The 72,089-nt window shown below is 45.1% G+C and overlaps 3 protein-coding genes across 3 annotated transcripts; 2 read left to right on the top strand and 1 right to left on the bottom strand.

Annotated features, from left to right (window-relative positions):
• Nucleotides 1-28,927: 28,927 nt before the first annotated feature.
• On the bottom strand, nt 28,928-29,788 carry LOC120849119. Its single transcript, XM_040221254.1, has one exon. The coding sequence runs from the start codon at nt 29,786-29,788 to the stop codon at nt 28,928-28,930; it is 861 nt and encodes a 286-aa protein (XP_040077188.1).
• A 12,256-nt stretch (nt 29,789-42,044) lies between these two features.
• LOC120849117 (long-chain-fatty-acid--CoA ligase-like) lies at nt 42,045-49,514 on the top strand (the record flags this gene model as incomplete). The annotated part of the gene is made up of 4 exons (XM_040221253.1): nt 42,045-42,173; nt 43,558-43,759; nt 48,637-48,740; nt 49,398-49,514. Coding segments are annotated over exons 1-4 (552 nt in total), but the record flags the coding sequence as incomplete, so codon positions are not given.
• A 6,554-nt stretch (nt 49,515-56,068) lies between these two features.
• Nucleotides 56,069-64,771, top strand: LOC121836577 (4-coumarate--CoA ligase-like 6). Its single transcript, XM_042291511.1, has 4 exons — nt 56,069-56,230; nt 62,721-62,996; nt 63,486-63,630; nt 64,494-64,771. The coding sequence occupies exons 1-4, from the start codon at nt 56,069-56,071 to the stop codon at nt 64,769-64,771; spliced, it is 861 nt and encodes a 286-aa protein (XP_042147445.1).
• Nucleotides 64,772-72,089: the final 7,318 nt, after the last annotated feature.

Genomic DNA, 72,089 nt, shown 5'->3' with positions numbered 1-72,089 from the left:
CGAAACGTAAGTTTCTTTACCTGCAGGGGTAAAGAAACTTCGGAAATAAATACAGTTCGCGGAAAGCTCGTGTTACGTTTTTATTTCCTGCTCCTCTCGCTTCGTGCAATAGACTTAGTGTTCTCGTTAAGCCTTACCGAGCTCGATTTGCTCGATTCGTGGCCGCCACAATGAGATGCAGTCGACGGAGGAACTTTTGCTCCCCTGCTTGAGGGACGAAAGTTTCTCCCTTTCTGAAGGAACATATGTGTCAAGAGCGTTCCTCCCTTTAGGGAGGACTATACTGACCCTTTTTTCTAAGAGTGTACTCGCAGCAAGCCTGGCAGTCGGTATCAGCGTCCAACCGCATGTAGTGCCTACGCACCGGGATCATGGCACTGTGGGTCCTGAGACGGCGGAAGACGGCGCTGTCCCGCCTTGTTCCCTGCGCCTCTTCGTCCGACCGGCCTCAGAAGAATCCAACGAGCGAAAAATACGCCGATGACGCCTCCCCGACGACATCGTGGGCGAAACCGTGACTGTGCTCAGAATTTCTCAACGGTGACGGGATCTGCTTGCGAGTTCGTGGTTTTCGCTAAACGTGCTTACTGAGACTGTGTATGTGTACGTGAAGTGCACCTGCTCCGTTTTATTAGCTGAACTACCGTACATCAGGAATTTACCCAACGGCATTGTGAGTACTTTGAAATATATTTTTTGTTGTGATAAAGAAGTTAGTATTTCCTATTTGATATGATCTCTTTCGTCGACAGCTGCTTGCGCCAGGTTTGAACAAGCGTTGGTCTTTATCGTCATTTTGAGTTTTAATACGCATGTAAAACTCAATGTCCACAATACATTTTCAATAACGTTTTGAACTGAATTTTTGTCTATGGTTCACACTCATTTGGGCGTCTAAAGAGTTGATGGGCTAAGGGGTTTGGGTTGAAGGGCTGTGGGGCTGGAGGGTTTTTTCTGAGGGGTATATCTGAAGGGTATTTTTGAAGGGTTTTGAAGGCCTGTGCGGTCCCATAATCCTTCAAGGCTGATGGGCCCTTTAGAATTATTTTCAATAGGGTGGAGGCCATGTGAAGATGATGCAAGTGTTCTTTAAAGGTACAAAACCGCTTTAGTTTCCCCTTAAGCAGGCACGTGCGAATAACGAATTTTATGTTTCAAGCGAATAAGAAGCTAATAGTGACTTGGGTCGAATAATTTCGAATCGCATATAGACCTTTTCATTTCAGTAGTTGCCTGAGCGGCGGGTAGAGGGCGCTGGCGCACTCGGCGCCATTAGGTTGCTTCAATTTGGTCGGTTTCGGTTTCAACGTACACGCGATTGTGATGCTGTTTCATGCCACTTTCGATTAATTTTGCGATATGAATTTCTTTCTTGTAGCACACATCGAATGAAACAATAGTATTGAGCCACTTGGCAAACCGCGAAGTGGTTTCGAGCCGAAATTGCGACCTTTTTTTACTAACACTATATGCGTCTGATTCCGTCCATCATCAATTTCGGCCAGGTTCAGCGGTGAAACAACTGCGCTGATGCACAGGGAAAAGTACCATTGTCCACGGCCGTACCTGCGGACACTAATTTCAAGAAGGAAAAAAGAAATAAAGATCAGGACAAGCTCCTCCTGCAGCGTGCGCTCGTTGCCTGCCACCGTGCTTTGGCTGTGCGTGCACCGAGCGGTACGGAAGTAGATAGCTCGCGCTCAAGTCAGATATTGAACTGATCATCTTATATTGCAACAGACTATATTGCATGAGTGCTTAGTGAAAAATCAGGTCGACAACATGATTAACAATCTGCTGAATCACCAAGAACAGATGAACTGACGAGTTTACTGTTCGATGTTTGGTTTCCGTACACCAAACTTTTCTAACTTCGAGACTGGAAACGTCTTTTATAATGACTAGAAAAGTTTAATATAATCACGTAGATAATATAAAAAAGTGTTATTGTCTCGGCCTGTTTTATTTAAAGAAATTAACGCTCGAGAAATATTTTGATAGACCAGCCTAGGCTGATTACAAAATTTCTTTAACTAAAGTACTCATTTACAGCATTTCAAAATATTGGCCTTATGAAATAAACTTTTTGTTATATGGACATTTGCTTACGACGTTCTCAAGGTATGAGAATGGCAAGATAAGTGAATTCCAGGCTTCAAATAAAGTCTGATAGTCATCTTTCGTAAAATTTGCCGAATAAAATTGAAGATCGCAAAAGAAATTATCTCCGATAAGTTTGGCTGAAGTCGAACGCCAGGCGCCACCCAATGGACCTTTGTAGAAAGCTGTTCACTGATTTGAAACGATGCGCTTTGCACATTTTGACGTCGCCATCTACTGAAAGTAACTCCCTATTCGAAGCCGACAACCGGCTACACTCGGGTGATTTTCGTGCAGAAGAATTCTTTTCGGCGTCACATTTTATGAATCATAGGCACTATCAAGTTGTCTGTGGCAGTTTCTTGAGCGGGGAGTTCAAATATTTGTGTTGAAATAAATTAATTGAAACTGCATGGTTATATCAAAAAATGACTTAAGCAACTGAAAGACTATGAACATGGGACCAAGCAATATATACAATTCCGTAGAATTCATAAGTAAACCGATAAAGCGAATGCTTATATCACACACGCGATTAAGAACGTAAAACAGACATAGGTGTGATATTGCGAACAAACAAGTTGCCCAATGTTAAGGTACCATTATTTCTAGCATTAAAAATAATTCAAACTAAATGTTTGTTCCCGCGCCTTGTCCACTAGTTCCTTGGTGTAAGCAAAAGAAACTGTTTTCGATCTGTTGGAACTACAAAACACCATGTTTTCAGGGAAAACACGTGGCTAATTACGCTGAGTGTTTTTGTTTTCTTCCTTGACACCAATGCGCACTCATATATATATAATAACATTGGGCTTCCTATTGCAAATGGTCCGCCCTTATTAGTAGCCAAACCTCAGTTCTCATAAGTTATTGGTATTTGAACCCTCGAGGCTCTCTTCAAGTCATATATGTATTCAATGTGCGCAAGTGCTAACGCTGATTCCTGTTCCTATAAAACCTTTTCACACGTATCTCGCACGCCGACGGTAAAAAATATTCAAAACGTGTTACAAAATCAACTACAGAAGTTGTGCGCATAATGATGTAATGCAATTGCATGGTAAGTATAAGTATCGGACGACACTTTACGGAGCAAAGCAAGAGACGCTGTGAAACGCGACGAAAAACACGAATTCAACGCATCCGCCAAGGTGCGGACGGGAGAGCGGAGCAACAAGTTGAAGCAACCTAATGGCGGCCGCATCACGTGATTCCAAGATGGCAGCGCCCATGCGGCGGAGGGTGAAAAGGTCTATTGAATTCTTGCTGTGCCTTTCTGATACTCCCACTGCGCCCAGCTTCCGGCATCTTGACAGTGTTGATGTCAAGATGGCGGAAGGTAGCTTAGCTTAATTAAAGCTAAGCTAAGCTAGCTTCCGGTCGTGTGTAACTAGCTTAGCTAGCTACAAACAAGCTAAGCTACATGCTAACTTAGCTTAGCACTCTTACCTTAGTACACATTTTTCAAAAAATTATAGTATTTGAGTGATGGATGAGTGTGAACGTGTATGAATAAATAGTCATTTAAGATATGATATAAAGACTATCATACCTAAAACACCTAATATCAAGGGGCACCCAGTAATCCACTGAAATGAGGTTAGACGAGAGTACTTTTGAGTATGTTTTGTTCACGTTCCCAAGGATGTGCGTAAATTCTGCAGTTGTTAATCGAAGCAACAAATAAAGCTTGTCATTTAGTTCTCCTTGTCAACAGCATTTTTCTTGCAGAGATAGCTTTTTAGTGCACAAACTCAGCATGTGAGCAATGATTATACTTTTTAAAGGAAAATCTATTAATTTCATTTAGGTTATTCTCAAGTATCTGCCTACCCACTGCCAAGGCTCAGTTAATTCTGATCTAAGTTACTGAATAACTCTTGCTTCAAATAAATCAAGGCCTACATGGAGATTGTAAGTAGATGAGAGATTTGTCAGTCCTCTTGCTATACCCAAATATTTGTTTTAAATCTTAGACTAAAGAATGATGAGCAATGATGCACACAGCTTGACGGGACCTCAATTGCAGAGTAACACATATTCATGGTAAAAGCCTTTTTTTTTTGGGCCTTGAGGTAAGCACTCATAGTGACCAGGAAGATGACCAATCATCACGCTACATTACAACGCTTTCCTGAATTCGTCGCACACGCGAGTGACCTCTTCTTCTCTGGAGGTGTGCCTTCCACTCAACGCACAATCGCAGTGCCTGCGAAATATGCACAATCACGGTGTTTTCTCTGTGTCGCTTCTCCACAGCGCACCGGTGCTCGTTAAGAAGCGCACTCAACCGCGCTAACTCGCTGCAATCGCGACTTTGCTAGCACTTAGAAACTGTGCACATCACCGAACGAACGGCACGCGGCCAACTCATAGCCCCAAGGGCAACTGATAAGAGCGCTAGAGCGATCTCGACATCACAGGACACACACGATTGGTAGGTGAGGTGATGACGTTTTATTCTAGTAGGGCCGCGCCAATTACGGGGTGCAGATTAGACCTACCTTCCACTACATTAATGGGACGCTTAGTACCTGGGCATTGTGACTAGAATGACGTCACGTGAGAACTGTGTATAGCCATAGGCTGGGGATGGCAACATGTGCAACATGTGCTGAGCTGTAAACAATGTTTAATTTTGGCCATTCGTGTGCAGAGATTAGTCATGAGCTGCCCAAATGTTTGCCGAGGCACTTATTGTCACGAGCCCAAGTCAAGTGTTCATGCAGTGCTCGTATGGAATCCATAAGCCTCATTCGACTATCATCACCACAGGGTGCTCTCCTAGACACCGTCAGCATAATTACCTCCATGGTCGCATCAGCAAGGTTACAAAAATTGGAAGTGAAGGAAACACTCCCCCTCTAAACTTGAATTCACATCTCGACGCGTGCAAGATACTGAGGTCAAACTAGTGCTAGTGTGCCTGCGATGAGAGAATCATTCCAACACAATATCAATAATCTACGCCTTCATACCACACTGCAACTAAGTGAAAAAGGAAGCATGACACCAACTCATCATTTAAAAATAAATTCTGTAAAATACAAAAACACTACACTTACTAACAAGGATATTATATCTGCAAATAATCAACAGGGAGCTTTGAAGCACTTGAGTAGCCTGACAACAAACTTGCCTTCAAGCCTCCGCCCCAGAGTTCTAGACGACGGCAATGGGAAGCTCCCCTCCAGTAGCAAGTCGTAGCCCGTGCTGCCACATACAAATCGCATCTGCAGCGACTTCTTCACCGTCTCATTAGACCACTTGGACACCCTGTTGCTGGATCTCGATAGTGCTGCCAGTTGGTCCACAGTGAAGATCTTGTGCAAGTGAGACCGGAATGTCGCTTCCCTTGTCTTTTGTAAGGCAGCCTGCCTCACCAAGCGACAATTCTTGTTCTCCAGCTGATTGATCCTCCGACTCATCTCAAGAAAGACATCTTCAGTGAGCCTAGGTGAAACGGGTGATGGAGAAACAAACTGGAGGGTTCGCTCAGAGGTCTTGGCCGCTGGTTGCCTCAAACACGGTACGAGAATTGGGTGTTGCTGTTGAGGGAATCGTTGCTTCTTGGCGTTCCGAGATATCGATCAGTCTCAACAAACCCCAACACTTTTATTTTAAACTACACACACTACACACACGTTCCAAACAGACGAGCCACTTTCTCGTTCTCCGATCGGTAGCGTTCCAGCTTTCGTTCTGTCCGTCTCCACTTTCCCAGCTGTTGATCTTCGCGGCTGCATCAGGCCGCTGCGGGTACGAAGTTTACATCTCGACCCCCGCGCGCGATCGTAAATCGTCTCCGCCGAGACAAGCCGTGGTGTGAGGTTCAGCTCGCTCCTCGCGTGCATCCTCCTCGCAGAGGGAATCCGATGCCGTCCTCGCGAAAGTTCCAACAGTTGCCCACCTCACGAGATCACTCCAAGCAGTGCAAGAACCATGACACATACCCAGCGGTGGAGGCCGCCGACACCAAGGTGCCGCGGGCAGCTACGCTGGCCTGGCCGCGCTGGTTGTCACTGGTCACCTGCGGCAAAGAGTGCGGTGGTATTGCTACACGGGGGTATGCAGGACCCTGGAAGATGCTTACGAAGCACGCCCCGCTGGTGGTGGGGAGCGGCTGCGTGAGCAGGCCGCCTTGCAAGGCTGCTCCAGGGATCCTGGCCGCTGGTTGCTGCAAACACGGTACGAGAATCCTCGTTTTGCAGAAATATGGGTTCGAGAATAAATGGACTTGTCGCCCTTTCTCTGTTTGTGCTGGCCGAGCGGAGGGACGAAGGCTTCTTTGTATTTACCAAGGGGTGAAAGATAATCCTCAAGGGGGACAAAAGTGGTTTTGGGGGAGCTCTATCTAGGTCACTGCGACACAATAAGCCAACAGGACGCAGTGGACGTGCCTACGGCCAGGGAACTCTCGTCTTCTAGCCATGTACTCTCGAACCACTAATTCTGCAAATGGTCCATTGGTGTTGCCCACCTCACGAGATCACTCCAAGCCATGCAAGAACCATGACAGATACCTAGCTGGTGAGGCTGTCATTGCATTACAAGGCAGCTGAGAGTGACGAATGCCTCACGCATTAACTTAACAGAAGTAACAGAATATGAGTTATTGGACTTTGACTTACATTTCCATGACGCGGTGTTTTGTGCTGTGTCAGGCTGCAACACTGACTGAGGGTGTCTCATGCACTCTTGCACAAGGACCACTCCGATTTAAAAAAAAAGAAAGGTCTCTGGCATGGAACAGGGATGTCAACAGCATACCAAGTCCACATTATTATAGGTAACCTGTGCCTCTTTCAAATCATATCAGTAAAAACATCTTAACACAAGATAAATTATTGCTTTTAGTTCACTCTCATAATCAAGGTAAATACCAAAAGAACAAAAATCTCACTTATCCTCGTTACACGCACTCACTTGACTTTCAGGTCTGAAAACAAGCTTGGAACAGCTGTGGCTTTCAGTCTCCTCCAGCCGTCAGAGCACCTCATCTGGAACTGGGAGGGCTCGAAGTGGTCCTGCAGCGAATAACGTTTTGGTAGACGTCAAAACTGTATATTCAGCCGCTCAAGTCACAGTGCAGTTATTCCTTTGACGAGAGGCTCACGCTTTCAAAATACGCGATCTTACAAATCCATCATCGCACGACGCCACAGGCCTGAACCACTCGTCTTTCTGCGGTGAAGCGAAAGCGCACAGGACGCTTCCACGGCAATAGAGAATAGATCACAAAATGCACGGTTTTGTCACAGTGCACTCGCGTCCTCCGTGCTCGCGTCACAATATTAACAATGAACAATACCTCACCTCGCAAAGGTATTTACGTTCTGTCGGGAGGTTTCCACCCCGCGCCACGCTTGATTTCTGAAAGCCACAGTTTCCGTCTCCTCGGGGATTTCGGCAGCTTGAACAAGCGAATTCCCCTGGAAGCTCTCTTCCGGCACTTCAAAGCACAACAACCACCCATTTTTCAAACAAGACCGGAACGGCGGAACTCCCGCGGCTACACAAACTTTTTTTAACGTTATTTAACGCGCGTGTCCGCGTGCTCATTCGTTTATTCCAACATTAAAGAAGGCTATGACGAAAAGCTCACATGCACCAAGTTTTCAGTCACCAAGCGTTAACTCTTTTAACTCTAGCGACGCTAAAATGAAATTACCGAACCCTGCTTTACATGTGAGGCTCACGACCACCGCTAGGGGAGGTTTTGCGGCTTGTGATTGGTCACGAGCGGCCTGTCAATCAACTTTTCGGCCAATAGATTTTTGCCCCATCGATACCAATGAATGGCCAAACTCTCCCAATATACGGCTCTACGTGATGATGATGATGATGATGATGATGCGGCTTTTCCCTTTATACCGGGCGAGCTCGAAAAGTCTTCGTGCCCTAGCCAAAAAAAAACTATAAGCTATCTGTTCTAAATTTTCTTCCACCAGTGTTCCAGACGCGCTTTCGTCCTTCGCACGCACTGCATGGTAGAAATCTCATGCCTGTCTTGTGGAGGGTCGTCTGCTTCGCCCGTGTAGGGTTTGTTTGAGTCAGCCGTCGTTTTAAAGCCCAGTGCATATGCTAGCATCGCCTCTGAGTGTAGCCGGCGATCTACCAGTGGGGTTGGCAGCAGGCACTCACAGTAGAGCACTATGTGTTCAACTGTCTCAGGTTCTTCTCTGCACGCGCGGCACATCGTGGAAACCACCTTGGGGTCAAACCGCGCCCGGTATACCAGAGTTCGTAGAGCGCCCGCTCGCGCCTCGAACAGAAGGCGGCTGCCCAAGCTGTTGTCATAGAGCAGGGTTTCAGCCGCGATCAGTTGCTTGTTTTTACTGTACACCAGCAGCGTTGGCTTCGCTTGAGCGGCTTCAAACCACTGGAAGACTTCCCTCTCACGTACTCTGCTTCTCACTTTCGACTCCAACCTCTCGCCCGTCACTACCTCTAAGGGTTCTGCAAAGAAGCCATACTTTTTTTGGAGTTGATAAAGGCGCTTCTGCCACCTTGTTCTTGTCCCAGTCATGTGAGTGTATACAAAAAGTTTTTTGGCCCATCGGTTTCGATCCATGTGGCGGAGTCGTGTATCATAACTTATCTTGCTGGTGGCTTCCCTGGCTTCGAAGCTAGACCATCCTAGGTCTCCCTGGACGGCTTCGTTAGCCACATTTCCGTGGCAGGCCAGAGCCTGTTGGCGGCGTTCGTTGCGCCATCTCTCGTGTCCCGTGCGAAACGGTGCCGTGTTTTTTGAAGACCGGTGGCTTCGCTGCGTTTCTATTGGAGCTAAGCCTTTTTCTTGCTTTACTTTTTCCTCAGGCAAGTTCGCTCTTTGCAAATTTTACAACAAAAAAAAAAAAGCACCATCTGTGGGCAATGCTGCACAAAGTCGTAGCGCGATAGGTTAAGAAACCGAATTTTCCGGTCGATTTAAAGAGCCTGGCGTCTCCTTGTATCAATCACCCTGTACATCGCAGAGTTGAGGAGCAACCCGGGATCCAATGCATACTCACAACTCATTTCCTTTCTACAGGAAAATGGAAAAGATGTTGCCTCTGACTTTTCTATTGATGTAAAAGACGTACTATTCAATTCCACACGCGAGCATCATTGCAATTCTACGGGACAGCATTGAGAAGCAAAAAGTGTCACCTTTTCAAAATGGGGCCGAAGTGAACGTTGATTCCTTTTTGGATCTGTTAGGGTGTTACCTGACCGCTAGAGTGGTTTCACATGAAGGCCAGACATATGTACAAAGAAATGGAGTATACATTGGATTCCGGGTGGTGGCCGTTTCTGGTGGCCGTTTCTGAAACCATTTGCCAAAAATTGAAACGCCAGCATGCAGGGGATAAGGCTTCATCGACACCTACAAATCGAAGAAACGTTGCAGTTATACCCTACCAGTGTTGCGGAGTTGCCACTCCGGAGTTGAGACGACTCCGGAATCATTCCGCATTTTCGCGACCCCAGAATGGAATGAGAGTGGAATGCGGCAACGTTGAGGGGAATGGAATGGGAATAGAATTATATGCCTTTTGCCCGGAATGGAATGGGAATGGAACGGGCCCGCTTGTTTATATATTTTTTATTCATTTAATTTTTTTTAACGTTTAGCTATATTGAGCCAGTCAGCGAGTCAGTTGTTCAGAAATCAAATGAGCGGGAAACTGCAATCCCGCGTGGACCCTAACAGGCTTGCACGCAAAAGAAAATGCAATACAAAAGACAAGCGTCAAACCAAAGAAAAATGGGGGGAAGGAGGGGAGGGGGAGGCGGTGGCGCCTTTCACCAGTAAAGTTCAACACATATCCGAATGCGTCTGCGCCTGTAATATTGCACGGCTCAAAGGTACGTCATCAGCCGACGTGAACGTGATCCCCTGCTCTGGTGATCCGACACCCAGGAAGGAGGCCAGACGTAGCCCCGCTGTGCGGACCCAGACTTCGTACACCTGCGACTCGTTTCGAGCGCGCTGTTTCTCGGAGAGCTCGCACCTGTGTCGGCCATCTTAGGTCGCAATCCACGAGGTCTCTGTTTGTATGATGGCAGGCGAAACTTGAGGACTGCCGTTCATGCGTTGGAGGCGGAGGGTCGGCGGGTAGGACCGCCACAGCAGGGATGCCACCGTATCGATTTTCAACCGGAAGACATGAGCTCCAGGATGCTTCAGGTGGTCCACTATTCTCGAAAATTACAAATGCAACTGCCTGCATGGTCTTCAACGAGGTCACCTGCAAGCTGCAACGAAAGTATGTATTGCCTCTCATACAGCAGCGTGGGTAAAGTTTCATGTTCAAAGCACCACCTACAGATACAAGAATACTAGTTCATCCCACTGTGACGTCATGTGATCAGTGTTGACAGGGGCGCTCTTATTGGACAGGGAAGTGGTGATGTTTTGATGGAATTTATTTAGAGGTCGAAGTCTTTTCGCATCACTTGTCAGGCAGACAGGATGCCAAGGAAGGGACCGCGGTCATTCTTTGATGGAACGTTTTTTGAACCCATCAAAGACTCCTCTTCGTCCGGAACCACTACCTTCAAGGCGAAGTGCTAAGCATGCGGAAAGGCAATTTCGGTACAAAAACAAAACAAAACAAAACAAAAAAACTTCCACTTCAAACTTAAAGCCGCATCTCAGTTGGCGTCTCAAAGAAATTTGTAATATGTATTGCATTATCAGAATTTATATTTGTACCCTCCCTAAAAAGTTCCTCTATTTGTATTTCTAAAGACTTTCGGCCTCTTTTTAAAATGTATTTCCGATACGTATCGCGATACATTTTTACAGATATATTTGAGACTTTAGTATCAGTATTTTAGCTACTCTTTTCATCTATCCCAGTATTTGTATTTCCAAATGCATTTTTGAGTATTTCTGCCTAACCCCACAACGCGATGCAGCTGTGAAGTGCCACTTTTTACATTTATGAATTAGAGGAATGGAATGGGAACGATTCAGCCATTCCAGGAGTGGGAATGGGCCTAGTGTCCCCATTCCTAATAGTTGAAAGGAATTAAATTATCAAAAACTCTAATTCCCCGGAATGGAATTGGAATGGAATGGGGGTGCCCATTCCGCAAAACAAGATGTTCGGGTTGTGTGCTCGGCACCGAACAAGGCGTGCTCCATGTGCCGCAGAACTAATCAAAGATTAAAGCAAGAAAACACACAATGCACAATTGCTCCCAGGACGCAGTATAGACAATTGCAAGCATGGCGCTACAACTGGTGCCCCATGCTTGCAAGCGCGTGCAACGCGCGGGTGACCGTAGCTTTGGCAAGCTCGTAATCGCACGGGCCTGCCTGCTCGAGCAGAGACATGGCGGCGGCCAGTCGCCCAGCTTGCAATCGTCTATACCCCGTGCCAAATGGGCGTTGTGTACCACACACGACTTTCCTGTGGCAAGTGCTACATAGGGCAAACTGGGCGGTATGTGAACGATCGAGCTAGAGAGCACGCGGCTTCTGTTAAAGGAACATCGGCCGGACATCTCTCTGCCACACCGCCGGTCCTGCAAGTGCATTCCTGATATTAGAGAGTTTTAGTAGATCGTTTTCAAAGGCCCGCTACCGCTACAGGCGCGCGCTTCGGAGCATGCATCGAAGGGGTAGCGCGAGCCCCGGCTACAGATAGCGTGGCCCGAAAACACGATCTACTAAAACTCTTCATTAACAAGATCACCATTATAGGGCGACACCGAAACGCACATGCACGTGATGTAATTGGAGCCCTGGCCATTGAAGAAATTGGTAAAATGTGCGTGAGCCCCCCGTCTACCCACGCGAAAGAAAGAGAATACTTGGGGTGTGGCAAGAGCCGCTTAACATCCTAATGGGTGCAGCGCGCGGACGTGGGGGATGGTTTTTTATCACTAGCTGTAGTACGAAAAAGTGGGGAAAAAAAAGAAAAGAAGAAAAAAAAAGGAACACGAAGTATTAAAGAGAGCAAGTTGACATTTAGAGGCAGACTTGTACATAATCCGTTACAAGTAACAAAATTACTTTTAATCCCTTACATTTATGAGTAATTTAGCAACGGAATAATTACATATTTTCTAAAGTAATTTTACAGTAATTCTGTTACACTTTTTACGTAACGGATTTCTTGTAATACCTTACATTTTTATACAGGACCAGCCATCCCACCCCCCCTTCTAAAGAAAGTTTTTTTTATTTAGTTTGGTAAAGTCGAGGCGCAGTGACACTGTCACGCGAATGGACCTGCGCAAAGGGAGGCTTGGCACTCTTCAGTTCCGTAAAGCCTTTTTTTTTGCAACATCAAGTTTTTGAATCCATTTTTTAGACCCTAAAAACAATGTAAAAAAATCCAAGTAAGCATTTCTACAAAAAAAAAAGGGGGGGGGGGAAGTTATATCGGCTTTTTTTAGTCCCTTTGTTTTTGCTTTGCGATCGAAGACGGGGAGAGGAGAACACCAAGTGATTGTGTGCCTCTTTGAGAAGCTCGAGGAGGTAAGTGCACAGACAATAACTAACATTGTCCTACTACGACCATTTTCATAATGACACAACACCAGACAACGCTCCGTCCACCCTAAAATCCGCTAAAAGAGATGTCATAATATGTGAAGGTGTTATTCTCACAAGCATCCTTGATCGTTGCTGCACTCTTATCATCTTCTCTTAGGTTTTTTGTAGTCCAACTTCTAGGGTTGGCCCACTTTATTTGTGAATTCCAGCCAGGTTATCTGCTTCTGAGTCACCCTTTTCGTGAGTCAGCGTTCTTCTTACTGTGTTTACCCCAGCAGGACGCATCTTATCTCGAGCAGATATTTTCACAAATTAAACATTTTGGTGTCTAACGTAGACTTGATATTCTGGGCTTGAGGAGAGAGGGAAACTCGTAAGCGCGGGTTACTATTAGTACTCTGCTTTTCGCGGACGTCTATCTAGAGAACACCGGAGTAAACTGCAGTCTGTTCGTGCTCCGTGCGTTTTTGAACGGTATCAAAAAAGGTACGCACGGCAAACGTACGTTTATATTTCCTTGTTTTAATCGAAGTTCTAATTATTTGTTGTTATGAGTGTACTTTTTGTTCCATTACTTATGTTTATATACTGGAAACTTTTTTTTATTCACCAACGTCTCAGCCGAGGCTCGACATGTTCAGAACCAAAGGAAGAAGAATATCGAGCCAAACCTTATTTCTTATTCAATTATCACCTTACTGTTACAACCATGTTTTGCTATTGTCTGCTAATATATGCCGGTATAGTAAGATGCACATAAATCAACTCTTATTCTAGTTTTGGCTAGATTTATGATGACTTTTACAGCTTCGCGATTTCGGCAATGGAGAATTTTAGTAGATCGGTCCGATGACTCCGATAACGATACCTGATACTCCGCCGCCGCTTTTTCGCATTCATCATACTGTTAACGGTGGTATCGGAGGTATCAGATAGATCTAATTAAACTCTCAAATATCAGGCGCTGGCTACAACGACGAAGCTTTGCTTTATCTTAGAGGTAAATAGTACTTCCATTGCTTCGCTGCACAAGCCCAATGCAGAGCATAAAACATTCGTCAGGAACAGTAGGGCACTCCCATACAGTGCATCAGTTCAAATGGTGTTCAGCGTAGCAGTCGACATACTGAGTAAGAAATAACGCAAAATATCTGACGAGACTTTCGAGAGTCAGCTGTTGCTCAAAATACTCAGGGTCATTAAATGGAACAGGTTGCAACAATAAGAACTTGAATAACCGGCTCCCCTTTGTTTCTTAACTGAATATAATATTGTTAAAAGTAACGCCACGAAGGTAACGGATTACTTTTTGGGGTAACGGTAAGTTACTTTCATGGGAGGGTAATTGTATTTGTAATAAATTACAATATAACCTTGAGTAATTGTAAATGTAATTCCTTACTATTTTTCAGTAACGTGTACAAGTCTGGTCAGAGGTGTGTATGTCTTTTCCTCTCTCGGTTCTTCTCTATTTCATAACTGTTCAACTGACCCTATTGAGAAAAAAAAGTATGTATTATAACTTTATGATTAGGTGCATTAAACACGATACCATAGATGCCATAGGCTGATTGCAGCGTGAGGAAAGTAAAGAAAGAAGTCTGAACTTCCGTCCTGTTGCCAGTCACAAGAACTGCTTAGGTAATTGCATGGTGCAAAATGTGTGTTATTACACAGAAATAGGTATTTGATTAAAATGAATAACTCTGAAAACCTTGATAGATTTTCTGTTTACCTAGAATTATTTATTTATTAATATCTGAGACAGTGGACCCTGAAAAGTATCACGATGCTTTACTGATTCCTCATCCTCTTGGCCTATGCAGTAGTGGGCTGGTAAATTGAACAACATGCAAATGAGAACGATTATTCTCCAACAAGAAGCTAAGCAGCAAATATAGGCGAACCTTTAGATACGTCTTCCCTGAGCACTAGTAGTTCGGTCGCAGTTTGACCAGGCGATTCAAGGATGAACATATTATTCGGCGGACAAACCGAATATTAAGGAAGCTAGGCAGCAAATACGCACAAACCTTTAGATAAGTCGTTTCTAGCACTAGGAGTTCAGTCGATGTCTGAACAATTATTTGATGAATATATATTTGTCGATTAAGCTGAATAATATTAAAGAGGCTAAGCAGGAGATACAGCGTATAGGAAAGCTTTAAAAATCGTCTTCCTTGAGCACTAGTAGTTCAATCGAAGTTTGAAAAATCAATCACGTTTACTTGCACGACGTTTGATCTGATGTTAGATGAAACATAATTTGTGTTCTAAATAGATTTTCATCCTCAAACATTTTCCTGACACACTTCAGTGATTATTCTTAGAATGTTATCAATTCTATGGCTGGTTCTTTGGTTAAAAAATCTAATGAAGCATTAAATAAACTCTTCATTTACACACACAAAACATCTGGTTTATACGTACGCTCTGAACAAACATTCGTTGGTGACAGCTTCTACAAAAACGAGTTAGACAGGACGCACTGCTCTACCGAGACTAGTGCCTGACACATGCCATCCAGTTTGTGTAGTTCAGCAACCCCCAGTTGCTGCAGCTGTTAAAGCATTAGGCGTAATGGCACGAGTGTCATTCCTGGGCGAATGACATCGGGTTATGAAGCTTTTAGGGGTGGCATGAATATGCTTGGAAAACGTTATGTGTGGGAAATCTGCCCACAAGGGGACAAACACGTGCTTCCTTTCGTTTAAAGTGGATTACAAAAAACAACCGCATCTCCACGTGGAGAATGATGTTGATGGGGGCGAAGCTCTGGTGGTGCTTGTCTGCGTAGACGCGGAGCCGCAGCATGCCGAGCCTTTCGTTCGTTTTCATCCATGTCACGCTGCGGTCAAATGCTCAAATGCGTATATAACCACGTTCCACACCACACATTCTCTTTCTGACATGGATGAAAATGAACGAAAGGCTCGGCATGCTGCGGCTCACCGTCTACGCAGGCAAGCACCGACAGAGCTTCGCCCCAATCAACATCATGCACCACGTTTAGATGCGATCGTTTTTTGTTCTTCTTTTTGCCCTACACGAGCGCAAGAGCACGTGCTCACGTGCTCGTGAGCACGTGAGCGCGTGAGCTCACGAGCAGGAGCACGTGGGACAGACATACGGACGTGGCTAGCCCTTAAAGGAGCTGTGCAACGATATTCAATTGGAAAGTTTTTCTCTCTACACGAGCTTACTAGCACACCTGGGACTCAAGGATACTCACACGCAACGCCATTGGCCAAGAAACTCCTTTGTTGCGGTGTAATTTCAAGGACAAAAGCGATCATTTTCATTCAATCTCTCCTTTGCAAAATTTGATGACGTAACTCGGGGATCGCAGTACACCCAAGTGACGATAATTGAATGCTGTTCATAGATTGAATCCGAGCATTGCGTGGGCACTCGACTTGGGCTCGTGACAATTGCTAGCTCGAGAAGCATTCGGGTTGTGACCCGTGTCCAATCGCTGCAACGACGACAACAGCCGAGCCATAACAATGTCTGGAACTCAGCGCGTGTCCTGCGCTTTGCCAACCCCAGCGCGTGGCTATGATCAACACTGGCGGCATATAATCGGCTCCAGATCACGTGGCCGCTTGTTCTGGCTGCGAGTTGAGGGGGTGAACGCTGCTCGTTTTTCTTAAATTTTTTCTGGGACTTCTATTGCGTGGGGTGAAAAACGAACGCGTGTTTCATAGGTCATTAACGTTAGGGATCCGTTTTAAGCGGTATTTGTGCACAGTACAAATATTGTTGCACAGCTCCTTTAAGGTGCAACCCCACCCTTGGTTAGTGTGATTCTGAACCAATAGATGGCGGTGGGATCGCCTTCCAGGCCTGTACATCAATAAGAGAAATCGTGCGTGGTGGCGCTTCGATACAGTGGGGTATATTTCTATGTCCTGAATTTGACATCCCTGGTCCCAGGCTTGTTCTTCTCTGCACGAGCTTTCTTTGGAACGCGCACGGCTGCGCCAGTTCTCGTGCAAGGGGGCCAATTACCTACGCTCCGAGCTCACATCTCCAGCAAATGTGGGCAGAACAAAACGCGAAAATCGTAATGAGCCAAATGGCGAGACACATGCATAACACAACCACCGACGCGTTGAAAAATATAAAATTGCCCGTGCGCAGCTATTGGCTTAGAATGAAATATGTGTAATTGGCAGAGGCCAATTAGACATATTTCAATGTGATCATATTTATATTGTCACGAATGAAGGTGACAAGAGGACGAACAGTGAACTGAAAAATAAAGGTTTTATCGGCGAACTTGTGCCAAACAAAAAAAGTAAAGAAAGAGCGTCGAGGCCGGCACCAGAAACCAGGCGGCGATTCGGCAGCGTAACAGAGAGCGAGAGCGAGACTGACTCGACCATGTCACGGGCAGCTGCTTATCTACAACGCGTCACTATCTCGAAAGTTCGGCAAAGAAAGTTCGAGCATCAAGTGCTCGGGCGAGGATGAACTGGCACTTTCAAGAACAAGAAATCAGGGCGAAAGTTAAGTCTGGTGCAAGAATAAACGCGAATCTTCTAGAAGTCCGTGACCGAGCGTTGCTTTCTCGGCTCTGCGGGCGGCAACAAGACGGGCCGGCCCTTTTGTCGTCCATGTATTTGGCTCTTCGTGGATTTCCAGGAAAACGTGATGACGTGATAGACATGGGTTCCCAAAATTCTAGCTTGAGAAATTAACTACCTAAAATATCAAAACAAATTAACTATTTTTTGGGCGGTCAGGTGTCTCATTTAGGTAGCTGGGTGTTTAGTTTGACCAAAACCACGAGGCTGGAAAACACAAAAAATGACACTCAGGTTTAGATGTTGAGTTTGGTAAACCCAAAGCAGGACTGGTGCGGGAGTCATAATAAAAAAAATGCCGAGGTTAATAATTCACTCACAGCAATAAACTATAATAATTAATTTAATACGAATCCAGTGATCAATGCATGACTGACCAGGAAAAGATTCTGGGTCTGTGGATAGCTTTTGCACATAGTTTAAGCAATGTAAAGTCTGTCAGAAAACAAATTACAGGATTTGTTTTGTTTTTTTACCGCAAGATTAAACTAGGCATCGCCAAACGCTCATTCTCCGCCCAAAGGTAGCGCTAGAGGTCACAACCAGATATCAATGTTTTAGCCCGATCCGATACCTTATTCAAAAGTTATGTGATTTTCTGAAAAGTTCAATGGGAAAATAACGGCCGACGTAGTTTTCGAATACATGGGGCTCTATGGCACCAGTAACCTAAAACGGGCAAAAACGGGCTCCATTTTCCCATTGAAATTTTCAGAAAATCACTTTAAACTTTTGAATAAGGTGTCCGTTCGGGATGTGATGACACTTTTGAATCTGTTTGTGACCTGGTGCTACCCTGGGGCGGAGAATGAGCGTTAGCCGATGCGTAGTTTATTTTTGCTGTAAAAAAAACAAAAAAACAAAGCTCTGTAAATTTTTTTTGGTGCCATCCTGTACCAGTCTTAATTTGGTGATTTATGCGTGCAAGTAGTGGTGTGCATAAATAAAAAAAAGATGCAAACGGGTAGAGTATGACATTGCATAAAATGCAGTGTAAGCACGCACATGGTACGCTGATTAAGACTAAACAGCGCTACATTTTACGCTAGCGTTGAGCGTATCGAAAGTTAAGCGTGCATCAGAAGCTAAAGTTTGCACGCATACACTGCTCTAGCAGTAATGTTTGAATGTTCATAGTACTTTATTACCGTAAGATTTGGTGTAAGTTGTCCCCTGTTTGCTTACAACAGAAAAAGGAAACATTCTAACTCTGTGTTGATAGAAAAACTCCACCCGCTGACAGCTACCAATCATCTCGGCGCCGATTATGAGTATTCACTGCATGCTAACGGTCGTGTGCTTAGAACGAGTTTTTCCCACGTGATTTTATACAATCGCAATTGTTTTTGACAAACAACGTTTACTCGAGCCAGCGGTCACATGTGAAGCTTATAAAATATTTTTGTATTGATTGTGGCACCCGTGTCAAGTTTTTTTTTTACAATCCGCGAAATAGAATGCTCCTGGGTTACCTTGGTATCTAATGCATGTAGCACACAAAAAGCACGAAATGAATCGCAGTGGGAAACGAAAACAATAATGATAAACAGGCGCCCGTGTAATCACGCGAAAACTGAGGGCCTTGCACATATGCAGAAGGTAGCTTTGTTTCACTAAATACATTACCAGTAGAGTATTTGATTTTATTGTGTGAGCGAAGCGGAACATAAAAGTGCGAGCACACTGCCCTGAACTACACTTCCAGTGAACAAGCGCACCATCCAATGCATCGAGCTTGCTTTTATAGCCTTTTTGGTGCGCTGAAACCTTTGAAAACACAATTATAATCAATTATATTATCTCAATTATTTTTATTTAGTGCGCCTATGTGTATATTTTTGTTGTGGTTGTCGTTGTTATTTTTTTTTGTCTCTTGCGTTCACGTGCCATTTTCTTAGTCATATAATATTTTCCAGTAGTCCGACAATTATAGTGTGTTTCATAAGAGCCGCATAATCAAAGATGTAGAAAAAAAAAAAAAAAGAACGCGAACACGCGAACACACATTAAAGTGCAATGTAACGGGGCATTCAGAATTAGTCGTTAGTTTCTTAGAGAGCAGGAGTTTCGTAGGGCGACATTGTTACCCGTTGAAGATTATAAAAAGCGCAGTACAACTGTTGGCTCGGGGTCTTTAACGTGCATTACGAAGTATATGTGGCACACGATCGCACGACGGTAGGATGCAGATGGGCGAGAGAACCCAGGGTCCCGGCTAAAGGCACTTAAGGCCCGTTCACACGATGCATTTTTCTCGCGCATCTAGTGTCGCGAAACGTAGTTTCGCGAAATGGTTGCGCCATCTGAACGAGTTCGAAAAGGACGCGCGCATCTAAAAAAAGTTGCGCGCACACCTCGCTTTTGGAGCGAGCTTTTGCTGAAACTTTGCCGAGTCCTGTCAATCATTCTGAGGGCGCCACCAATGGCCGCTCAGAAACGCTCTCACGTGGCCTTTGAGAAGGGAGCGAGCTGTTTGAGAAGACCACTTCACTGCCGGTGTTGTAGCCGAGCCAAATCCGAAAAAAACCGAAATCACGAACGATGGATACTGCCGGCGCTTCAGCAAGCACGTCAAGCACCACTGAAGAAAAAGTGAGTAGCATATCGGAAAAAAATCCAGCGATGGACGAAGACGTAATTGGTTATGATGATAATTCGCGTCTATTTTTAGCCATAATTAAGAAATAAAACCTTGAGACAAGGAAACAAAAAGGGACGTACACAGTACCGTCTCAAAACCAGCACAGCGTACAGCTCTCATTTACTTCCACAACAGTCTTCTTCTTTGTCAACCTCCCTCCAAATTATACATATTCAACAGTAAATAAAGTAAATGGCAGTAAATGACCATTCAACAACTAATAAATGACAATTTAAGAGTAAATTAAGTAAATGGAAGTAAATGACAGCTGTGTGCTGTGCTGGTTTTAAGAGGTGGTGTGTATGTCCCTTTTTGTCTCCTTGTCTTAAGGTTTTATTTCTTAATTATGATTGTTCACCAGCTCGGCTGCGATTTGACTCTTAGAATGTGGCGAGAGATGGAGAACACGACGCTGAATGGCTAATGGTGATGATGATGATGCTGGCTTTCAACTGAAGCGCCACTTTATGGTCAACACCCAAACTATTTTCGCGAGTCTAAACGTCATCGTTGTTGCACGTGAAGCGGTACGTGTGAACGAGCACATTTCGCGAAACTTGAGTGTCGCGAAACTGTTGCGCGCCTAAAAGATGCATCGTGTGAACAGACCTTTAGTAAAAGCGTTTTTTACAAGTACCGCCAACCATTGTTGTGGAAACGCGCAAGACACGTGCCACCGAGTGGGTGCTCCACCGCCATTCTCTTTCAAGGGCCAGTCATTTTAGTGCTGCGCCGCCATTTGCCTCCAAGGGCCACTCGAGAGACGGGCCTCGTGCACTGGCACGTTCGAGGTTACATGAAAAACCTGCGCAAACGGCATCGAGGGGATTTAAGGCCCGTTCACACGATGCATTTTTTTTTCGCATCTAGTGTCGCGAAACTTAGTTTCGCGAAATGGTTGCGCCGTCTGAACGATTCCGAAAAGGACGCGCGCATCTAAAAAAAGTTGCGCGCACACCTCGCTTTTGGAGCGAGCTTTTGCTGAAACCTTGCCGAGTCCTGTCAATCACTCTGAGGGCGCCGCCAATGGCCGCTCAGAAATGCTCTTACGTGGCCTTTAAGGGGGGAGCGAGCTGTTTGAGAAGACCACTTCACTGCCGGTGTTGTAGCCGAGCCAAATCCGAAAAAAACCGAAACCCCGAACGATGGATACTGCCGGCGCTTCCGCAAGCACGTCAAGCACCACTGAAGGAAACGTGAGTAGCATATCGGAAAAAAATCCAGCGATGGACGAAGGCGTAATTGGTGATGATGATAATTCGGGTTTATATTTAGTCATAATTAAGAAATAAAACCTTGAAACAAGGAAACAAAAAGGGACGTAGACAGTACCGTCTCAAAACCAGCACAGCGTACAGCTCTCATTTACTTCCACAACAGTCTTCTTCTTTGTCAACCTCCATCCAAATTATACATATTCAACAGTAAATAAAGTGAATGGCAGTAAATGACAATTCAACCACAAGTAAATGACAATTTTAAAGTAAATTAAGTAAATGGAAGTAAATGACATGACGCTGAATGGCTAATGGTGATGATGATGATGTTGGCTTTTAACTGAAGCGCCACTTTATGGTCAACACCCAAACTATTTTCGCGAGTCTAAACGTCATCGTTGTTTCACATGAAGCGGTACGTGTGAACGAGCACATTTCGCGAAACTTGAGTGTCGCGAAACTGTTGCGCGCCTAAAAGATGCATCGTGTGAACAGACCATTAGTCCCTACAGGTTTTGCAGCGTGAGCTCCGTGCCCTGAAATGAGCTCGCGCTCGAGCATTTCTCCACGTGCTCTGGTCTGCGGTGCCACAACACACTCGGTCAACGATCCCCCACCACACTTGGTTTAGCTGATTTAGCCTGAGAGGTAAACCAAATGAGCTACGCTTAGAGTATCGGCACTTGTCCTCCCGATATTGTTGTGGGCGCCGCCATCTTGTTGTTAGTAAGAAATCAAACGCAACGGCTGATCGCCATGATTCAAAAGTGCGACTTCCTCGGCATTCGGTGTCAGGTAGCTCACGTAATATTGCTTTCCTTTTTCTCGAGCTGTTTAAACATTTGTGGAGGACAGAAAAGCGTTTCCTGTGATTTCAGATAAATTTTCACATAACTGACGACCATCATTTTAAGCACCAAGATGTGTATGAAGCGTAGCTTATTTAGTGGCTCTAGTTTAGCCCGACCGTATAGGCACAGAAAGAGAAGGAACAGCTTAACTTCGCGCTCTTAGCGATGCTTCAGTGGCTTCATCAGCCCGTAGCGTTTGCTGCGCTCTGAACTAAGTATCTCACAAGCCAAACCAACAAAAATTACTTAACACGCCCTAATAAACTAAAAAAAAATGCGGGTTTATTATGACTAATTGGAGATCTTTTAACGCGTCAACCGAAATCTCAGATTGGCCTCCGTCGGATTGTGGGCACCTCGGCCGATATTTAAATCCGACAAATATAGATTCATGGGCCAGCGCGTTAGCTCAGAGACACCGAGACGATTTAATGTTTTGTGTTTTGTTTTAATATCATTGCTACTTAAGAGCCACCGAGGTGGTTTTTGAAACAAAATATAGTCGAACCATTCCGACAAGCATAGTTTGATTGCGAAAATGATTTTTGCAAGTGATAAAAACATTAAAATGTTTTCGCATACGTGGCGGAATCTGAAATGGCAGAATGCATTTTATGGCGCCCATTTCATTTGGATCGCAACCGGCATGTGAACCGACGCACAGTAGAACGCGCGAAAAGGAGCTGTGGTACACCCGCAGTCTCGCGCTTGCTGTTCTGACATCTCTGGCTCGCTCACTGCGAGCTTCCAGGCATCTGACACCCTGACATCTGGTGCTTTTTCTGCCTTTCCCGTGGCGTTCCAAGCCGCACACGATGGAAAATGCACATCAAGCTCTTCTTGAACACGTGTCGCCATCTGTGTTTTATAATAAGAAACTACAATTTGCCGTAAATGAATGGGAAACGTTTCGGGTCTTATAACATTATTAACGTGTAATATATCAATATGAAAGTTCTGGAAATTGTAATATCGAAGGATACTTCATAGTTTAATGTCTCGTTATTTCGATTAGTTGACGTGATTCCGTTTTTACAGCACCATAATAAAGTACAATTTTAAACTTTATTTTTTATTTTAAAATATACATCATCTGTACAGTTTGTTGCTTACTTTTTTACTTTATTACATCCAACCGAACGCTCACGTAAAATATCGTGGACAAAGGGACGTTATAACTCGAGAAATAAATTTTTCAATATTAGAGACTGTGGTCTATTAAAAGCTAAATAATTAACTAACCACTAAAAGTAATCGTAATATCGAGACATTAAAGTATCGTTGAAAAACAGCTCTTTAGTTTGACATTAACTTTAAAAATGTAAGATACATAGAAAGAAAGTCATAAGCCGTCAAAAGAGCATGAAAACGTCATACCAGGTGGAATTGCACGTTAAGGAGCTTCGCCCCTAAAACACCTGAGCGGTGTATATTGCAGCTTAAACCAAATATCCCCCAAAACGATGGCATACCATGAATAAAAACACGCAATACTTCACAAAGTCTCAAAATATTTTAAAATACAGGAAAATGTGAGAACCGTACAACTTAGTTTCACCCGCCTCAGAAAGTATATCTCGGTTCCCAAATCGGAAATGTCGATTCGACGGTGCGTGGTAACACAGAAGCTTTCTCTAGAACTTTGACTTCTCTCCTACTGGTTGGAGCTAAGCTAGTTGGATTCCATTTTTTGACTAGTTGAGCTAGTCAAAAGCTTCGCACAACTTGATGACTGCAGGACTTTTTAAGGGCAGATGTAAGTGCTGTGATGGCTGCACCTCGTTTCACAATTATTTATGAATGTCCAGAGTCAAAAGGAAGGAATCCTTTTAACTAGTTTTTGACTTTGAACATTCAAAAAATGTGAAACGAGATGTAGCCACTACAGCACTTACATTTGACCTTAAAAGGCCTGCAGCCACCAAGCTGGGCGAATCTTCCAAACACAAATGTCAAGGATACAGGCTGCTGGTTATCCGAATGCAGTATTGAGAGCGACGCGTGGACAGATCTGCAACAACATCAAGCGGAACCCTGGAGAAAATGGTCAAAGAAAAATACACGGAAGCCTATAGCGATTGCGCCTGATATCCACGGTGTCACTTACAGACTGAAGCAGATTGCTGGACGGCAAGGCGTCCACGTGGTTTGGTCTGCGCCGAATAAAGCATATTCTATATGTCACATGGTACACCAGGAGGGAGCATTCAAAGGTGAATTTTGTGACATTGTTTACAGGACAAAGTATGCATCGTGTGAAAAAGGAGTCATATACAATATCCCATTATCATGCGGTCGATAGTACATAGGCCAAACCGGTCGTTGATGCAACAAGGGAACATGCTGCGTCGTTAAGGAACATATCAGCAGGGTGACATCTACCAGTCCGTTGTCGAGAATGCCGGTGCACTGCAAGTTTGAAACACATCAAGGCTTTAGGAAACAAAAAAACGAAAAACTTGCGCGTGAAATCTTCGAGGCATTGGCCATCGATGAAAAAGACGAAAAATGTGTCAGTGCACCTTCCCTGACGCTGCACAAGCGAGAAAAACTATTTCTGCGGGGTCCTGAAAGACACGAAGCTGCTCTACGTTTGTAAATAGGTATAGAAAAAGATGAAGACGGCTTTAATCCAGTTTCTAAGTAAGGGAGAAGAGGCCCCAGCGAAAACGCCATTTGTACGATAAATGTCTTGTGTCCAGCAAACACATATGAATCATACAAGATATATAAGAAAATATAAGAACCACATAAAAAAGCTTAAAAGAAACTTCTCACAAGTTTAATATATGGTTTTTATATGCTCTTATTTATCTTGTATAGTTATTAAATTGTTCTTGTATGGTTCGTATGTGTTCTCATGTGTCTTGTATGATTCATATGTGTTTATTGGACACAGAAATTTCTCATACAAATGAGATATTTCAATAGGGGGTTCCAATCCAGGTTGTAAATATTGAGAGTAATGAAGGAAGAAGAAGGTTTTAATAGTTGATAGTCCAGCGGTTGTACATTTCCTGTGTTTATTAGTGTTCAACTGGCACCACCCAAGAATCTGACTACCCGCGTTTTATAATGGCGTAAATTTTCCACGGCAAAAACGCTGAAAGGAATCGGAAAGACAAAAAACAAGTTAAGTTACGAAGGATATTACAATGATATTGTAGTGAGTGCGCAGGCGAGCTGGTGGAAATTAACCATTCTGATGTTAGCCTGAGACTGAGGCAGGAAAAGAGGAAGTTTCAAAGTAGAACTTTGAAACTTCCTCTTTTCCTGCCTCAGTCTCAGGCTAACATCAGAAAGGATATTACGGAGTTCCACTGCAGCTGTAAATCTTGCCTCAGGCGTTTTGCGTATACAAAAGGAGCCTACGTGCTCAGCGCGAAAGCGTGTCAATCTTCTTAATGCTTCACTTCGGCGAAATATTTATAGACAGTGATTCACCCCAAGATTCGTCTAACAAACTGATAGATGTACGGAAGCTAGTAAAACAAATTAACTCATAATATTTTGTTTTTCCTGAGCTAAGTGAATTTCCACATTTTCTGTTAGAGGCTCACTAGCGACAGTGAAAACTAGACGTTAAAAGTTGTAACAGCTTGTTTCCAACAAGTTTCAAGAAGTGCGATGGTGCGAAATGTATGCTGGGGAAGCTCACACAGTCGCACCAGTTAAACAACAAAAAAACGCAAAAAAAAAAGTTTTTTTTTTTTTTTTTTTCAGAAAGCCTTCTTAACTTTTAGGTCGTACAACACGTGACATGGCCCATTGGAGGTGAAGGTAAAAATACGCAGGCGCGCTGGTCAATTCACTCCATCATGAAAATTCCAATAATAAAAAAGAAACGAAAAACGGAAAAACACTCACACTGTTTTAGGCGGTGTGTGCGCTTACCAGTTTTTTTATTTATCATTATTATTAACAGTTTCGAGCTGTTGATCAGATTTGGGGAGCGCAGCAAACTTTGAACGTTGCTTTTCGCATAACATCTATTAGCCGTTTTCTCAATAGACTGTTTTGAATTTCGAAATACTCAATATCATACTGAAAAGAATAAAAACTATGTATACCGAAAAATTGTTGGTTCACTTATTTATTTATTTACGTACCCTCATTGCCATTGGCATTATAGAGGGGAGTGGGAAACACAAAAATAACAGCAAAAACACGACAGTAATTTTATACTTACTTCATGAGGGCCCAAGCCAGTGAACAACTGATAATATCCAAGGGATACAATAGAAGCCAGAAGGTGGTTCCATTTCACAGAAGTTTCAGGAACGAATGAATGGCCAAATGCGATAGTTTTACAATCTGGGAAACCCACTTTGAGCAGATGGTCAATTTGTGGTGAAATAAAAAAAGTGTAGTGAGAAGTCGTTTGTTAAAGGACGGGTTACCATGATATAGGAAAGAGAGGTTAGGCAGGGATACATTGGCTTTCGCTAACGTTACGCTTACATGGCGAAGATAATTACCGAGAATAAAACGAGCTGATCGGTTTTTGTGCCGTCTCAAGAGTAGAAATTAAATAAGATTAACTGAAGTCCCAGATAGATAAAGCATATTCTAGTTGAGAGCAAACGCGAATTTTATACAGTATTGATTTTAAGACTTACATTGAAAGAAAACAATTTCTTTTTAAGTAATTCAGCGTGCGATTAGCGTTATTGACATATTCAACGTACGTTTGCCAGGTCATGTTACAAGTAATCTGGGCGCCAGAATATCTGCATATGAAGGTTGTTAGGATGGCAGGATGGTACAGAAGTATACTTATCTGACAATCATAATTGTATGTGTGTGTGTGTGCGTGCCAAGTTCTATATTTCTTAATTTCATACTTGTGCCTATCCTAAATACTCTACCCAAGATAGTGTATCCACCTTTTGCCAAATAAGTGAGACCACCTATAGTCGGTTACAGGTTAAGAAGGTAGCTGCAAATGCCCCTCAAAAGGTATCATATATCCCTCCGCCACCTCCGCATCCAATAGCGTCCCATCGTTTCCGTGACGTCGCGGCCAACGCGCGAGGAGGGTCTTGCCTTCCAGTACACATTTGCTTTATCTTTCGACTTTGACTTAGCATTGTGGAAGCCACGAGAGGGAGATTGAAGTTTTCCCCTTCCGATCGAAACAAATACGACTTTCGGGGATTAGCTTCCCCCCCGATGGATACAAAGGCTGCTCTCTGGGGCTCGGTTCCCCCTCGAATGAATACAAAGGTCGCTTTCTTAAAAAGTGGGATCGGAGACAAGTTGGAATTCATTGAAGCGGAACAAGGAGCGTTTCCAGTGAAATCTTCTTTCGACTGCGGAGAGATTTGAAACGGGCGCATCACGCTTGTGGGAGGAGCTTCTCCTACCTTCTTGACTTGTAACCGACTATAGACACGTTACTGGGTTCGAGACTATACTCGTTTTCACCTTAAGAACCGAAGTAAAACAAGTCCGGCTGGTGGCGGACTGTTCTGGGTTTCCACCAATGAAATGCCGCGATATCGCGTAGACTTAACCATTCTCCGTCGGGAAGTGGTGGGATCCACAATTAGAGACCGAAACCAAAACGAATTTAGCACTGCAGCATCCTCTAGTGGCAAAAAGCTAGAACGTACCTCGTTAAATAGTGTTTGTTTTTGATAAACATGTTTATGCTCTGCAAATTTTGCATCGCTTCTTTAAACTGTCTTCAATAAACATATCTTTGTATATCTAACATTGTTTATACCGTCAGATTTCTAAAAACACTATGAGAAAAAAAAATCAGTACGTGCCAGTTTTAGCGTATTTACAGTTTTTAACGGCAACCATGGAGCGCTAAAGCAAAAAGATCAGCTGACATCATCGACATCGCCGCAAACTTGATGAACTGGGATTGATCAGACCTGCTACCAGCCACGAACCTATGTTTGCATAGTTTATTCTGTCCTAATATACCTTTGTTTACGTTATTGCGTTGACGTTCATGTGTATGTATTGAGTGGGCAATCGGTTTCCTTGTGTGTCGCGGTGAATTTCAATTTTTATTTAATTCCGTTTTCTTAAGTTCCGTGGTGTGGGGATGGTGGTACAAATCCCGATTATAAGCAGAAACAGCGTGGTTGATGTGAGTTACGTTCTTCCAGGATCCCATCAAAGCTTCTGCTTGTTGCCAGAGTGGCCCTGTGTGAGGATGGCGATAAGAATCCCGATTATAATCTGAAGCAGCATGGTGGATGAGAGATACGTTTATTGCCAGAGCGACCCCAAGGCATGTGGATGGCATTTTGTGAGTTTACTTTCCCACAAACTGCCTGGGGAACTGATCACTGCAATAAACGAGCTATCTCAATGAAAGACTGGGCTGAACATGATGTTTAGACTTCAAAATGAGGTGTAAGCGACACTGAATATGCATGAGGTGAGCAAGTGAAATGTTAAGCTCAGGGTCACATTCCAGAACAATGGTCGACTTTCGGCATGCCGCCAACACTACGTCTTCGTTCTTGAATGAAAACGACCTTTAAAGTGTAATTGTACGCATATATGTTTAGAATGCATCAGGGCAAAATGGCGCCTGACACCTCTGCTGTATGGGCAAATTAGCGAGTGCAGTACAACTGCGATTTTTTTTGTTTTTGTAGTGTGAATCTTTGTACACAGTGGGATACATACAGCTGATTTCAAAGACCTCGAGAAGCCATGAACAAGGCTATTACGTAATGAAAGGTAGAATCACGACAACAACATGACACTGGAGGTTAGGCGTGTATGAAGTCGGGAATCCGATTTTGCAGTATGTGAATGGTCTTTAAAAGGGCCGCTCTGTGTTCTGGGGTATGACAAACAGACTCAAAAGTTCTAGCCACTTTCAGAAGAAAACATGTCCTAAGGGGACATTAGTTCACGGTCAATTCCATTTAAAAGGCTGAACACCGACACCGGAGATTTCTTCATTCTGATCCTCGTCGTCAGTTTCGTCGTCGTCTCCACTCTCCTCCGTGTCGCTTGCATCGAGGGGTATGATGACTGGCTCGAGGTTCGACTCTGAAACATCACATTCTCGAAACCTCGCCTCCATTTTTTTTCACATGTTCTGCCATGTGAAAAATGTCATGCCAATGGACAGCTGTTACGTTGTCCACTGCTTCCCTCAAGAGCCGCTCGACGTCAATGGGCTTGAATGTGATGTTCTTGAAGGCGACCTCCTGCTTGACTCGTGCCCATATCAACCCTATGGGGTTTAGTTCCCAATGGTACGGTGGGAGCCTCAACACTGTGTGCCCGGCGTCCGTAGCCATGACGTCAACTTTGTACTTTGTGTAGCGATCCTTCACCGTTGCCACAATGCTCAGAAGGTCTTTTTTCTTCATTGTGGCAGTCCAGTCTAGGCTCTTTGAAGAGAGCCACTGCTGGATCTCGCCCTTTTTTGTTGCAGTTGTGGGAACAGCTTCAGCCTTTCTGCTGTGGTATGGCGCGTTGTCTATAACAATTACGCTGTTAGGCTCGATGTGGTCCAGCAGATGAAGAAACCATGCTTCAAACCTGTTCGAGTCCATTTCATCGTGGTAGTCCCCCTTTTTCTTCTCACAGAACACGTCCAGGCAGCCGGACACGAAGCCAGTGTCACTACCTGCGTGGGTGACAATCACTCTTTCACCTTTTCCAGAAGGAACCTTTAGCCCGGTCGTCAGTCCAGACATGAAGGCTTGCCTTGCTGACTTTATGGTGCTATCAGTCCACACCTTGACAAATGTGAGGCCGGCGTTCACCCAAGTCTCGTCCTGGAAGTAGATCTTGCGGTTCTGGGCTCTGTGCTTTCTGATTGCCCTCAAATACCGCCGCCTCCACTCGACGATGTCCTCTCTCTCAATCAGGAGGGTGTTGCGATTCCGTTTCTGTTTCTCGAAACCCATGTCCTTCAGCAGGCGATACAGGGCAGACCCGGAACAGGACGGCAGCACTTCGTCTTGTTGGAGACGACCGGCGATTTTCTTCAACGTTGGGATCTCCCCCCGACGGAAGAAATTGTGCAGGCAGCTTCTCACGGCCGTCAAAGTGCAAGCGCAAACTTTTATTGGAACTACTTCGCAGAACGGAATAATATGTGCGACGGCATGCGACCAATAAGTATGCGACGAGAGGGACACACCCACTTTTTTCTTAAGGTGAAAACGGGTATAAATGGATAGAAAACAACGCGCGCGCGAGGTATATCTCCCACCCGTTCGACACTCCAAACGTCAGCTACATCTTGTTTGTCCATTGAGCCGCTGCGGTCTAGGCACGGCTCCCCTAAACTTCGCCTTTGTCCCCATCGTGGGTTACCTCCTGCCCCGAAGTGAATACAAAGAAACCATCACCCTTCTGCTCGGCCAGAGGGAAGAGAGGGAGGGCACCAGATCTACAGGGTGGTTCAAGGAGACGCCCGGCTCTTTAAATCGACCGGAAAATTCGGTTTCTCAACCTATCGTGCTACGACTTTGTACAGCGTTGCCCACAGTAGGTGATTTTTTTTTTGTCAAATTTGCAAAGAGCGACTTTACCTGAGGAAAAAGTAAAGAAAGAAAAAGGCTTAGCTCCTATGGAAACGCAGCGACGCCACCGGTCTGCAAACAACACGGCGCCGTTTCGCAAGGGAGACAAGAGATGGCGCAACGAACGCCGCCAACGAACGAGCATACGGGCGCCGAGAGCCGGCCTCATTAGCAGACGATCTTTTCGACTCAAAAGCCGCGTGCGTTCCGCAGGCGGTGACAGTCGCAGAAACAAAAACAGGCGCGGTAACAACAAGACACTGCAGTTCCTTGTCTGCCAAAGACGCCGGCTCTCGGCGTCGTATGCTCGTTCGTTGGCGGCAGTTGGCGTTGCGACCGCTTGCGCCATCTTTTGTCTTCCGTGCGAAACGCCGAAACTTTCATACGAATCAAAAGAGTTTTAGATTGTCAGGAACGTGGGTAAAAAGTATCTTATACCTAAGTTTGTCGTCAGGAACATGAAACAAAACCTTACCAAGTAAGACTGGCGAGTCAATCGTTTGCAGCTAAAGGACAAACGTAAACGGTCAGCAAAGGCGATTTTAACACTGCTGAAAATGTATTAGACATACCCACCACTTCATTATAAGGGTAGTCAGCCCACCGTGCTATACCTCGTCATCATGAAAGTTTTCTTATCTTCCACTATTTGGAGACAAAATAATTTAATGTAGTATCACCACCACAGAGGGCCGCATAAAAATACTTTTCTTTTCAGATTGGCTGCTGCCTTCCAAGGCGCTCCCACATTCCAGAGCCCATTTGATCGAAGCACTAACCGCGGCTAAAGTTAGCCGCAGTACCTAGGAGGGGGATTTTGAGATCACGTGACTGGCTCGGTAGGTATGCGGGGACACATGGCGGTGCCCCAGTGAGTGAGCGCCGGTCGCTTTGGAACTAATATGTCGTAGTGGTTGCAATATCGGGCGCGTTAGTCAGCAACGAATGGTGCAGGAGGCTTTCGCTTTGCCTTACCTCACTTAAGCCGCAAAGCATGGGCAATTGCATCGCTGCATTTTTTAGATAGTGTTTCGATTCTGGGCACCCCTAAGTCTAAATGAACGCGATAATTGTGGGCATAGCAACATCTTTGGAACGCGGATTGTTGATAGCACACAAAAGCAGACGGCGTCCCAACAGACCTTTTCTCTAAATTATCCAAGCACCGAGGTCCATGCTACGACTGTAGTTGCACGCGTCGCACGTGCTGGCGTCTGCAGTAGTAACCGCTCTAAAGCAAAAAGTATAAAACAAATTTTGCCTTGCACGCGCGTTCGTTAAAGCCTTATTATGATTTTTACTTAAAATCTTTTATAAGAGGAAGGCCAGCGCGCGTGAACCGTAGAATTACACTTTCAGCGTTCTCCTCGCGGTGCTTGGATAATTTAGAAAAAAAAGTGTCGGGACGCTGTCTGCTTTTGTGTGCTATCAACAATCCGCTTTCCAAAGACGTTGCCATGCCGACAATTATCGCGTTCATTTAGGCTTAGGAATGCCTAGAATCGAAACACTATCTAAAAAATGCGGCGATGTGATTGCCGATGCTTTGAGGTTTAAGTTAGGTAAGGCAAAGCGAAAGCCTCCTGCAATATTCGTTACTGACTAACGCGCCCGATATTGCAGCTACGACGACATATTAGTTCCAAAGCGACCGGCTCTCACTCACTGGGGCACCGCCATGTTTCCCCGCATCCCTACCGAGCCAGTCACGTGATCTAAAAATCCCTCTCCATGTACTGCGGCTAATTTTAGCCGCGGTTAGCGCTTCGAGCAAACGGGCCCAGAGGAATATAGTCGTTTCTCGAGACCACACCAATTTTAAGAATTCGTGCTTTAGCGTGCGACTATTCGCTATTGCTGCTAAAATGTTCTCTGCCCAAATGTGGTTGTTGTGTGAACCAGGGGCCGCACCAAAAGAGTTGGGACTGGATGCCAAGATTCCCTCTCATGAATTTCCTAACTGCCAACAGTACAAAAATGAGGATATATGCCGCCAAAATTGGTAAACAGTGCCTTTGGACAACAATCACTTGTTCGTAAAGCCCACTGCTATAAGCCAATTCACTAAAAAGTGTAAAGCATGTTTGTAATATTATTCCATGAACACAAGAGTACCGTAAACTTACCACCCAAACTACGTTCCAAATGTGTTTGTGTTCAAATGGTAAAGACTCGTAGACCATGTTGACATCTGACTTTCATAGATCACTGTACCTTCTCAACATTCTTGGGAATTTCTGGGGTGTAATATGAGCCTTACCTAATTCACTGAAGCCACTAAAGTAAGTAAACTTAGTAAGGTACCGTACACGTAACATCAACAGAGCCAACGCAATAAAGAGCTCAGAAACTTTTACTGACACTGGCAAACAATCAATTTCAATGTTTTGTTCATGTGGGACGGTGCTTTTCTTGCCCACGTCGAAACATGAATGCGAGGAGCTGGTGGGGCTGTCGAGCACCTTATCTGCAAGTTGATGTATGACTATAGGTGCTTTCGAAAGCTGAAATGATGAATACACTCGGCCAACGGAACCGAGCATCACGCGACCTAAAGCAGCTTCTGTCAGATAGCGCTACTTCCTTTGCATTTCCGGGATCAATAAGAAATTGTTCGTTGCAGAAAAAAAAAGATGAATTGTGATTGAACGAGACACTTGATCGCTGCGACTTAGGATCATTTAATAGATGAGGGTGTTCAACAGGAAGATTTGGGGGGAGGGGGGGGGGGGCAGGGGTAAGTAACCTATCAGAGATGTAATATATGGTAGGGATCATAACTATAGACATGGTAAGGCCTACTTATGGTTTGATGTGGTGTTTTTGTAGTCCGTCATTTCATTAGGAAGAGTTTGCATTCACACAAATATTTAAATATACAAAAAAAAAAAAACTTAGACGCAAATTACGCGATCTAAGCCATTAGCATCGTAAGTAAGGGTTAGATTGAGAAAGGGAGAGGGACAGCAAGGACGAGAAAGGAAAAATGTTCGCGTCTTATCCTCGACTGCCCACACCCCCATGTGGATACCAGCAGTTTTTGAAATGATGTCCCGACGCCACTGCGATCGGTGAAATATATTTGTATTCAATCCTTGGACGTTTCGCCCATACCGTGCTGCCTTGTAGTGCCGCATATTCAGATAGAAGAGTCGCAGCACCCCAGTGTTCAGGCACAGCGCCTCGAAATCACCGTTGTTTGTTATGCAGCCTTGCGCCTTCCGTGCTGCGGCTTGGTATTCTTGACAGCAAACAAACTCGAGGAAGATCACCATCGGTGCACAACAATCGCATTGGCACCTTTGCAGAAGATTGACATCAAATATGCATGCTAGCATTTCAATAAAACGCGCATCCCATACCAGTCCCTGTTGCCGAGCCGCTGGTCACCGTCGTCGAGTGCATCCTCAGCCTCGCGCACCTCTACCTCTTCGTCGAGCGGCCTCGGCGGGCCGTCGATGTTCGGTTCGACCGCGCTCCAAACACAGGCGTCCCGAGTCGGCATCGCGTCATACGAAAATGACCATAATACCGCTGGGAATTTTCCCTGAGAACGAGTGTGTCAGCGGTCTCTGAGCATTTTCTTGTCAACAGAAAAATACATTACACACAATTGTAACGTTTTATATTTTGGGATGCTTTGAGCACGTAGATCACCTTACCACCATAAAATCCTGCGACCCGATAAGGGCGTCGGAGCAGGGCACCTGACAACACGCCATGGTCGATACCACGGAGGCCTCGTTACCGCTACAGTAACAACGCCGTCTGTGACAAAAAGTTTTTTTTTTTTTGTTTTTTTTTTTTTTGTAACGGCAACTGAACTAGCGGGATTTCTATCCCATCGGCACTACGCTACACGATACAGAAGGGCGAAGACATATATTACTTCTCAACGATAATTAACTCAGATAAACTCTTTTTTAGAACGTGGGTTTTCAACGATGTTTGGACGGCCGCAGCCCTGTAATTGACCACTTCTGCTCAAAACGTCGCCATTGTATTAATATCCCCCCGCCTCTCTCAGAATCGGTGGTAAATTGAGCGTATGGTTGTCTCATAAAATGTTGCCGAACAGTTGGCTACTCTAGCGGACGGCAATGCAGCGGCGGTATACCTTAATCCGAAGTTGGTTCGTCTTGCAGCAGGCGACTTTTGGTGAGCAGACGGCAGCCAGCTCCTTCGTGCCTCGAATTTAATGCAGTGACACAAACGCTCCCGTGACGTGGTGTCACATGCCTCGCTCCGACACTCTTATTGGGTCGCGGTGGCCGTAGCCTCCACAGTACGCTAAGATTGGTACGGCTGCTGCCGCCCAAGTGGACGGGATATTGTCGTTGTTCCTAGAATTCGTGGGTAGATCGGCCGTCACAAAGAAGTGTAGTCTCGAGTGCGTATTTATATTCTTTTGCTGCTTAAAGCCGGGAAGCATGCGAAGGGTACATAGAAGCATGCTCGTTGATCTCAACGGCGTAGTATCCGAGCGGTGTTGGAGGCCATGAAACTATTGTAGGATTCCATCGTCACCTACAGACAACTTCCAATGGTGTGGCTTGGCGTATTCGAATTTAATTTTAGGTTTCGTCGTGTGCACCGTTTTGCGTCATAGCAAAAACAAGATATACGTAGCAAACACTTCCTGCTGCTACGCGTTAAATCTTACAACGAAAGCAAAGCAATGCGGAAAAAAAAAACACCTGGTCCCGTCCCGTAGCACTGCTCTCTATGGCACCATCCAGCGATCGCAGCGCTCCAATCGGTCTCGCTCGGGGCTAATAGACGCTGCTTCCACGAGCAGTGCCCCCCCCCCCCCCCCCCCCCTCCCCTGAACCCCCACGGCCAGCTTCCCCTCGTTCAACGCGCCACCCTTTCGTGGACGGCCGCTACGGTCACTGCAGTGTATTCTAAGCGCAGCGTCTGGATGGCGTTTCACTGCACTTTATTGAACACGCAGTTCTGAAACAAAATCTAGATGGCGATTCAAACGATGGCGAGAAGCAGGCAAAAAAGCCGCAAAAAAGAAAACTGCGGCTCAGTGTCATTAAAACGGGTAAGTCGAGCTCCCTTCATTTTATGATACGTCCAGTGTCCTAAAATGCGGTCGATATCAGAATTGGTAACTACAGCGGACCTTATCGTATCGGTCAGCTAGGGTAGGCGTTACACATTCTTAAACCTCTTCTCATATATATTGTCGTCTCCACTGGATTCGACAAAACTAACAACCTCTCCTGCCCCAACATCAGTCTGCCAGTATTTGCTCGTGGGACTCCTTGTCTTAGAGAAAAAAAACAAGAAGATCGGTGAGCATCTGTCCGGGTGAGTAAATAAATATGCAACTTCTTTCTCAGGAAAGCCTAAGCTAGAGAGCTTATGTTAGGAGAGATTTTATACGAAAAGTTTGAGTCCAGTAACAGAAGTTGCCGACGTTTATAAAGAAGTCGCCTACAGGTCTTCTTTCTTTAGCCCCGTTCGGCGAGGAGGGCCGGGAGTTCTACACAAAGAGTTAAAAACTCTGAATTCAATTGAACTCTTCTTCGAAATTAAAAACAGCGCGAAAAGACGAGGATAGACAGAAAAGTAACACGGACCATGAATAGGGGATATATTGGTAGTTGCCATTGTTCGATTAAATCTTGTGTTTGGGTGAGTTGGTTCATAGTGATTTAAATGGTTTAAAAGCAAACACAGAACAAGGACAATAAAGACACAAAGACGACAGGACGGGCGCCCTCCCTTTCGTTTTTGTTTCTTTATTGTCCTTGTTTTATTTGCGCTTTTTAACCTTTTAAATGCCAATGTTCGTGACGTCGCGTCACGCGACATATGGTCACGAATGACAATGAATGAGGCGGTAATAACTGAAGAAACAAAACGTTTAATGAGACGAACTTGCACCCAAAAATAATTATAAAAAAAGATAACAACAGAGCGTCACGGGCGTCGAAGTCGGCGTAAGAGCAGAGTCGAACGCTGGGGCGAGACTGACTGCAGATCGCCACGCGGAGCCCCTTATGTACGCGCGTTGGCTTCTAGAACAATCGGCCTAGAACGTTCGACGACTATAACATTCGGAACTCGATCAGACGAGAATGATCTCGAACCCACGAGAACGCAATGTTGAAAGGATAAATAAAATAACATTCCACTGACTGGGATCGAACCTAAACTTTCTGCGCGACAGTCAAGCGCTATAATCAATGGGCCACGCACGCGGTCGCTCACCGACGAGCGTGGCAATATTGGCACGTGACAACTGCGAAAGTTAATTCCTCCGAAAAAGGCTTTTAGCCCTTATCCTTCGTCCAGCGACCTCTCGTTCAGCAGCCCGACGCGGTACCTCTCGGCCAAAAGGCAGGCAGCGTTTTCGCGCTCTTCTTTTTTTTTTTTTTTTAATTTTGAAGTATATACCAATTCGCCCAAGGCTCAACTTTAGCATGAACTCTACTTTTTACGGGCACAACCCAACTGAAATTAACCTGGGGTTTTCATCTCTTATAAATATGGCCGAATAAAAAGTGTGACTCCCTCGCATGAAGAATATGATGCAAGCAAGCTGTAAAGAAGAACATACATGCGTACCTTGTGTCGTTTAAAACGCAACAAGTTGTGTTTTTTTTTTTTTTTTGCTGCTGCCGTTTTTTTTTACAGACTTAAAACATTTTATATTTTTGCTTTATGGGTTACATGGTTCCGTTGAACGTTCTGCTGTAATTTTTCCAGTGAGAATGTATTGCCTGCTACCACTTTCAGTGTCGTTTCTATGTAGATTTAAAGAAAGGTTGTTATGTTGTTTTGTCACTTCAATGGCGACTGTCTGCTTTACTTTCCTTGGCATCGTCCTTGCCGTGCAGAATTTGGTTTTTTGTTGATGTTCATTCTTACTGTTCGGTTTGTCCCCATCACTAGAGCCCAGCGTGGATGACACTCTGATCATCCGCACCCGATCCAGATCCTCAGACTTCATACCCGCACCCGAACCGCATCCGCAAAATTCGGAACGCATCCGACTCTGAACCCCGCATTAATTTTACATTATAAAATCAAGCTTGACTAAAGTTTAAAAAAAAGATAAGACGTTTACAAATCTCTGTAACGCGAAATTAGAGCGCAGGTCTTCAGGAGGAAGAGGGGAGGCTACGGAGGGGAGGGTATGCACCTTCTTCTCCTCTCCTCCTCCTCCTGCCCCTCTCCCTTCTTCCTTCTTCTTTCTACCCTCAACTAGGGTCAGTGGGGACACAAAGAGTGAACCCTGAGGATGAGAGGAAGCCCTCTCGTCGGATCGGAGCTCATTTCGTCCACGGGCTCTTCAGGCAATGCCGTTAGCTGACCCTTGGGGGCCGACTGCCTCGACGGCTCAAAGGGCTTCCTAAGGGCAGATGTACGGGGTGGCTCTCCCTTCCCCGAGGGGAAAAGAGGCAGGGGGAGCCAACCTGTGTTCTGGGGTGGATGCTTACCCGCCAGCTACCTTCAGGTTGGGACGAGGTACCACCGGCGTTGGTACCGACCCGCAGATTACCCGGAGAATTTCGGGATCCCGTCGATGCCATCACTGGCGATACAGGTCCCCTCCGCTGGACCTCAGCCAGTGTTGTAAGGAACGGCGTACCAAGGAACGGCGTTCCAGGAACGCGTTCCTTTTAGGAGGGAGGAAGGAACGTTGCCGTTCCATTTTGCATAGCTGGAACTGGAACGGGAAACTCGTTCCATTTTTACGGGAACAAAAACAGGAACGGCGTTCTTTTTTTTTTTTTCGCTTTTCGGGTTAGCTTTATTTTATTTCTAAGAGGGAAATTCCGAAAAGTATAAAAACAATATCCTTATGAAGAGAAGGATCTCGTTAACTTTGTTGTTATTTATCTTGGGGTTTATTTTGTGGGACCTTCGCTTGATAACCGTCGGGTGCAGGAGAGCTAATGGACATTGATTCTTTTTTCAGTGTCTGAGACTGTGGTACAAATAGCAAACTTTTTAGTCGAAGGAAAAGACACAGAAAAAGGGACGTTCAAACTCAGCTACTTTCTTTGCTTCCACGAATCCTCATATACCCGGAAATTTAAGGCCGACTACAGATATCACTGAACTTCCACAAAAAAAAAACAAAAAAACCTACAGTTACAACAAAAGAACACGTCACCAGACATCGAATGCACCATTATATCCCGAACACTGGTCACCTAAGAATTAAACAAAAATTAACTTTTATTTCACCTTCTCTTCTTCTTCTCCTCCTTCTCCCTCCCTCCAACCTGAACAACAAATCCGACATTTTACTAAGGGATGGTAGTTATCAAGACTGACATTTCAAAAGCCGTGCCCTCTTCTGCACTTGCTCGTCTTGGGGAGAGCAACGTCGAGAAGCAAGTGTTGGGAAATACGAACAAGGAACTTTGTTAGATTGAAACGTGGGAGGTTGTTGTACAATTTGGCTCGTCTGAATTCCCATCACAAACCTGAGTATGGTTAAACGCTGATTTTTTTAAAGCTGAATACAACAACCAATGAAAGCTTTCTTCCGTTTGTTTCCTTCTCCTCTCCTTTTATTACGACATTGAAATTCGTATGTTGCCATTTGATAGAATAGATAGATAAAAAAATGAAAGCCGTTTACAAATCCCTGTAATGCCGAATTGGAACGCAGCCCTTGAGGAGGAGTAGGGAAGGGTACTGAGGGGGGTCACGTCACCTGCGAGTAGTCACGCGACCCCGGGGGGGTCCCGTGATCTCGGGGGAGGGGGGGTCACGTGACCCGGGGGGGTCACGTGACCTCGGGGGATCACGTGACCTCGGGGGGGTCACGTGACCCCCCCCCCCCCCGGTTACGCCGACGCCGACGCCGCTCAGGCTGGAAACGGGCCCCTAGGAGCTGCGCTCTAAAATGCCTTCGTTTAATCTAACTAAATATAGTAATTAGCTCAATAGAAAAGTAACGTATATGTAACGATACGTTCCTTTTTTAAACTGTAACGGGAACGAGTTTCTTTTTCACAAATGGAACTTGTAGCGGGAACGCGTTCTAAAAATCAGAAGTAATTGGGAATGAGCTTTCGTTCCTCTTTTTGAGGAACGTGTACAACACTGAGCTCAGCCTACCCACCCTTAGACAAGAAGGAAAGGCGTTTCCTTGCCTAAAGGTAAATGTTTTCGTTTACCTTCAGTGTAAGAATTTTCGTTTCTTGTTTTCATTGCGAACAGGTTCGAGGGTAGGCAGGGTGACGACCATCACAATACACACATTGCGATTAGTTTTCATACACCTCTGCCACACGGTTCTTACTGCCCGAACCGAATCGTTGCCACTTGAAGCACCGCTGAATGTTCGACACATATGGTCGAACACAGCATTCCAGGTAGCCTGCCTTTACAGTCCCAGGGAGAGAGGTCCAGTCAAAAGTAAAAATAAACACCCTTGCTCTTGTGATCTGTGTCATCACAGCGAACGTTGTTTGTAGCGATAAAGGATGACGACTGGAAAGGGGTGTAGGAAGTCTCTAAAGCTACGAAAGGCCGAAACTAGGGAGGCCTGCAGGTAATGAAAGGTGGCTTACGTGGTGCTGCGCACGCGACAAAGGAATATCGGTGGCCCGGGGCCAAGCGGGCACACCAAGCAAGGAAAGGAACATCGACCTAGGCCGAAGGTTCGAACAAGACTGATTTATGAGGCCGTGCGGGGCATGCACTTCCCGAACTTAGCATCAAACCGATGCGCTTGGAGTGGCCCGCTATAAAGTAGCGCGCCAAAAGAAAATACAAACACTACGGTGGTGTGCCGTGCCGCATCAACTCCCTGGTTGGAAAGGCCCTCCGCAGCTCAGCGTCAATCAAATCTAGCAATTTGTCTCCAAAAAACAAGTCCTTAAATAGTTTTAGTTTTCGATGAGGACTGACACTAACTTTCTAGTCCGACAGTGCGTTGAGTGCCAGAAGGGTATCACTCTGCTGCTTGGTATCGATCTCCATAAGAAAAGCTCCAGTCGACATTTTTTTTTTTTTTTTTTTTTTGCGCTACATTTCTGTCTAACAACGCCTTCAAGTACCTTAGCAACTCGAAAAGGCGACAGTTTACTTAGGGGCTGATCACTTTCAGGATGTAGGATTATAATCAAGGAAAGGTTTATGTTTAGGACCCATAGTAAATGGGAGGATGATTCGGTGCCTCGGGTGCATCGCCCACCACGGAGCCCAACACGAGGGTAGACGCTGCGCCAGTAAGCTACCAACAGTAAACTACCAGTGTTTCCGAGGCACAATATCCAAGCATGGTTACACGAACTGGACCTGATGCCACAAACGTATGTGCTTGCTGCTTAAGAAGGTGAAAAAAGAAGGAAGATAGTGTACCAGAAAGAGAAAGGAGGAGGTGAAAGTGAATGAAGAAAACAGAAGACGCGATTGGTTGAATATCCTGGCCGGGCCTTACCAGGACACCCGTCTATGAGATGAGCAAAGGCCGAAGTTGTTTGTTGCCTCGCCGGGTGGGCCCCGAAGGGTTTAACTAAGCCTACCCCGGGCTTAGTTCAACAACTAGGATGCCCTTTTACAGCGATACCTGGCATCGGATCTTTCCACCACTAGAATTTACATTCGTTGTTGATATAGTAGTAGTAGTTGTTGACATTGTACTTGGCGTATCAGGGCGTAGGCTGTCCGTCCTCGAGGTTTCCAAATCTTTGAAAAAGAACTTCCGCCTCCCGCGGGATTCGAACCTCGGTCCGCTGCGTGCGAAGCGGAGGCGTTAGCCCAGAGCCAGTTTTTGCAGTACCCGACGCCCACTGCACGCGTTCTCTGAAAAAAAAAAAAGAAAAAAAAAAAAGAAAGCTGATAAGAAAACGCCGTTGTTGCACTGTGAATGCCAAGAACTCGGCCAGGGAGCCGCGCTTTTATGCGCTCCGAAACAACAAAGAAACAAAAGCGTTCGGAAGAAATTGGTAAGATGTCTGATTCGTTTGAACGCTTTTGTTCACGCACCCCACGTTGCATAAAACAGACGCCGATTGTCCAACAACTTTGCCGTGACGTGTCGCAGCTACTGCTGGGACTGTACGGCGGATTAACACAGCACTGATAATTTTTTTCCCGGACACGGGAAAGTCGCGCGCAGCCAGATGTAGGTGGGTAGACCCACATCGTTCGGAATCCGCGGTGACGTCGCTTAGCAAACACCTACACATGGAGGTACCACCTGCGGGCTTTGCCGCAGAGAAATACTATGGAATTTAAAATGCCACAGAAAGCGGGTTTTAGTTTCAGATCTGCGGGCCGTGCGTCACAAAGCAATCTATTCAAGGGCTATTAGCTTTGGGATAAACTGCTGCCTACTTGTGACTGGTGAACTAACACAGTATATTAGGGAGGTAAATATTATTTTGAAAGTAGCGCAATACCAAGCGCCTCATGCAGGGCTGAAAAACTAAGAAAAATAATCTCCCTCCGAGGAGTTTAAAAATAGACTCGTGAGTTTGCCAGCCTTTGAATAAGAGACCTCTGATCTGTCAAGCAGGCGTGGTTTTTAAGGTGATAGATGTCTTGTCTTGCTTTGCATTTTAGGGCGCAGCTCTTAGACACCCGATTTTTTTTCCTTTCAGATTAGAGTCGCTAGACATTATAACCGGAGGAACCCTAAGATATCACAGGAATGTCGCTGAAAGCCCGCATCGAAGACGACATTGTACATTCCCCCTATCCCGGTGGTTCTGTACCAAAGATTTCAGTCTGTCAGGCCATAAAAGATAGGCTGCTTCAACAAGGTGAACGGACTGCATTAGTAAGTATGCCGATAAGTTTTGTGTACAGTGTGTTGAAGAAATGTGATCACTATGTATAATATTGTGTTAAGCAGAATTAAACTTAGCTGCATCGCTCATTTCTCAAGTGCAGTGCAGGACCTGTTATGTTTTCTTCTGTATGCATACCCCAGCAATTAAGGATAGTCCACCCTCTTGCAGTGTGGTTAAAACCGAGCACCTTACAACTTCTCGTGGTCTCGTACGATGAGAGAACACCCTGGTGCCTTCTATAGGGTAGTGGAGGAACACTTGAGATTTCCGCATATATTTCCTCTCTTGTAGTGCATCATAAACTTTTTAGGCTTGAAAAATTTCACAATGTTATGAGCGACCATTTCTATAGATAGTGCGCACATTTTATCTGGCATAGAGTGAAAAACCTTAACTCTAGTGAAATGGAGTTACAGGGCCACCTGATAGATGGCATCAGCGTGCTAGCTTGTACTCTCGTCCTGAGAGACCACAAGGCTGCACAGCGCACTCGGTTGCAACTAAGCACAGTGCGTGAACCAGCTTCGAGCCAGAAGCCTGCTTAGAAGGCTTGCAATTGTCGTGATATACCTAATATAAATTCCATCGTTAACACTATAACCTTGATTGTGTAACGAAGACTATAGAGGCAAGTTACGATGCTAGCATAATCCTGATTAAAGGGCTCAAAGGCGCCATATTTCTTAACGGGGAATTCGTATTACAATAGCTAGGAAATGCGAACAGGATTGCTTCTTAAACGTTTTTACTGCGTGTGTCCAACCATAAAGCCTCTGAAACGCAACGGTTCCTACGACAATAAAAGGAAAGTTATCTTAAAAAAAAAAAGCTTAGCTTAAAGAAACTGACGATTTTGTAAAACATAAAAAAACTTCAAAAAGTCTTCAATATCACGGATTCCTATCCTTTGGATAGGATAAAAATTGTTTCTTCAGGTTTATTGCTTTGTTAAGTGACGGCGCGTAATAGACAGCGCAATTCCAGTCGCCAAAACGTCCACGGCGAATCATACTGAATTGCACGGTAGAATACAAATACCTATATTTTCTTGTCAGCAGGTCAATTTGTAGCTTACTAGGCCAGCTCTCAGGGAAGGTAGGAATTAAAAAGTCGGAGGCGAATTAAAGTAAACATGCATTTGCAGTGGTGGACATACTGGTAACTCTAAAGCCACCAGAAATATACGTTATGCTTCTGGGCACTCTACCTGCTTGTAGAGTAGAGACTAGATCGTGACACGCCAGGCATGACGTCCTCACTCACAGTATTACACATGCTTATAGTCGGCTTTTGGTGATTCCAAAATAGGCTTCCTGCCATTACGGTTATCCCAATTAAAAATAATATTTATTGACCCTTCTGCCGCTGCAGATTTGCAAAGAAAATAAAGTGACAAGTTCAGAGATGCTGAAGATGCTTCATAAATACGCCGCTGGTTTCCAACGCCACGGCGTGAAGCCAGGCGACAAAGTGCTCGTACACGTGGACAATTTTCTGGAAAGTTTCATTGCCATGTATGGAGTCGTGTTTGCTGGAGGCGTCGTCATACCATCTGAGCTGGCATCAGAAGAAGGTAGGCAGGTTCAATCAGCCTTTGTTAAGCTTTTCATTTGGAGAGCATCGGTATCTATATTTAATAAGGTTCGCTTGCATCGGTACTTTTTCAAAAGAATTAGTATGATGTTGGTGTTGCTTGTCCCGGCAGCGTATTCCCGTTTGATCAAGGAGTAAGACCGTGGAGCAAGCAGAAGACGACAGTGACCCTTTCGGGCTCGTTGTTTATTTGAGGTAAGAAGAAAGCTTTCACCGAGGACGGCGGTGAGAGTTGTCTTCTTATCTCAAACCTAACCTTACCCAACCTAATCTAACCACTCTCACCAAGGACGGCGGTGAGAGATGTCTTCCCATGTCACAACTTACCTAACCTAACCTAACCTACGTCAGGTTAGGTCAGGAAATATCTTCCAATAGATCCATTAAGTCAAGGTAAATGCTCAGGAAGTTTGGAAGTTTCCAATTAATTCAATAGTTGTGTGCCATAGTTCTGGTTCTGGTTTTTACAACATGCCTATGTCTAAAATTGTAGCGTGTGTCAGAGCTTGTAGATTCCGACACTTACACTCTGGTCACCCTAAGTCGAGACTGCGGTGGAAGCGACGTCCGTGTTAGACCAGTCCTGTGCCTCTCTTTCGCCAGGTCATTACGCTCCAGGCCATGCCCTCGCGTGGAGGGCTAGGTCAGGTGATAAGAGGGCGGCGGCTGATTGGTCCGGGGGCAACGTAGCTCCCACCGTAGTCTAGCTTAAAGGCACACTAACACACCCAATTTTTTTGTTAATTTTTTTGCCAGGCGATTTAATATGGTTGTCGGAATACTACCCACTTGATATTTTGCTACAGTCGCGTATTTATGTTTTTTATAAAGCCGAAAATCGCAACTGCTCGAAACCGAAACCGAAACCGAAACCCACACCGCACGGAGAAGTGGAGAGGAGAGAGCGAGTGGTGGAAGTCACGTGGCTACACCCGACCGTGCGATTTTTTTTCCGCACGTAGCAGGCGAAATGCGCCGCGGGGTCCGTTCGCCGTGCGATTCCTTTGCAGTTATGTTCGTTCCGCTCTTTGTGCTGTACTTCAAGATGAGTTGTTTTGTACATTTAAGTGTTGGCAATTAGGAGTGAGTGTCTGCCCGTGGTGAATTCCCGTGATCGGCTCCGAAACCAATACGACCAAAATGTTGCATAAGGAGCTGGCTCACATGTCCAGCATCTGAAAGTAGCATTGTGCGGCAAAGTGCACAAGTTTCCGAAAAATCAACGAGTCGGGATCAATGGCTGGCTGCAATTCCTGTATAACAGTTATGGGAACCTCGGAAAGCGGACTCTACCCGATTCATACGCTCCTTGCATTTTGTCGAAAGTGACTACATTGAGTTCGCAGGTGTCAAATTGGAATCCGATACCATTTAGTTCAGGGACTTATTGTCCACAACCAATGTCTTTTTCAGTGACAATAGTAACAAAAGAAATGTAAACATCGCAAAATGTTTGACAAAAAAAAATGGTACGCATATATTAGAGACCGAACGCGTGCCCACTGCGTGTGAAGCGGACGTCTTTCCACTGAGCTACTGAAGAAACTGTTTCGTTCGTAGTAATGCAGCCAGTCGACTGTATATCGGAAAGTTTGCTGCCGTTTTCTCTTCCGCACATGCGCTCCCGGCTTGAAGTCGCGCAGCACCACGCATTGGCCACATTCGCACCTAATGAAGAAACCGTACGCGTGCGTATTCAACTCGAAGTGCGCACTTCGTGCTTGACGTTCGAGCGAGCGATGTCTCCAGCCACAAGAAAGGACGACGGCTCGGCGACGTCTTCGTGCAATCGGCTTGCTGGTCGGGCGTGTCGTAAGGTATGAATATCAGTTCTTTTGATCAGTCAGAAATTTCTCTTTCGAAGGAAGACAGAATTCGCCGGTACCGTGAACGACAATTCTGAAGTAAAGGTCCCACGCCCGTCGTCGGTGATGTGACGTCAAAGAGCTGAGTTGGTCTATATGTACGAAAACTAAGATTTTCCTGTTTACACCGCAACAACCTTATGTGCCTCAAAGTGAACCATACTGAACAGTGGTTTTGCTGGGGCAGACGAAATAATTGTTAAACATGATGAATAGCTTCTTTAGATGTGACTCAGAAAGACAGACGACTCACCGGTTTTGCTGTTCATTCAACGGGAAAAGTTCTCACTAGAAGGATGACATGTTTCTGTCTTCCTGATTTAGAAACCGCAGTCCGTGTCAGTTTGTTAAGTCGGGCAATGGCAGCTCATTCTTAAAAGGAGTCGTCACGTGAAACGTTTCCCTTCCGCCTCGGACGCAATATAATTCTATTCTCCCAAGAGAACTATACTCGGCCACAACTTTTCTTGGCAATGCAGTGGAGAGGAGAAGAGCCTGTGCAGAGCTTTATTCAGCGCTCAAAATGGGAGAGGGAACGCGTGCCTATACCATCCACTGCATTGCCAAGGAAAGTTGTCGCCGAGGATAGTTGGCCTATATATATCCTCGGTCATTCCTTCCAAGGACCATTTCTCCCAAACTCCCGAAGAGCCAAAGTTTTTGCACATTGTCACACAAAGGCCTGGATAATTGCTAAGCAGAAGCATCGCCAGTTGAGGAATGGCGCGAGCTTCCTGAATTGTGTACTTTCCCAACAAACGGGGGGCTATGTCCGCATGTAGGCTTATTCCCGAATAAAATTCCCAAGGGAAGGCACCGAGGCATACCGCGAGTGGCACCTGCTTTACTCGAGAACGCACAAAACGTTTTTTGGCTTTCACAAGGCATTTGGAATTAACTATTTATTCCGGTCGTTTGTTCTTCACAAATGTCGAAGCTTACGGTTTGACCTTGCTTGACAAAAGTACAAGGCTGGGGATCTGTTTGTCCTGTCCTCTCAGTTTTTAAATTGTGTTTAACTAAAAGGTGATGTGCCCGTCGCCTTGCAGCCTATGAGCCGTTCACCCCTAAGCTGACACACTGTCAGCTTAGGAATGAACGGTGGAAGCTACGTGTTTGATGGAGCAGTCACACGTCTATCGTTCGCCACGTAACCACGCTCTCGTTCATACCCGGGCGCAGAGAAAGGGACGGGTGATTAAAGGAAGGTGCTTGATTGGTTCTGGTTGGCTTACAGCTCCCACCGCACTCTCAGCTCATTCATGAACGAAATATAGTATCGTCGTGGTGCCGCGACGCCGTGGATCTTCGTGCCTGAAGTTCGTAACCCGTTGCCTTCCAACGATGTCTACACGCAAGGTTTTCTTCTTCGCCTTTCCAGCCCCTCTCTGTACGTCTGTCCAGCTCTTCGTACGAGGCTTTGCGTTTAGGTGGCCGTCGTTTATTTCCTCTGATGCTTTTTCCTACATTTCACCATGCAAAATAAATTTTCTCTGCTCTTCTAAAGCTTGCAAACGAATTTTCTAATTTGGGACAAAAGTAATTTTAAAAGTAATGAGTAATTTCCTCGATATTACTGCCTGAAAGTAATTCATTACTTTACTAAATTACTAGCCTAGAGAGGTAATTCATTACATTACTCATTACTCCAAAAGTAATTTAATTACTGTAATTCCGTTACAGTAATGTTATTAATGCCATCTCTGCTCGAGACGGTCGGTCGCATCCGCTGGTAACACCACACCCGGGCGCAGAGAAAGGGACGGGTCAGGTGATCAAGGGAAGGAGGTTGATTGGTTCTGTTCAGTTCCTAGCTCCCAACGCACTGTCAGCTCAATGATAAACGAAGTTTAGCATCATTATGATGGCGTGACGCCGTGAATCTCTCTTGTCTGGAGTTCGTGAGCAGTGACTTTCCAGCGATGTCTCTACACGTCAGCGTCAGCTTTTCTCCGCCTTTCCAGCCCGCCTTTGTTTGTCTGTCGAGTTCTTCGTACGAGCCTTTGCGGTCAGATGGCCATCTTTTATTTGCTATGATATATTCTTCATGACAATTCACACTTTAAAAAATTTTCCTCTTTTTTTTTAAAGCTCGGGCTAAGGGACTTTTTTCATTTGGGATAGAGCAATGAGTAAATTTCTCGAAGTTACTGTCTGAAATTAATTCATTACATTACTAAGTTACCAGCCTAGAAAACTCATTAATTATATTACTCATTACCACAAAAAGTAATTTAATTCCTGTAATCTCGTTACAGTACTGTCATTACTGCCATCTCTGTTCAGTGACCACTGTGCGGTGCTAGTTTGTGTTCAATAACATTGTATAAGACGTTGAGGCAGTAACATTAATGAGAGGAACGGTTCACGCATATACATGCAGTTTCGTCGTTCCCTGGATTTCAAATTTGGGCGCGCGATTTTCAAAGTGTACTTCAATTACCCCAAGGCAGTCCTAGTTTGTGTCCAGTAAGATTGCTTAACATGTTCACGAAATGCTCTCTAGTTAATACACCCTCATTGGTGCCAAAAGGCCACGGAATTTTCGTTCGGTGTGTTACTCGATCGGTTTAATACAAAACGCCTATGCGGACTCCATGGTGCGCGCTCGCACTTTTACCGTTCATTCAGCCCATCTGCTCCGAAATGGCAGCTTTGCGGCTCCAACGTCACACCGCAGCTGTCGCTGTGTTTTACCTTATGGGTAGCATAAAAGTTTAAAATTTTAAGTACATAATTAAGCAAACTATTTTCATCTGTTTCTTTTAATTCGGTTAGTCATTACCCCTTTCGCATGCCAATTCTTATTTAGACCCAGAGAAAGCCTGTCATAAACGGCCTCCAGCGGCGTTTCCCCTTTTCATATCCAACTGTTATATCTTAACACAGTTTGAGGCGAGTCCTTAGGTCGTATTAACTGAGTGCAGCCTTCGCGTTTGCAATTTTTTTACGTAAAAAGAGAAATTTCTGGCAATTTTTGTAATTTTGACAGACGAACTGCTGACAAAAATAAAGGACGGAAAGGCCAGTCACGTGCTCACCACACCAAGCGAAGCCGACCTGCTGAAAGAGTTAACTCAAGACACGCATATTCGGGTAAGTATACGTATATTAATACTGTAATACAGCGATAGATACCCCATCCACGAAATATGGGAGAAAACCCACGCCTAGTCATCGTAGAGTTCGGATCAATGATGACCTCGGCGTAAATGCGACTAGGTAGCTATGACAAGTTATAAGCGAACATTGCTGACTGGAAAACAGAGTCGTCTTTCCTTCATCGTCCCTCACCGCGATCACATGTTTGGCAGAAAAACCTAATCTAAAAATAGTGTTTTTTTCTACTTTTCTTATTTGGACACCGAAAGTTAACCAACTCTAATATTTCACCCTATTAGGGCCTCAATATTTGGGTGGGCTATCTCACGGGATTTCACGGTAGGTAGGCGTAACTCTTCACGCACGAATCATAACGTTTTGGTTCCATATTCATCTTCGTATCGACAAAAACGATCGAAGAAATCTCTTCTCGTTGATGGTGTACTTATCTTTGAATTTCATAAAAAATGCTTAGCGAGGCTTTGCAAACGTGTACTACGTTAAATGTGCCTATATGACGCCTGCCGTTTCAATGTACTACTCGTAAAATCAATTTGTGAGGATGGCTAGCTGTCGTTTTAACGTATTAAGTTGGAAATATTCGTAGAATATAAAAACGCTCTCTCATTTGATACTTTTGTTAATTTTCAGGAACGCTTTGTTGTAGCTGACAAGCCTGGATTCATTTCGGTGACAAATTTTAAGAACGTACCGGAAGAATGTTTTATTGACCTTCCAGTGGTCGATGTTGAAAAAGAAGTGATCGCTCTTTGCTTCACATCCGGCACAACGGGCCGCCCAAAGGCCGTCGAAGAAACGCACTACAGTTGTGTCGCTGGGCTCCAACTATACAGGTACGCAATATCGTCAATGCAGCACAAAAAAAGAAAGAAAAAAAACACAAAAAAACAACAACGATCTATTTTTTTTTGTTTTTATTACAATTTGAAGAAATATTGCACAATTTAATTAGAAACCATTATACTAAGAATTACTTCACAGACAAAACCTCATGATTGCAACGTTCCCACTAAGAGCGATTCAGTTAATTAATTATTTTGCACAGAAATCTGGGTGTGTCGTGTCGGCTGCGTAGTGGATATTGGACAAGTTTATAGTGCCGCGTGCATGGCGGAGTTAGCAAAGCACGCATCGTGCGTTTGCCGGTCTGAACGGGCTTCGCACTCTGCTTTGACCACTTTAGTTTTATTTCTTCTTCTGTACTCTCTTGGAATGTTTTAGCCCATTGTCGGCTTTCATCGTGTATTCTGGCTAGGAAGACTCTTGAACGTACCACGTCGATAAACGGATCAGTAAAGCACTGCTTCGGAAAAGTCCCTCTTCCGTTGCCAACGCAAGGGTAGTTGGAGTTTCTCCTTAAGTTTGTAGGCACATGTTCATCTCGTTAAATTATTATTTTTAGCTTTACATATAGGGCTGGGAACTAATCACTTTATTAATAATGTTATAATAAGTGTAAAGCGGTTTCTTTTCCCCTAGAAGCTAGTTCAGTTCCCGGAATAAATCTAGGTATACCGGATAATATGTGATTGAAGAATTCAAAATGGGATTGATGAAAAGATAGGGCTACCTGAGAAAGCCACCTTCCGCATGTCTTTACAGCTGGATGCCCGCTTCACGCCGAAGCTGAGAAGCGGCACCCCTGGTGCCGATTTCGCCTTTTGATGCATATAGCTGGAGTACGAGGGCAGCAGCGTTTAATCCTAATTCGTAATTTACTGTGTTCGATTGAACAAGGTGACGAAACTTCAAAATCAAATTGCTCGACGTGCGCTATTCGTAGAGTCCGTTCCCAGATGCGCACCAAGGATGTGGAAAAGGGAACCAGAAGATAACAATGCCGAGGATGGTGCCCGATACTCCTACATGGCTAAACACAACCCCCCCCCCCACCAAAAAAAAAAAAAAAAAAAAAAAAAACTCGTGTTTTTTTGGAGTAGCAGATTCTGCACCAGCCGGAGTAGAAGGCTGTCTAAACAAAAAACAAAAAAAAATATACTGTGCAAAAAAAAAAAAACGCACACTCTTTAAAAAGAACGTTGCGGCGAGCGCGTCCACTTTAAAGAGAAAATGACAGGGAATTTATGCTCGCCAATGTATTTACTTGTACATGACATATCACAGCCAAACTACCCAGAACACGATTTGCGGCTCGAAATTCGTTTTCTTTCCTCCCGAAAACCGCCGATCGAGAACTGGCCGGCTTGACTGGCGCTCACTCTCTTCTCCGTGGTCACGTGTCGTTTTCTATAGTATAGCCACAGCCACCAAAGATAATCAAAGTCGTGGGTCATCGGAGGCACACATTCAGTATTAAATATAGAAAACAAATATGATATACATTTTTTGTTGTTTCCAAAAAAGGCATTTACGTTGAATGAAAAAAAAAAAAAGTTTCAGAGCAACGTGATTTTCGGTAACTTTCTCCTCTATATTTCCTCTTCCTTCCCGGTCCAGCTTCGGTATCGGTTTCGAGCGGTTCCGTTTTTTTATTTCTTTTTACGTTATTAAAAATATAACTGACACTGAAGCAAAATATTGATTGGGTAGTCTTTTGACACCATAATTCGCGAGGTCGGGTGCTGCCGACAAAAGCGGAGGCCTTGAAGACAACCAGCAGAGTTTGAGTGGCTGTCCAGGCCCACGTGATAGGCTTGCTCCAATACTCGGTGCAAGAACAAAAAAAGTATATTATCTTTCGCCTCGAAAAAATAATTAATAAATTAGTCAGTTAAACATTTCGAAACAGACTGGAACCGGAGCAAAACCTCTACGTCTGGCACGGAAAATGCCAGTAACGGGATTCGCTCGCCAAACAAGTTTGACTTTCATTGAAGAGTACAGCGAAAAAGCTCAAGCACGCCGCACCTGATGTCACCACCCGCCGTCTCCTTCTGAATGATCAAGTCTGTCTGCTATGGTCATCGACTCCGAATAGACGAGCACTCGAGGACGGTGCCTGGAGCCAGCTACAGCTGCGCCATCTTCCAAATGCCGTCTTCTACCAACGCGGAAACGCTAACTTCGGCTCTAAGCTAGCTAGGCTTCCAAACAGACCGCTCTATGCGTGGTCAGCCCTCGGCTTCGTACTGTTTCACTCAAAGTAAAGACTTAGCGCAGATGGCTAATTTCATCCAGCGTTTGATATCTGAAGAAAAAGCCTTACACGAAAGGAATATCTATTTATTTAGTTGCCACCAAACTTTTTGTTTTCTCCTTTTTTCTGGGAACACGAGGCTAACGTATCAAACTGTCAAAAAATGGTTACAGATTGATTATGTATATAACGCACCGGTGATAATTTCAAGAGCTACGCACACTAACATATGTCAGCACTGCAAAAGGGCAGTCAATTACGAGGGCACCCCTGGCTTTGACTCGAAATTATGGTCAGTATATTTAAGAAATCTGTGAATTTTAAGGTAACGTATTTTCTGACTATCATTAAGCTTCAATTCCTCCTGACGAATACACCCGGAAGTACGTAGAAAATTTCAATCAGTATTTGAAGTTCTGTCATGCCCATGCCGAATGGTAAAAAAATGAAAGACGTTTACAACTCCCTGTAACGCCGAATCAGAGCGAGCACTTGAGAAAGAGGAGGGGAAGGTACGGAGAGCAGAGTATGCCCCGCCTCCTCATGCCTACCCTCTCATCCTCCCCCCCTCTTTTTCTTCTCCTCCCCAGCTCCATCCCTCCTCCCCCACGCCTCCTCCCTTCCCTTCTTCCTCCTCCCCTCTTGAGGTATTTTGTTTTCGGGAGAACGGAAATGTAGTTCTTATATTTGGAAACTCCACTCTGTCGAAGTTCTGCCGGTGCCAGGAAATAGGACAGCAGGAGCAAGGCGGGAGAACGAGACAGCGTTAAAGTCAACACCTTGACGAAGCACGTGATACTCTCGATGTCATCCTACTTGCTGTGGGCTCTGTCGAAGGCTGCTCGGCGTTTTTGATTTCCTCAGCATTAGTCTTGAACGTGCTCCCCCGAGATGGCACAGCACAACAGCGAGTGCACGTCCCTCGGGGCCAATTGGATGTTTTCCTGCATGACTGGTATGAAGCTCTTTTTTGTCTTGCACGAAATATTTAGTGAGTGCGTGGGCGAGAGATACAGAGCTACCACGAGCAAGTCGTTGTCGACCTTGGCGGCCTATAGTTTAACAACTTCGTCTAACGCGCCACAGATATCGATGGGTACAGCACAGACCCGAACCCATGTAGATGTCCACTTGGATAACGAGTATACACCACGCTTTCATATGTGCCTCCCTGTCATGTATGAATGGTGATATCACTCGCCTGCACAACTGGTAGCTGGCACCTCCCATCCTTCTCCCCCCTCTCCTCCCCTCCTCCTCCCCCTCCTACCATCCTACTCCTACCCTCCGTCTCCCTCCCTCCTCCTCATTCTCTTTTCCTCCTCATCTGCCTCCATCCTTCTTCTCCCTCCTGCTTTTCTCCTCCTCCCTTCTCCTCCTCCACACCTCCTTCTGATCTTCTCCCTCATCCTCCCTTGTACACTCCTCCACCTTCTCTCCCCCTCCCTCCTTCTCCCCTCCTTCTTCTTCGTGACGTCACTCGTGGCCCTCGTGACGTTACTCGAGACGTCACGTGGGACCTCATTATGGGAAATGTCCCATAATGCAAAGCGTGGTTACGCCGCTCAAGCCGGAAACGCACTGCTTTAAGACGTACACTTTGCATTGAAACGACATATCGGGTGACTCAAGTCACCAGGCTCGTTCTAAAACGGACCATAAAAATCGATGCCTGCACGTAGCAATCTAAACTTTTCGTCAAACGTGTATTTCACAAGTCGTTTTTTTTTTTTTTTTGTAAAATTACAAAGCGTAGCTTTCTTTCTGTAAAAAACAGGGCTAAGAAACTCTCCAGGGTCTACGGCGGGCGGCGACGGATAAGATCATTGCCAGTAGCGGGGTGTGTTTGGCGTTCGTATTAATAGATGGCACTACCTCCTTATCGCGACGGCTCGCGACCGCCGTGGTTTATTAAAATGAACATACTCTTTTTCAAATGTACCATTGGTTAAAATAGAAATAGGGACAACATAAACAAAACTTAAAGTAGAAAAAACGCGTCTGCATAACGACGGCGCTTTTGCTGCCAAGGGTTTTCGTCTGCCTGTCGTCTGCTTTCTTGCGTTGGTCGGTTGCACCTTCGGCCGCTGCTCAAGACTCCATATATCAATACGAACGCCAAACACACTCCGCTACTGGACTTGGCCGTCCGCGTCGCCGCCCGCCGTAGACCCTCGCAAGTTTCTTGGCTCTATTTTTTTACAGGAAGAGAGGTACGCTTTCTAATTTTACAAGAAAAAACGGACCCATGATATACACCTTTGACGTGCAGGCGCCGATTTTTACGGTCCATTTTAGGTCGAGCCTGGTGACTTGGGTCATCCTATATGTAAGCCGGTAAACGTTCCCCCCAAAATATGCTGTTTGTAATAAAAATAGACCTCTTGGGGGAACAAACTACCAATCTTGGCGGACGTCATGGATTGCAAAATCATACTAATTAGAAAAAATAATGAACTAAAATTTAATAAATAATTTTTTTTAATTCGTTCTTTCAAGCATATGGTTTTATTGAGAAACTTGCTAACCATCATAGAAAGCCACCGAATAAACTCTTTTTTAGAAAGATATTAGGCAGCGAGCGGCCATTTACGGAGTTCAGTAAAAACGTTCGATTCGGACGCGCTTCTAGGTTTCGGTTTCTTATTGGAGCGCATCTCTGCGCGCGCGGTCCTGCTCCCCAGTGGCCGAGACGCGCAACACACTTGCGCCATATACTTCCGTCCATCCTACAAGGGAGGCGAAGCGGTGGCTTCGCGCCGAAGGACTGCGGGCTCAAAGATGCCCTCCAATAAGAAACCGAAACCTTGAAACGTACCCGAACTAAGTGTTCTTTCTGAATGCCGGAAAATACTCCCCCTACCTTATATCTTTCTAAAAAGAGCTAATTTAGTTGTTTACAATGATGCTTAGCAAGTTTCTCAGTGGAACCATATATTTAATTTCACACAAAAAAATACCAATAAGCTTTCGCTAATTACCTCGCTGATCGGTATGCTTTTTCGAAATTCTTGATGTCCGCCATGACTAATAACTTGTTCCTTCAAGTTTTTTTTAACTCTTGAAAAGCATATTTTTATCAATTTTCGCAGAAACACCCTGCAAATGTACCCCGGCATACGTTCCTTTTTCGAGTGCCTAAACCAGTGGTCTCAAACTCATTCGAGTGTGGGGGCCAGAAAGCCCACACCGGAAAAACCGGGGGCCAACGTAAGAAAGGGGGGGGGGGGGGGGGGGTTAAGAAGATTTTAATAGGAAGAGACCTGGTGCCCTATGCTTTTCGTAAACTCACGGTTTTGACGGTGACATTTTTAAATTGGATTTGTTTATATGACTACTTTGGGCCCCGACGTGATGTGATGACAGAAATTAAAATTACACTGCCCCGCCAACGTGCTGGCATTTTTAATACAACAAGAGAGCAAGCAATCTGTCGTTCCCAGTTCAACATGTCTTAAAAAAACAAACAAAAAAACAATCATTTAATTTTGGAAGTTCTTTAATTCCTCATAATTTTTATTATAACACTCTTAACAAATACTTTTAATTGGAATATTTTTTTGAAGGTGAGAATCCCGAGTTCATAGCTTTACCTTTGGCACTTGCTCCTGCTAAGGGAGAGTTTGCGCAGCCGACATGCATTCTTCAACGAATAGGTCGAGGTTGCAGGCTAGCAGCGGAATTGTTGTATATTACTAAAAGCTGGGAACCAAGAATTAAAGCGAAACAAAGGGCAAATAAACACAGAGCATTATAAAATATGTGCATACGTTAAAAGTTAAGAGCTATATACCTTCCGAGCGAAAATGAATCGACGAGATGAGATCACTATGACACATGTCATTTCTAGCGCTCGAGATATGGAAACCGGGACTAGCAGCCAGTTGCCTGCGTGCCGCTTCTCAGCAAGTCGCGGGCCGCATTGGGCCCGCGGGCCGCGTGTTTGAGACCCCTGCCCTAAACGTACAACTTGCACTGATGCTCAATAGTGCACTATGTACGCCATGCTTATTTTTAGCTGGAAGGCAGATTCACCAAGATATGTTACAATCCATATTGCAAAGCGAGAACCTTGAATTTCGATTTCTCTTTTTAATAAGTGGCGATTTGCCAAACTGTTGGCATTTTGTATTTCAATGTTGCCGTTCAGAGCTCCCCACCAGTGTGAACCTGGTGAATCGCTCCGATTTCATTCAGACTCAACATGATGTTTGACGAGACGGAAACCGTTGGAGCGCTGTTCGCTGTCGCACAGACCGTTGGATTCCGAATGCTCATGAGAGTTGTCTGCTCCGGCGCCACGTGCGTCATCATTCCCGAAGGAACAAGCTTTGCCGAGACGGTGGACGTCGTGCGGAGACACAAGGTAATACAGTTCGTCTATTCTGGAAAAACAAAAAAAACTGAATATTGTAGTACCTGTTAATATTGCTGCGTGCGAATTGGCAACGCACGCAACTGCCACGCGGACAAACGAAGTTCAAACCCGCTCGGCCACGTTCTTTCTTTTACCGATGCGTGCTCTTCCGGAAAGTTCCAGTCCATTTTCGGCTGTTCCGAGCGACATTCGATGGCTATAAAATATTTATTTTTCAAGATCGAGTATCTAAGTACTTGCTAGAAATGCTTCTAAAGTTTAGTTGAGCGAAAATGAAGGTCTTAGCTTTACATTAGAAAACGGTAACCTTTATACCACTTCACGGTATTTTTCAATACCCTCATGAGTGTTGAAAAACAGTTTTATTGTGTGTTTTATTTTTTCGCCTTTTACTGGAAAATGTGTAATCATGTGTGAAGGGCCCGGACATGCTGATAAAGTGTTCACTCTACATTAAAATATTCGTTCTTCTCCCGAAACAGAAGAAAAAATAAGGAAAACATGAATGCTAATATTGAAAACCTGTTCGTTGATCGCGCCCACTGAGCACCTACGAATTATTTTTTGTGCCCTTCCCACTAGCGCCAAAGATGTTAGATAAGTTGAAACAAACAATAAAAAGTAAACAGACTGATAAAACTGCTAAAAATCAGCAGCGTTTTTTTAAGTAATGGTGCCATCCTTCACGCGGTCTCTTGTTATCGCATTTTTTCAAGTACGCTTAAACTGTTTATTAATAAACATCGTGCCCTACTGAAAAAAACCATTTGGCGCCTATATGAAAATAAACGGGTTCATACCGGTAACAGTTTAACCATACCGGTCACCAGTTTGTCAAAGGGGTCGCCCGTATGGCTCAAAGGGGTCTCCCGTATGAGCCATAACGGTCACCTATTTGGACAAACAGGTCACTCCTGTGTCAAACGGGTCACTCCTCGGGGCAAATGGGCGACTCGTTTGGGCAAAGTTGTCGCACGTTTGCTCAAACCGGTGACCATGTTGCGAACTGTACCGGTTTAATCAAACGGCTCTCCGGAGCCCGTTTGATACTGAACGTACAGATCGGCGGCGTGGGCACACCTAGCGTTTCAGCCGTAGCAGCCAATGTTTCCGGAAGGCTGGGAGCGCCGGTTCATCGATTTCAGATCGTCCGCGTAATGCAAGTAATTATATTCATATTTCAATTGCGCTGATGTTCGCTTATACTGCAACTAAAACTAACACTTTTTTTTTTGTTGTTGTTTTACGTAAACGCGCGAAGTTGGTGAGCCGATATTTTTGACAGAACTTTAAAACTTTGTCCACCTTTGTTGCCTCAATTTACTTATTCAGCTCAAATCTCTCTCGCAAAAGACGCGACCGCGTGAAAGAATGTACGTCTAGACTCCGTTTCACTTTAATTCAAGACGCAGCGAAGGTAGCACGCGTACACGCGGCTGCAAGAACATCGAGCATTGCGAGACCACGCCCGCCGTTGCAGCAGTCAAACTACGAGCTCGCGCTGAGTACTTTCTTCGCTCAAGCGCAAGCCGAGCCTCTAGCCGCCCCGCTGCCATTTCCAAGGTTCGAGCGTGCTAAAATGCGGGCGCGCGTATTTTTTTTTTTTTTTTTTTTTTTTCGAGGTTACAAAAACACATCTCACTGGAATGCCTGGGAAGGGGGAGAGGGACTGTCCCTGTGGTCCTCGCCCCCTCCCTCCTCTCTTGTCACCCGTCACGTGACTCACAGCCGCGCGCGAGCTACACGAGGTCCGGAAGGGTGCGCCTAGCAGCCGCTTTTTTCTTTGTCTGCTTGTTGTCAGTTCCAGCTCGAACTTCGCGCGTCCACCTGCTTCGATCTGTCGCCTAAAGCGCGATCCAAACCAACGCTTCTTTTTGCGCCTGTAGGTCGTGCGGCTGCGGATGTGACGCATTCCGCGTCGTTTTTGCTGTTTCCGGGCGCGCTTTCTGAGTCAGAAGCGTGCGCTTTGGTTTGGACGGGCCAGCTACGGGCGGGGGCGCACGCGCGCACGCAGGCACGAGCGCACAAGCAAAGTGCAACAGCGACAGACTGGCCGGCGAGAGAAAGAGAGAGGGAGAGAGATCGCGTTGTCATGTTGGAAGAGAATAAAAGGGGGGGGGGGGGGGAGGAGAGGGCAGCCAGACGGCGAGAAACGCGGAGCCGGAACTAGCTTGCCCTCCACCGATTGGCCGGGACACAGGCGCGGCCTGCTACGTCACCGCGCTTTTTTGTGCGGCTTGAGAAAGAAGTTGAAATCAACCAACTTCTTCGTGCGCGCCCGGAAGGAGCGAAGAAGCGGCGCGACGTCACGAAAATGCGTCACATCCGCAGCCGCACGACCTACAGGCGCAAAAAGAAGCGTTGGTTTGGATCGCGCTTAAAGCGCGATCCAAACCAACGCTTCTTTTTGCGCCTGTAGGTCGTGCGGCTGCGGATGTGACGTATTTTCGTGACGTCGCGCCGCTTCTTCGCTCCTTCCGGGCGCGCACAAGAAAGTTGGTTGATTTCAACTTCTTCTCAACGCGCACAAAAACGCGCGGTGACGTAGTAGGGCGCTCCTGTGTCCCGGCCAATCGGTGGAGGGCAAGCTAGTTCCGGCTCCGCGTTTCTCGCCGTCTGGCTGCCCTCTCCTCCCCCCCCCCCCCCCCTTTTATTCTCTTCCAACATGACTACGCGATCTCTCTCTCTCTCTTTCTCTCGCCGTCTGGCCGGCCAGTCTGCCACAGTTGCACTTTGCTTGTGCGCGCGTGCGCGCTCGCCCAAAGTTTTGCCCGTCCAAACCAAAGCGCACGGTTCTGACTCAGAAAGCGCGCCCGGAAACAGCAAAAACGCCACGAAATGCGTCACATCCGCACCCGCACGACCTACAGGCGCAAAAAGAAGCGTTGGTTTGGATCGCGCTTAACTCTGCGGTCTTATTAGGATGTCTCTCGACAACGTATTGGATGTGCACCAAATCTATCAGTGTTCGAAAAGTCCTAAGTCTATATCGGCAACAAGCGATTCTTCAAAGAAGTCAGGAATTCTTGCGGTTTGGTTGGGTTCGGCAACTGGCAGCGTGTGCGCCACATCGTGTTGAAACTTCCAAGAAACCGTTCCCTCTCATTTGTGTTTGTGTGGTTGTCCTGCTTTGACCGTGTCGACAAATATCACGGATTACATCTTTGAAGTCCGCTATTTTTATGGTAAGTGCACTGCAACCTACTTCTTGGCAACGATTGACCGTTCTTCTGCTCATACTCTTCCAGATTATCTATATAATTATGCAGCCACTATTCTCGCGGCAGCCGGGCGAATAATTTCTCGGAAGTCAACCTTCATAGTCTAGAATTACCTCGGTTCTTGTTTGCTTTGCTACCTTCTCAGTTATATAAAAGCTTAGAGTGCCTCTCACATTTCACAGATCGCTTGCACGTTTGTACTTGTCTACAGAAGACGTAATAAACTTTGAGGAGAATTGAAAACAATCTTTGGTGTCTGTTTTTCTGTCCATTTGCAAGCACCTACGTGAGCACATTTGTTCTGCCTGTTTCCTTCATGTTATAAATAGGTTTATGAGTTTTGGAACGTCTTAAATAAGTTTAAGATAACCAGCCTACCAGACGATCCCCGTTTAGGGCTAGCGCATAATTTCACGATTCGAATGGCACGTTCAAACGTGTGGTCACGTGCAAGGTCGAACGGGCACCTGTATCAAACGGGCACCTGTATCAAATGGGTACCGTTTCAAACGGCTACCCGTATCCCATAATCACGTTTGATCCAAACGGGTCGACAAGTTTGCACCCGTTTGATTTACCAGTTTGCCACCCGTTTGAATTTCGAATGGTTTTTTTCAGTAGGGTGTACAGAGATTTCAGACGCGATTTCACCATTGTGAGGAACTCGCCATCAATTCATGAAAAAAGACACGTTACATGTCTACTCAAAGAAAGGCCTGCGCTGGTATTCTGAGCGTGATCTTCATGCAGGCATGTAATATCACAAAGTCGTCTGTATTCTTCCTCAAATTTTAAACCTAACCCACACCTGGTTGTCGTTTTCTTGTTTGCTTTTCCACACGGGTATAAGGTTAAGTAAACGAATGGGCTCTATCAAAAGCAAAAAGTTGCAGTGTTGAGTACCTTCTTTCCGTCCTCGCTGTACATTTTTTTAATTATTTCTGAACACGACAAACTCTAGCTCTAATGGTCCTGGCACTTTATGTTTCATCTGCACATAGTTTGAATGCAGAATAAACGGCTCGGTCAAGCTTGGACGCTGGAGAGCTAAAGTTGCGGAACGGGATTTTATGTTGGGCGAGTATGCCACTGGGCAACCCTCTTAATGGGCAGGGTTTTCTCAAACGATCGGAAGTTATTAACGATAGTAATATTAATAGCTTTATTCAGCACGTAAGCATGACAGGGGCTAAGAAATAAAACCTACCCAAGCCGCTTAACTGGCCCTAAGCATAGTATGAACAAGCTTTAAGATTTCCATTCGAAAATTCTGTTTGGAGACCCAAATCAATCAGCGACCCTAGCCCTGAAACAAACTGATTACGGCACGTCCCGCATGCAACCCTTGGGTCGTATGTGGTAAAAACCTTCATTGCAGAATTAGCAACTTTTTGATTGTCAACATATAGCTCATTCTAACCTCTCCAGCGAATTTGGATAGCAGAGCGCTTCGAGTAAAATCATTGCTGCAGCGACAAAGGCATCTTGAATGAAACCTTGCTTCAACAAACAACGACAGGAGCAGATACGACGGCGAATTTATTTGTCCATTTCGGTCATTATGAATTTTATTCCGGAACAACCGCGGCCATTTTAGATAAATAAGTACACCGTGCTGTCAAGTACGGGACCGCTTTTGATTTAAGATAGGAAGCAGAAATCGTTAAGGAAGCGCTCGATCCTGGCAATTTCTTCAAATTTACTTCCAAATTTATGCACAAAACGTGACACTGTGAGGGACACAGCAAGGACGAAACAGAAATTAAACCCAGGTGTGAGAGCAATCTGCTCTTTTTAGTTATCTCTCCACCACTTAACTGGCTTGTGAAATTCCACTGTGCTAACCCCTGCGTGTATCAGTAACTAGGAGCAACAAAGATAAATTGAGGTACAGCCTTCTCAGTTTTTGCACGGCCATATTTCGCGCATTTCTGAGTTCGCAACAATATAGCTTATTTATTTATTTATTCAAAATATCTCGAAGGCCTTTCGGCATTAAGTAAGAGGGCCAATAGGGTTGGATAAAAACATGAAGAATAAATTACGACACATACCGCACTTCATTATATTAACATCAGTACAATATCACAGATATAAGTATAGGTCACAGATCATAGAATTGTTGAATGCTAATGTTGTCCAAAAAATACGCTTGAAGCTATTAATGTTAAAGTTTCGTGATTTCTATTAATTTGTTCTAGAAGACAGCAGTAAGTTCCACCGGGCTATAGCATAATCTGTGGATTAAGCATAGAAAAGAAATTGTACGGTGCGTTTCCGGCAAGGAAATCAAATAATTTTGTTTTATTAATGATAAGCTGTCGAAACGCGAGTATAATGATGAAATGAAACGAGCAGCTCTGTTTTAAATATATTTGATTTGATTAATAAAAAAGGTTTGGTGAGGAGACCAGATGGCGACACATATTCTAACTTCGGGTGGACATTTGTATCGTAAGATAATGTACGAAGGTGAGGGGGAGCAGATTTTAGATTGTGCTTTAAATAACCGAGTGTACGGAATGCTTTAGTGGTAATCGTGTTAATATGGAGCACCTAAAAAAGGTTTGAGGTCAGTTCAACACCGAGGTACTGGTAAGCCAAAACGGCGGCGATGGGCGAATCCTTAAGTGAATATGTGAAGTTTCAGTTCGATCGTTTACCGGTGAATGAAACAAGTTTGTATTTTAGCAGTGATAAGGGCCATTTGCCATTTGGAGCACAAGCGTACTACTTGGTAAACATCGCTTTGAAGACGCAGATGATCATCAGGATTGTTAAGATTTTTGCATAGCACACGCTTGTTAGCATACAGATGCACACCCTATGTTAGTGACTGTGGGAAGTCGCTAATGTAGATTAGAAATAAAAGGGGACCAAGGGCAATACCTTGTGGAGCCCCAGAGGTTACAAATAAAAGCTCAGAAGTGAATTACCGGCTACGGTTGCCTCCTCTCTGAGGGAAAGGGAGTTCTGAATCCAGGAAAGGGTTAGGTGGTCGATGCAGAGTGGGGAAGGTTTAGATTTTGGACGGCGGTGCGGCACGCTGTCGAACGCTTGGGAAAAGTCTAAAACAAAGGCATATGTCAGGGTTGGACCTTTTAGGGTGCAGAAGCATTTAATATAGTAAAGGGAGTTTGTAAGAGCAACAGTGGTGGAACGGCGACGGAAAAATTTACATACAGGTTTCAACTAAACTACAACAATGCATTTATCACTATGATTATAGCTTTTTTTGTTCTTTTGTTTTTTGCCAGCAGATCACGACGCTTTTTGCTAGCACCACAGCCCTACACCTGCTTGCCAGGCACGTGGTCAAGAGCGGAATACGCCTTTCCAGCGTAAGGAACGTAATAGTCGTCGCCGTTCGCGTAACAGAAAATGCCCTAGAAACGATGCTTTCAGCGTTCTGCATAAAAAGCTTCAGGAGCATGTACGGGACGACGGAACTCTCGAATGTGATCTCCTGGATGCCACGCGACACAATGGAACATAAGACAATCGGTTTTCCTGCTCCAGACGTGCAAATGAAGGTAGGTGAGTCCCTATTAAACATAAATAATAAAAAAACGTACCATGATTTGTCTAACAAACGTATCAGAACTTTAGTAAATCGTATTAAGCATCGATTGGTTCTTACATCATCAAAACGATATTGCCCCTAGATGGTTAGTATCTTCTGTGGCGAACACAGAATCAGAAAACATTTCAGGCCTGGAAGACTGACGAATGGTCTGCAAGGGCCTAAGCGTCCTAAGCGTTTCCTGATTCTGCGATCGCCGCAGAAAAACCTGACCGTCTAAGTGCACTTCAGCTTCTGACCTTACTTTTCCGAAGTTCTTGTAATTTCTAGAAAGGTTAGTTCATCCCGAAGTTCTTATGCAATCTCATAGGTTCTGACATGTTTAATGAACACATTCATACCACTTTTTCACCAGAAATGTAAAGGACTAATAAATATACTCGAGATATTGTTTTATTTTTATAAACTTATCGTCGCTTTAAATTAAAAAAAAAAACAGGTTGTTGATATAGACACTGAAAAAGTTCTTGGACCTAAGGACCACGGAGAGCTCTGGGTTAAATCACCCACAAGTATGAGAGCCTACTACAACAACCCAGACGCGACTGCTGAAGTGATCACTCCGGAGGGATGGCTGCGAACAGGTACCGCATTGAATACTGGAGATTTTTTTTACAATTAAGTTCACCTTATTTGGTCTCAAGGGATATTCGAGTATTAACGTCTTGTCCCAGTATATTAACAAGAAACCAACTTTGAGCCTCCACAACCAGCCCTAAACAAAAACAGTATTTTCAACAAGCGGTACTTGAAGAAGGTTGCTCGAGAACGTGGAACAATAGTTGTTTCCCTTGCAAGTAGACGACGCCTTTTCGCTTCGTGCTGCTAAGATGCAGGTGAAACAAGCATAAGCATTCCCTTCTTACACGAGCACCGACTCCACAAGGTGGCGACTAGAAGCGCTTTTCGCGAGTCATCCAAGACGCAGACAGAAGGCGTAACTAAGAAAACGATAATTATATAGAAAATGTACATACAAGTAAAGTCACGTAACCACCGTTCACGTTCCCGCGAGCCATAACGCTCTAACAAACCAATAGATTTCCGGATCTTTTACCGGTTAGAAAACTTCCTCCCTCCCTTCCTCCCTCCTTCCTCACCTCCCCTCCACCCCTCCACCTTCCACCCCCCCCCCCCCCCCCCTGCCCTGTTCGGGTCCAAGAACGCACGTGCATAACGCTGTCCGCGTTGTCCTGTCGTGGTCCCGATTCACCAAGACTGTCAGAATGGCTGTCTCGACTGGTTGATTGCTTTTTGAAAGACCAACATATCTTTAGAGGCTACTGCCCTATTTAGGCAGCTTTTCTTCGTTCCACCCCCTTTTTTTTTTTTTTGGTTTTCCGCGTCGCTAAATTATTAACAAAAGAACATTAGTCAACCTGTGTAGATATAACTGTTTGAATAAGCAAAGCGCGTCGGGGGCTAACGGCTGCCATTTGATTTGCAGGAGACATCGTCTATTACGACGAAACTGGAAGATTCTACGTCGTAGAACGTATTAAGCAATTCTTTCACTGCATGGCATGGCAAGTTGCCCAGTCGGAAATCGAAGCCGTTCTGTTGTCTCACGAGGTTGTCGAGGAAGCAGCCGTGATCGACGTTCCACACCCGGAATATGGCGATGTGGCAAAAGCTTTTGTCGTCCTGAAGCCGTCTTACAGAGTACCCGGGAGAACCAGGACCCAGGACCTGCAACGCTTCGTCGCAAGTAACGGAATTTCATGATTTGAGAACGTTACAAACGCCGCACACGAATTGACGACCTGACCGCAACCTTTTAAAGTCCGACCCCAGCCGACACCGCGATCTATCGGGGCCAATCAAGCGGCGCTAAAAACTGCATACATCGTCACGGCGCCCATCGCCCTTGTATGCTGCCTATCACCGACTGAACCAATCATGCGCAGTGGTTGGCTGGTTTATATCCTAGGTGGCGCGAGCTACCGCCCGTTATAAAAAGTACAGCCGTTACATCCATTCATCCATCCACCTAGTGAATGCGCCGCGATCCTGCGTTTTCTTTTTCCTGTGCGAGATTGGTCGACCGGGTGATCTCCAGCCCCCAAAGACGACAAACGCCATGATGAGGCACATTTCACGCTCCTTGATTGGCTCCAGCTGATCGTACAGCGCCGACTGCGTTTGGACTTCACAGAGACCATAGGGAGTTTTAGCGAGTCGTTTCCACACGAACGGTCCGTCCTCAAACGCATTGGCACCGCCAATGCGCATGCGCGCGCGAGTCGTGGGGGCTTCGGTAGGTTCCTCTTGTTCGTTTCTCTCACTCGGGCTGCTGAAGTCGTCAGTGAAGCCCACTGACGGCTGCGTTGCATGCTACGTATGAAACGGAGTATAATCTTGAATAAGCTGCTGCACCTTCACTCACTCCCAGAGACGCACCCAACGACAGTTTTAGAAATATGTAAAATGCAGACCGTATCGTTAACGACTCGGGTATAAAAAGATGCCGGTCCGTTTGTCCGCCGCCCTACCTGAGCGCTAGGCTTGGGACAGCGGGAGGCAATTTGCCATCCATGCTACTCTGGTTCATTTGAGAGGTTGAACCAAATCATTTCGAGGACGGCTCACGATGGTAAGCGATCACGAATGCTGTAATCTACGCATGCTAGTAATTTGTTTGCGATCTGCGTGCTGACAAACTTCGACGGCATACAACCTTGAACAATCACTTAAGTTCAAGATGACAGAGACACACCACCTACCTTTGCGGTCGTTGAGATACTTTTTACTCTAACTAGCTTTGCAGGTTTTGAAATTCCGAACGGTAAATGTTCCGTCGGTCGTCTTGTTTACACCAGTCGATCGCACGCCGGAATTACGGGCCGCCGCGGTTTGGCGCCCTGCAGAACGTTTCATATGTTTACTAGAAGATGACGCTGCCTGTAAAATGCAATCAACATGGTCATCATTTGCATGGTTGCGCCAGTTTACGATCCGCTGAAATACGTTAAATTTCACGCATGGAACAGTGCGCTCCGAAAGCGGCTCGCTAAAACTACTACTGGAGATTTTTAGGAAACCGTTTTCGCACATCCGATACGTGTCGAGTGCCTTGCGGCGCGATGAAGGAACAGACAACGACGTAGTTCACAGCTTAACGAAGCGTGAGTTTATTCCGTGCGCCGTATATATCGCCACGCGTCGTACCTTCGATACGAGGCAAGCGAACGCGAGCATGCGCGCAGGTCAGCGTGATAACAGTCAGGATGACACCACAATACGGTGAGATGGGCGCTCCGGTACGAACTGCGCATGAGCTAAAACAGAAGACTCGCACATGCTCAGTTCGTACCTGAGGGCCCATCGTACCGTATCTCATGTTCAAAAACGGTTCCCTAAAAGTATCGATTAGGGAGGTTTAGGGAACCGTTCTTGCACATCCGATATCATACGATGGGCCCTCCGGTACAAACTGCGTATGTGCGAGTCTTCTGAGGTAGCATACGCGCAGTTCGTACCCCAGGGATCATCGTACCGTATTTGATGTTCAAAAAAGGTTCCCTAAAACTATTAGGGAGTTTGTAGGGAACCGTTCTTCCACAGCCGATATCGTACGATGGGCCCTCCGGTACAAACTGCGTATGTGCGAGTCTTCTGCGGTAGCATACATGCGGTTCCTACCTGAGGGCCCATCGTACCGTACCTGGTGTTCGAAAACGGTTCCCTAAAACTATTAGGGAGTTTTTAGGGAACCGTTATTGCACATCCGATATCGTACGATGGGCCCTCCGGTACAAACGGCGTATGTGCGAATCTTCCGCGGTAGCATACATGCGGTTCCTACCTGAGGGCCCATCGTACCGTATCTGATGTTAAAAAGCGGTTCGCTAAAAGTATCTATTAGGGAGTTTTAGGGAACCGTTCTTGCACATCCGATATCATACGATGGGCCTTCCGGTACAAACTGCGTATGTGCGAGGCTTCTGCGGTAGCATACATGCGGTTCCAACCTGAGGGCCCATCGTACCGTACCTGATGTTCAAAAACGGTTCCCTAAAAGTATCTATTAGGGAGTTTTAGGGAACCGTTCTTGCACATCCCATATCATACGATGGGCCCTCCGGTACGAACTGCGTATGTGCGAGTCTTCTGCGGTAGCATACACGCAGTTCGTAGCTAAAGGCCCATCGCACCGTATCTGATGTTCGAAAACGGTTCCCTAAAACTATTAGGGAGTTTTTAGGGAACCGTTATTGCATATCCGATATCGTACGATGGGCCCTTCGGTACAAACGGCGTATGTACCGGAGGGCATGCCGCCGAAGCTGCGGGACGTGTGCGGTAGCTGCTCCGCTCGCGTTTGCGATAAGCAGAACTTCTTTGGTTGTGCAGGCGGTTGCAAACGTATAATTCATTGCGACTGCGTTAATGTTGGTCCTGGCGAATACGAAGTGCTTATGCAGTCAGGAAAAAGTGCCTACAAGTGCAATAAATGCACTCGTCGTCCTCGCACAAGCTCGAAGGATGGGTATGACTCAGACACATTTTCTGAGGACCCCGAAGAGGTCGTCTCTGCTACCAAGACCGGCATCACCGGGGAAGGCTCCATCCAGCGAGTTGTTGAACGCTGCATGAATACCATCGGCATCAAAATGGAAGTACTGACAGCAGAGGTGAAGTGCCTCAGAGAAGAAAACAAAGATCTTCGTTCTGAGGTTTTCGACCTCAAACGAAAACTTCTGGAACGACTTACCGCACCGGTACCACCAAGGACTCAGTATTCGTCCGTCACGGCGGAATCTAATGCGGCCGCGTTGCCGAGGCAATCCTCGAGTTCATCCGCGGCGGCGCCGAGGGGCGTTCTCCCGGCAGTTGACGCACAAGTGCGTCAAATCAACTCGAACGGGCAAGACTCGTCACAAGCTGCTGGTCTACGGGAGATTCCACGCCAAGGTGAGCACCTGAGTGCGACAGAAGTGCCCGATGGCTTCACGATCGTGAACAGACGCCGAAGAGCCAAACCAATGGTTGGGACTGGAAAGGCTTCGAAAGTGGGCGTAATTTCCCGCCCTCGGAAAGCAGCATTGTTTGTTTCGCGTCTGGCTCCAGACACGACAGCTTCTGACGTTCTTTTACTCGTCGAACCTTTGTTGAAGGGAAATCCGATTTGCTGTTCTAAAATGAAGACCAAGTATGAGACGTACTCTTCCTTCCATGTCGAGGTGAATCAGGACTCATTCGAATTAATTAGCAGACCGGAAGTGTGGCCCGATGGTTGTGTTTTTCACCCGTTCTTTGGAACGTTGGACGCTTCGCGTACGAGCACATCTGAAAACAATCATGCCAAGATGAATGATGGAGACATTTAATGCGTACTACCAAAACACTCGTGGCTTACGAACCAAAGCGGACACATTTCTGCCAAATGTAGTCTCTTCCAATTTTAATATCATTTGTTTAACTGAAACATGGCTCAACGAGGAAATTTCAAGTGCAGACTATTTTCCGCCTTCTTATACCGTCCACCGTCGTGACCGGGATTATGCTTTAACTCGCCAGAAATTCGGAGGCGGTGTATTAATCGCCGTAAATCAGTCAGTTACCTCGCATCGCAGACAAGACCTTGAAACCTATCCAGAATGCGTTTGGATAGAATTGCTTTCAAATGATGGTTGTAACTACCTAATTGGGAATTATTATTTCCCTCCCCTATCGGATAATCGTATTTTAATGAACACTTTGATACATTGGAAAAAGAAATTGACTTTTCAAAGTTCAGGGTGCACATTTATGGTGATTTTAACCTACCTGGTGCCAACTGGCAGTCAGGATTTGTTACTAGTCAAAACAGTATAACAGCAAGCAAGTTGTCTCACCAATTGAATGTCATACACTTTAATGGGCTTGGTCAATTAAACGGGTTTGATAACAGCGCTGGGAACGTCCTTGATCTTTTTCTTTCAAATGTGCCAATCATCGGCTTAACTCTTGCCGATGTTTCACTTGTTAAGGTTGACGCCTTTCACCCCCCCTTTATTGTTGCCTTCCATAATTCGTTGAAATCTGCAGCTCTCCCAAAGCAGACGTATTACTCCTTCAACACAGGCGATTATTTTGGTCTTTATAGGTTTTTTTGAAAATTACGACTGGTCATCCATTTTGAAGGACGATTCTGTCGACTCAGCGGCCAAGTCGTTTACGACGGTAGTGAGAAATGGAATGGAAGACTTTATTCCAAAACGGTCATCGAAACCTAGAAAGTATCCTTCGTGGTATTCTAAAGATCTAATATATTACATAAAGAAAAAATCACATTGTCACAAATTGTACAAAAAAAAAATGGATCGCAAATGTGGTATGCTAAGTTCAGCATTTATCGGTCTCTTGTTAAAAAGTTGTTTATTCATGACGAGTGTGTTCATTTAAACGCAGTAGAAAATAGTATTTTTCACAAACCAGATAAGTTTTGGAAATTTGCTACACAACATACAAAAGGCAGTACACACGGTATCTGTCTCAGAAGAAATTCTGATTATCTGTCTAACCCGAAGGATATCGCCAACTTTTTTGCAAGTCATTTCAGTGGTAGTTTTTCCTCCGATGTTCCTAAAGATAGTGCATTTCTTGACGATCCTGTCTACTCTGATGTTTGTGCAGTAGACAAAGTCACTGTTAGCGAGATCTTGGCGGCTATAAGGAAACTGAAGCCGAAACTAACATCTGGTACAGATCATGTGCCTAACTTTATTGCTAAAGGTTGCTCGAATCTTTTTGCGCCTATCTTAGAGCATATATTTAATATTTCATTGAGTAAGGGTATATTTCCATCTCTGTGGAAAGAGTCTATTGTTGTTCCTATTCATAAGACGGGGGATACTTCGCAAGTTGGGAACTATCGCCCTGTATCATTGCTATGTTCTTTTTCAAAAGTATTTGAGATAGTGATGCACACCCGTCTGTCTTTTTATTTTAAGCGCTGTATCAGTTCTTTTCAGCACGGTTTTATCAAGGGGCGCTCAGTCGAGACAAACCTCTGTACTTTCCTTGATTATTCAGTGCCTTTTGTTTGTAATCGCGGTCAAGTTGACGTTGTTTATTTTGACCTCTCGAAAGCCTTTGACAAGGTGAACCACGCTTTGCTGCTGCACAAATTGTCACGTAATGGCGTTTCTCCTGTGCTTTTATTATGGCTTCAAAGCTACCTGACTGACCGTCGTTGTGTCGTACGCATTTTAAATAACTTCTCTGATCCTTTTTATCCGTCATCGGGAGTACCACAGGGCTCCAATTTGGGTCCACTATTGTTTTTTATCTTTATCAATGAGATATCTAATTGCGTAGTAAACTCAAACGTGCTGTTATTCGCAGACTACATTAAGCTCTTTTTAAGTATTAGTTTGATCGATGACTGTGACCTTCTTCAGAGTGACGCATCGCATATTTTAGACTGGTGTCGGAAAAATCGCTTAATCATCAATCCAGAAAAAACGAAGGTCATGTCTTTCAGTAAAAAACGTGAAATTATACACTATTTCTACTCAATTGATGATAAGTGCATTTTAAGAGTATCATCGCTTCGTGATCTAGGAGTGTACTTTGACACAACTCTATCCTTTGGCTGCCATGTTGCCCATATTGCCTGTTCTGCATTTAGATTACTTCGAATGATTACTCAATTAACTAGAACGTTTGCAAACTATGCTTGTTTCCTTCGTTTATTTTGTTCTATTATCAGATCGAGACTAGACTTTGGCTCTGTGGTGTGGAATTCACTGACACTACGTGATGCAGCTAAAATAGAGTCAGTTCAGAGACGTTTTGTGCGCATAATCTATGACAAATACCTTGGCCGAAGGCATTTTTACAACTATGAACTCCTGCTCGACAAATTTGGCCTACAGTGTCTATCCCTCAGAAGATTATCGCGCGAGGTTGCCTTATATAAAATAGTTCACGGGGACATTGACTCAACACTTTTCTTCACAGTGAACTTTAACGTACCGACTCGCTCAAATAGGACAGCTCTCACTTTTTATACCCACAATCAACACATGACATCACCAACAACAAGAATGCAGACAAGTGTAAACAATCTTGGGCATGAAAAGTATGATATTTTTGATAGCTACGTAAATCTCAGTAGACAATTAGATGAAATTATTTTCCGTCGCTAAAAATGTACTGTCGTGTTTTGTTGCATGCTAGTTTTATCAGTTGAGCATGTTTTACAGTTGTGCAATTTTTTTTTCACTGTGCCACATTGTAGACATTTGTTGGTTGTTAATTGGCACAAATAAAGGCATTATGATGATGATGATGATGAAAACGGTTCGCTAAAAGAATCTATTAGGGAGTTTTAGGGAACCGTTCTTGCTCATCCGATATCATACGATGGGCCTTCCGGTACAAACTGCGTATGTGCGAGGCTTCTGCGGTAGCATACACGCAGTTCGTACCTGAAGGCCCATCGTACCGTATCTGATGTTCGAAAACGCTTCCAAGAACTATCTATTAGAGAATTTTAGGGAACCGTTCTTGCACGTCCGATATCGTATTATGGGCCCTCCGGTACAAACTGCGTATGTGGGAGTCTTCTGCAATAGCATACATGCGGTTCCTACCTGAGGGCCCATCGTACCGTATCTGATGTTCGAAATCGGTTCCAACAAATATCTATTAGAGAATTTTAGGGAACCGTTCTTGCACGCCCGATATCGTATTATGGGCCCTCCGGTACAAACTGCGTATGTGGGAGTCTTCTGCGGTAGCATACATGCGGTTCCTACCTGAGGGCCCATCGTACCGTATCTGATGTTCGAAATCGGTTCCAACAACTATCTATTAGAGAATTTTAGGGAACCGTTCTTGCACGTCCGATATCGTATTATGGGCCCTCCGGTACAAACTGCGTATGTGGGAGTCTTCTGCGGTAGCATACATGCGGTTCCTACCTGAGGGCCCATCGTACCGTATCTGATGTTCGAAATCGGTTCCAACAAATATCTATTAGAGAATTTTAGGGAACCGTTCTTGCACGTCCGATATCGTATTATGGGCCCTCCGGTACAAACTGCGTATGTGG

Source organism: Ixodes scapularis, unplaced genomic scaffold, assembly GCF_016920785.2.
Source record: "Ixodes scapularis isolate PalLabHiFi unplaced genomic scaffold, ASM1692078v2 PGA_scaffold2__306_contigs__length_199485367, whole genome shotgun sequence".
NCBI lineage: Eukaryota > Metazoa > Arthropoda > Arachnida > Ixodida > Ixodidae > Ixodes > Ixodes scapularis.
Note: the sequence above shows the minus strand (reverse complement) of the source record. Positions and strands in the feature narration are given on the sequence as shown.

Bases quoted from the DNA above. Each gene is read 5' to 3' on its own strand.
- LOC120849119 (XM_040221254.1), bottom strand. From the start codon at position 29,788: ATGGGTTTCGAGAAACAGAAACGGAATCGCAACACCCTCCTGATTGAG.
- LOC121836577 (XM_042291511.1), top strand. From the start codon at position 56,069: ATGATGTTTGACGAGACGGAAACCGTTGGAGCGCTGTTCGCTGTCGCA. The intron at 56,231-62,720 runs GTAATACAGTTC...GTTTTTTGCCAG, and splicing joins ACGTCGTGCGGAGACACAAG to CAGATCACGACGCTTTTTGC. The intron at 63,631-64,493 runs GTACCGCATTGA...TTTGATTTGCAG, and splicing joins GGAGGGATGGCTGCGAACAG to GAGACATCGTCTATTACGAC.